This window comes from Pinus tabuliformis, chromosome 3_2 (genome assembly GCF_031772625.1).
Source record: "Pinus tabuliformis cultivar Carrire ecotype Pingquan chromosome 3_2, CPIR1, whole genome shotgun sequence".
NCBI lineage: Eukaryota > Viridiplantae > Streptophyta > Pinopsida > Pinales > Pinaceae > Pinus > Pinus tabuliformis.
Window position 1 is genome coordinate 95,101,388 of NC_142302.1, and position 72,089 is coordinate 95,173,476.

Sequence of the window (72,089 nt, forward strand, 5' to 3'; positions counted from 1 at the left end):
CTTCGTATATTGGAAGGTAAGAGTTACTGCCTATCTTCAATCTCTTGGTACAAAAGTATGGGATATCATAGATACATGGTATACTTTTCCATCAGCAACTCCTACAGATTCGACTGAGAAAAAGAAATATGAAACAAATGCAAAGGCTGTCAATACTCTATTAGGATGTCTATCTCAATCAGAATTTGTCAAGGTTATGTAGTATAAATCGCAAAAGAAATATGGGACAAGATTGTTCTGAGCTATGAAGGAGATGAACAGGTAAAACGAGCAAAACTTCAAACCCTCAGAATTTAGTATGAAAATATCAGAATGCACAATGATGAAAGTGTGGCTAACTATTTCCTTCATGTAGATGAGATTGTTAATTGTATGAAAAATTTGGGTGAAGAAATAAAAGAGGCTGTTATGGTTGAAAAGGTTCTAAGATCTTTGTCCCCTAGGTTTGAATCTAAATTTTCTGCAATAGAAGAAAAAGAGAATCTACGAAACCTTACCATGTCTCAGCTACACGGAATTCTGACTGCTTATGAAATGAGGAAAGGAGGACCATCAGACAGGAGAGAAGTTGATTTCAAGGCTTCAGGCAGAGGAGATTACTATGAGTCAGGACACGTGTCTGAAGAAGAGGAGGAATCAAATTTTGTCAAGAACCTTCAATGGGGTACTAGAAGATTCAGAGGTAAGTTGCCTTTCAAATGCTTTGCTTGTGGAAGAGTCGGTCACTATGCTGCCAAATGTCCTCATAAGGATAAGATTGACAAGGGGAGGGAACCCGTTAGATGGAACAAGAAACAGAATGTAACTAAGAAAAGTTACTACACTCATGAAGACAGTGATGGTCTTTCAAATAGTGATGAAGATGAACGAGGTAAGAATTATAAACTTTTAATGGCTTTTGAAGATGATGATTACATGGATGCTATAGATGAAGATGGTTTTTATGAAGAGATTTCTAGACTCAAAGTATGTTTAGAAGAGAAGAATGTGATCATTGATACTCTGCAATTCCAACTTGCTGAAAAAGAAAAATTTCTTGAGAAGTTAGAATGTGAAATTGTTGGTCTTAGAAAAGAGATTGAGAAAACAAAGGCTCTTAATCTTAAATTTGTTAAAGGATCTGAAACTCTAGATGAGATTATCAATGTGCAGCATTCCCCACTAATCAAGACAGGTCTAGGATATAATGAAGAAGCATCTCAAGCACAGAAACCATCCACCTCAAAAAGTTATCTTGATGCAGCAAGGAGGAATGAGCAAGAGCCCAATGGAGATCACCAGGTAAAACAGGGACGATTTACATCAAGAATAAACAAAGACTACCAGGTAAATCAGGGAAATCCACCTTAAGGATGAATAAAAGCTACAATCATTTGGCTGGTCGATTTGATAATCGCAGGAGTTTCTTCAATGGCAAATGTTTCTCTTGCCATAACTTTGGCCACAAAGCAGCTCAATGTGTTGCCTATAAGACAATCATGACTAGAGAAGCTCAAAAACAAAGAAGTATGACTGGAATTATGAAAAGAACCTATAACAACTTTTTCGCCCTTGAAAATGAAATTGAATGTTCTATTTGTAATAACTTTGGTCATGAAGATTCTGAATGCAGGAGCAGGTTTCGGCAGACAACTCAAAAGGAACAAGCCTCAAGTGCCAGAACATGGAGAATGAAGGAACCACAACTAGAAAGATGTGGGATAGCTTTTATGCAGAAGGACAGGAAAATCAATGGTACATCGACAGTGGATGTTCGAAGCATATGACAGGTGATAAGGAAAAACTTCAATCATATAGTGCTTTAGAAAAGGGAAAGAAAGTTTCTTTTGGAAATGATACCCCTGCAGTCATAAAAGGAAAAGGCACTGTTCAGTTGAAAGAAAAAGTCAAAGCTGGAAATGTTTTGTATGTTGATGGCTTGAAGCATAATCTACTGAGTGTCATTTAGATGTGCAATCAAGGAGCTAAGTAATATTTCGATCAAATGGATGTAGTGTTCGTGATCTTGATACAGAAAAAACAGTGATCAAAGGCATAAGAACTCCAAATAAGTTATACATATTTGAAGAATGACAACAACAATGCTATTTGAGCGAGAATGATGAACACTGGTTATGGCACCAGAGGTTGGGGCATCTAAGCTTTTCACAGATAAGGAAAGCATGCAAATACCAGGCAGTTCGTGGTCTTCCAGACATCAGAATTCCAGACAATACAATATGTAAATCATGTCAGTTTGGTAAGAAAACCCAAACTACCTTCCCTGAGAAGGAAGGATCAGCGAGAAGGCCTCTTGAACTAGTCCATACAGATATATGTGGTCCATCTAGGACAAAATCACCTTGAGGAGAAGAATACTTTATATTATTCATTGACGACTTCTCCAGGATGGTTTGGATAGGACTTTTGAAGCACAAAGATGAAGCATTCGAAAAATTCAAATCATTCAAAGCCTTGGCAGAAAACGAATCAGATCACAAAATTAAGTGCCTCAGCTCTGATAGAGGTGGGGAGTTTACCTCAAATGAATTTTTCGATTTCTGTGAAGAACATGGAATAAGAAGGGAATTCTCTACAGCTAGGACTCCTCAGCAAAATGGAGTGGTGGAAAGGATGAACAGAATGGTTCAACAAATGGCTCGTGCTATTCTTGATGAGTCTGGAACACTCACAACCTTCTGGGGTGAAGCTACATTTTCTATGGTTGTTATTCTCAACAAAACAAATGTTCGAGTAAATAGCACTCAAACTCCTCATGAGCTCTGGTATGGTGAGACTCCTTCGGTAAAACATTTCAAAATCTTTGGAAGCAAATGCTATATTAAGAATAATGATGACATCTTGGCAAGTTTGAACCTAGAGAAGATGAAGGCATACTTCTTGGTTATTCTCCCCACAGCAAAGCATATAAGTGTTACAATAAAAGACCTGGAAGAATTTTTGACAGCATTGATGTAGTGATTGATGAAGAAGGAAACATTCCTAGGCAAGTAAATTATGAAAATATCGAAGAGGATAAAGACTACCCTCCAAATCAGACTGATGAAGAAGAAGAACCTCAAGAGGCACCAGAGGAACAGATAAGGATAGAAGATAAGACTCCATCCAGGTACGTTCAGAAGAATCATCTAGAATCACAGATTTTGGGGCAAAAAGAGGCAGGTGTACAAACAAGAAGAACAATTGCAGAAGCTTCAAGCTATTTGGCATTGCTCTCCTCCACTGAACCACAAAATGTAAAAGAGGCATGCAAAGATGAATGTTGGGTCAAGGCAATGGATGAAGAACTTGAGCAGACCGAAAATAATAACACTTGGGAGTTGGTTCCTAGACCAAAAGATAAGAATGTCATAGGGACAAAATGGATCTTTAAGAACAAGTTGAATGAAAATGAGGAAGTGATTAGAAACAAGGCCAGACTTGTTTGTAAAGGGTATGCTCAACAAGAAGGTATAGAATTTGAAGAAACTTTTGCTCTCATTGCTAGACTTGAGGCCATCCGAATGTTCCTTGCTCTCTCAAGATTTCGGAAGTTCAAAGTATTTCAAATGGACATGAAATCAGCCTTTCTGAATGGAGACTTAGAAGAAGAAGTGTACATTGAGCAACCAGATGGTTTCATTGTTGGGAATGATCCAAACCTTGTATGCAGACTAAAAAAGGCTCTCTATGGTCTTAAACAGGCTCCAAGGGCTTGGTACTACCGTTTGGACAAATATCTTCATCAACAAGGTTTTTCAAAAGGATCAACAGATAGCAATCTTTATATAAAAATTGAAAATGACAAATTGGTAATACTTGTTGTGTATGTAGATGATATTATCTTTGGCAGCAATGAAGAAGTTATGAGTCAAAGCTTTACCTTGGTGATGCAGAAAGAATTCGAAATGTCTTTGCTTGGAGAACTGACATATTTTCTTGGATTGGAAATCCAACAAAATAAAGGTGGTATCCTTTTGTCTCAAACCAAGTATCTCAAGCAGATCTTGAAGAAATATGGCATGGAAGATGCAAAACCAGTATGTACCCCTCAGTGCAAATGATGATCTTCTTTATTTGATAGTTACTCGACCAGACATCATGCATGCAGTGGGAATAGTTGGAAGATTTCAGGCAAATCCTAAGGAAACCCATCTTCAGGCAGTAAAGAGAATTTTCAAGTATCTTCAAGGAACTCAAAATTATGGCTTATGATATCCTAGAGATACATATCTCACTCTACATGCTTATACAGATGCAGATTGGGCTAGAAGCGTGGATGACAGAAAGAGCACAAGTGGTGGAGCATTCTTTATGGGTTCCAGATTAGTATCTTGGTTCAGTAAGAAACAGAGTTCGATTGATTTATCTACAGATGAAGTGGAATATGTGGCTACTGCATCTTGTTCCACTCAACTCCTTTGGATGATGCAAACCTTGCAGGACTTTCAAATCACTTGTACACCACCTATCTCCATCTTATGTGATAATACAACTGCAATTAGCATTTTAAAGAACCCAGTCATGCATTCAAAGACTAAGCACATACTGATTAAGTACCACTTTCTTCGAGAACAAGTGTTGGAACAAAAGGTCAAGTTGGAATATGTTCCCTCTAAGGAACAAGTTGCTGATATACTCACCAAACCACTACCTAGGGAAACTTTTGAATACCTCAGACAGAAGCTGGGAGTAGTTGATGCATCATCTTGCTGTTAAATCTTGACTGTTTCAGAGAAAAATGGGTGTGCACGAGCTGCCTGAGGAGGATCCGCGTACATACGCCGGTTTGTGCAGAGACAGTCGCGTATATGGAGGATTGATGGATATCAGTAGGGACAGGCTCTGGTTGAAGATAGTCTGATATGGGTCTGACATAGACCATCTGGCACAGGTTCAGGGGGAGCAAATAAACTTCCAATGATACATTGTTGGCATTATCTTAGAAGCTTTTGGTTCTAGTTCACAGCTGTTTTCGTTTCAGGGTGAACAAATGCAGAGGGAGAATAGAAGGAAATCAGGGTTCCTGATTCGAATGGTGATTGTCAGATGCTGCTGCTATCATTTATTGGTGACTTTCATAAGTCTTGCTCTAGATATTTCGTCTCTATGTCATGTATGTCTTTTTGGCGTCAAGGTCATGTAACGACCTATCTTGGTTTCCCCACTATGCCTAGGATGAAGATGTAATGTTCTTGTTTTATCATGTGTAAACTTTTGATGTATCCCCACTTGGTTGGGTGGATGAGTCAATTCTAATATATCCCCACTTGGTTGGGAAATGGATGTATGTATGAGTCCTTGGTGATAGGAAGGTCATTTATGATAGAGTCATGTTCTTCTTGTAAAACATCTTTTTGCAGACCTTGCTTATAGTCAGGGGGAGCATGAATAGCACACTCCAGCAGAGCAAAGACTTTAGCATGTACTCAGAGGAAGCATGGACAGAGTCGTACACCTTGGCATATACAAAGGGGGATCTCATTCAAAGATTTCAGCAGGTACTCAGGAGGAGTATGGGCAGCGGAATGTTCATCTAGGAAAGAGATTATCTTGGTCTGCCCTTTGCCCTTGATGTCAAAGGGGGAGAGTGATTGTTGTTGCCATCAAGTCCAAAGGGGGAGATTGTTGGCATTATGATTCATATGTTGTAATTGATGGCAACCCACTCATCTCAGATGATAAATTATAGTGCAACAAAGTTCACGCACATTCATGAAGATAAAAGTTTCTTTCATGTAGAGAAATGTTCACGCACTTTCATGAAGATAAAAGTTTCTTTCATGTAGAGAAAATTTCACGCACTTTCATGAACATAAAAATTTCTTTCATGTAGAGAAAAGTTCACGCACTTTCATGCAGAGAAAAGTTTTTTTCATGTAGAGAAAATTTCACGCACTTTCATGCAGAGAAAAGTTTCTTTCATATAGAGAAAAGTTCATGCACTTTCATGCAGAGAAAAGTTCATTTCATGAAGAGAAAAGTTCACGCACTTTCATGGTTGGCTCATGGTATTAGTCTGACAGTTTTTGATCCTATGGTTTTGGTCTGTGGTATTGCATCCAAAAGTGTTGATCCCAAGTATTGGGTTCATGGTATTGTGTTATTATGGTTTTGGACCGTGGTATTGTGAAAGGCCTAAGACTATAAAAGAGGAAGGAGATCATTTGGCAAAGGATCATCCAATGAATTGAATATCTAATAAGTGCTAGATCTGAAATATTTGTGATTGGGGTTATGGTGCAGATCTGGATCTGAATGAAGGAGGAACCTTAGTGCATAAAGAAGGATAAGTTCTATTGATGGGTCATAATATTTAAGCTTGAATAATAGTATCTTTGTATGATTTTGATCTGTTATATGAGGCGCATGCTTGATCTATAAATCTGACAATCTGGGTTAATTAGTGTCTGAATATTTGAAAGAATGAATTATCCTTTATAGATCTGTATGCAGGTTCAGTGAAGTGAAAACATGTATACACACTGGTTCAGTGAATGAAAACAGCGTATACACAGGTTGGTCCAAACACAGGTGCGTATATACGCGGTATTAATTAACTAAAGTAGCGTATATTATCTGGATTTGAAAAAGGGAATCTTTGACTTGATAACACTGACTCACCCCCCCCTCTCAGTATTATTTCCAACATCAATACATTTACACTCCATTCTTTCATGACCGCCACCCTGAACCTTATGTCATCAGATCATTTTCACCTCCATTAAAATCATTTTCTCCGTTCCATGTCATTGATGTGGGATTCACTAAGGACCTCCTATGACGGATCGCTTCTTATCGACATCAGCTCATTATCCAAGAAGTCGATCTAGGAACAACCCTTTCAGTAATTTGAAGCTTGCATGCCTCAATGGAAAGTTTCTCACTTCCAGCGACAGGTTTACATCAATGGGCTTCGACCGAAAGATTTTGCGTGGTGTTCGACACCAAGTCCCTTATTTGCACCACATAAAATGTACTGTAATACCTTGAGGGTCATCATCATTATCGGTGATTCCTCTCGCACCTGTTAACAGCTTACATCATTGGCTGGTAATTAGGCGATGTCTTTCCATGTTCGAATCCAGAACATCTGTCACATGGATCGACTTATACTTTGAGTGAAGATCGAACGATATTGGAGACCTCGGATCTAGTTTCATCCATCCGGTCTACGATATATATTCAATAAAATAAAGACATCAAATGTACATCATTACTGCACAGATAATCATCCAATCCAAAGGATGATGGCTCTACTGGAATCATTAGTTTGCACTCAGACGATTGTTCGTCTTATGTACATGAAAATGAATTTATAAAGCTGAGCATGGGAATGCCTGCCTCAGCTAGATGATGAAAATATTATGAAGATAATGTATTGTATTTTATCTTATTACAGGTCACCTTCCAGCTCGAAAAAAACTTTAGATCCTCATGATAAAGCATTTCACCCGACATCAACAGATTAAGGACTTCATTCTTTAGGGGGCAACTGTCATAGACATTTTTGGGCACTGCAACCCCAATCATAAATGTCCATAAAACAAGGGCTCTTAAGTCCCTAAAAGTGTTGTTCCAACCTCTAAAAGAACAAGTTCAACTGATTACATCTTCTCCCAGAAGTTCTCCATGAAAAACCACTCAGAACTGGTCAAAACTAGACCATCTCACCTGCTCCATGGTCAAAGTGTGTTGCATCCCACCTAAATACACACGGAAGGTGTGATGCATACTAAAAAACCATTATATGGGGTGCGATGGGCGAGAGTGGACAAATGGCAGGGTCAATCTACAAGGTGGAGGATCATGGAATCTTCCAGAAACTTCTCTTGTGACACTTGCTTCTCTGCACTCGCCCAGGGATGAGTAAGAGATCATCAATCTCCAAGTGGAATCAAGAACTATCAGAGAGAGGACACTAATCAAATCTCAAAAGCTGACTCACCCCCCTTGCAAACATCTATACATGTATCCCTCATCCCAGAGATCCGGAGGCTGGAATTTTGTATCTTTTAAGGAAGTGTTGTTGGTTTCTTGGTGTAACACCATAGTGTTGGGTGATCTAAGCTTTTCATGTGGTGAAGAAGGGCTTTCTTTCTGAGAGGATGATGCTGGGTCAGAACAATTGGTTGTAATCCTCTTTGCTATTCTTGATTATTAATAAAGCTATTCAAGTTTTCCTCCACATTCTTGTATGATTGATGATATATTCATTTGTGTGGTCAATATATATCTGGTCCTATATTGTTTATGATAGTAGATCTATGTTCTTGGATAGTGTTATGCTGCTTTGATTCTACAGGTACTCTTTGAAGCTGGGTAAACGAGGAAGCGAGTGGCAAAGATCTGTCAGAAGGGAGAGGAATCAAGCAAGGAACCAAGCGCAATACAGAGGTTGGTCTCCTTCTTTCCCCTCTTATCTACTTCTCATAAAGGAAAATGAAAGTGGTTTTAGTTTGTTTGTTTTTAAGGTAGCTACTAGCCTTAGTGGGACTAGCAGCTCTACATAGACACTAGATTTCCCGATAACATCATCATCATCAAGAAATATGTAGTTTGTAATATTGTTTGGTATATAAGGCTTGAAAAACTGTTCATTAGAAAACATGTACATAGAAGAGTTTCCCAATGGTATAAATATAGGAGTTGTGTTTGAAAGTAAATTTGCATTTACATTTTGACTTCAATGTACATAACTAATATTGAATGTATCAAAATTAGAAATAATAATCCATGCCTTATCTATATAATTCTTAAGGTGATTAAAATACAATGAATTAAATTTCTTAAATGTTTGATAACTATTTGTAAATCCCTATTGGTTGGAGCTATTTAACTTCCAAATCTATCACTTTTTAGAGACCTTGTATCAAAGCCTCATGCTTAGTGACATTATTTGTGCATGGGAAATTGAAGCGACAATACATCAAATATTTGTATCCTTTAATATCTCTAAGAGTGCATCTAGGCCTTGCACATCAACGCCTTGCACATGAACTTGACTTAGAGCCATCAAAAAATAAAAACCATACATTCTAATTTACATCTAAATTTACTAATTTTGAAAATAACTTTGTACATGTTCTTAAATAATTTATAGAATTATTTACAACAACCTAAGTTGAGTGAAAGATTTTAGATTGATTACACACATCCACAAAAGGTTAACATTCGACGATAAATTTCCAAAAAAGAGAGTCAAAATAGTAGTTAAAAAGTGTAGAATTAAAGAACACAATGAACACATTTAAATCATTCAAATCCATTATCGTGTGCTTCATATGCCTCTTCCTTGATATTTTAATTTGATTAGTCTTATCATTATATGGAAGACAAAGATGTGACAATTCTATCAAAACAATATCCATTTATTTTTTCAAACCATCGCTCGCTTAGTAATAAAGCATATGACTCAACCACTATTTTGGATTGGAATAAAGTTTGAGAAGTAGACACTTTAATTCACTATGAAGTTTTACATTCGAGCATTTTAGTTGAACAATCTAAGTCATTCTTTTATTGAGCTCTACATTTAATCTTTTACAAATTGAATATGGCACAACACTAGAATATGCCATAAAATAAACCAACTAGTTAGGTACACTTTAAGGTTTCATGACATGCTTTGAAATTTGAAAATGGGTCGGCACGCGGTGTTTGGTGAGTAAATGGAGGTTTCTAGGTGGTCTTTTCTTCGTATTACAGAGCGAAGGAAAGGAGGGAGTGGTATGAGCTTCAGAAGAGTAACTTCCAACCCGAGATCAAATCTTCTCAAGGAGCTTTGCTATATGTACAACCAACACTCGCGACTCTTTCCCGCAATTCCATTAGTCCTACTAACATTAGCAAGAACACATTGATTGGCAATGGTGATCCTTTGGGTCGGCTACAATAACAATTAAACTTCTGCGGTTGGATCTTTGAATTTTGCTGCTTGCTTTACATAAATTCAAAGTTCTAAACTCGTGTTGTTGACAACTTTACAAAATAAAAATGAGTGGAACCAAGGCATCTAATTTTCACATTACATAGGCGGGGCATGGAAAGTCATCATTTAACAATACACTCCCACCTCTTCTGCCATCCCAAAGTAAACCAAAAGGAAAGAGTGCAGAAATAGAGTCAAATGTTTATGGATACAGTGTTGTTTTTGAACCCCTTAAAAGACATGTAGTGTTATCAGATGTTTCCAATATCTGTAAGGAAAATGTCATGATTGATTGCTTGAATACACAAAAGAAGTTAGGGTTGTATCTCATGATTCTAATGCGAAGGGAAGAGGTCAAGGATTTCCTCAGAATAAGAAGAAGATTACACTAGAGGAAAATCTTAAAAAAGGAGACTTCGCCAGCTATTTGTAATGTTGACGATGTATCTTTTGGTAATGCAATCAGTGTTGATAAGGAAAATCCCATAGCTCTGTCAAGAAAGGAAATAATTTTCCTTTTCTACAGGGAAATCCCTTTACTGGTGAGGGAAGGATATTCCTTTCCTATAACTCAAGGAATCACCAAGCCTGTATAAAAAGAAAGACCTTTTCTTACAGAAGATTAGAGAAGTATAAATATTAAAAATAACTATAAAAGTAATTTGAAGAAACAACATGAGAATTGGTTGAAACATGTGCCTGAGAGGAGATCCTAGAAAGAAGAAAAGAATATTTAATAATTAGAAACGAATGAATTCTGAAGACAAAAATTATAACTACCACTACTAAAAAAAAGACTTTTGGGAGGGTCGTAATCTACCTCCAAAACTGGGAATTAGAAGTGTATTAACATTAGCTGTAGTTTTTTAAACCCTCCCTCACTACCCCACCCTCACCCCTAAAAGCATCACCTCTAAAAGTCAAGCCTTTTAAGGGTGGTTTTTTAAGAGATATGAACTACCCGCAAATGTGTCAATTTTCAAGGGGGGATCCAAACTTGAAAAGTGACTTCTGGGTGCAATTTTTTAGACCGTCCCTCCATTCAAAGCATCATTTCTAAATTTCAAGCCTTTTAGGGAAGGTTCTTGAAGAGATAGCGTTGACGGGTAGCCCAAATGGTTGGTTGAAGCCACCCTGCCAGGTCATTGAACCTCTGTTATGAGGTGCTGGTTCAATTCTCCTTGTCTTCATCAGGGTCAAGCCCCAAAAGTTGGGTCAATTAGGCATGATGGTCCCTCACATGGGGTAGCCCAAGGGTGTTGTGAGGACAATTTTTTTTTTTAAGAGATATGAACCGGTCACAAAAGTGACTTTTAGGGATAATTGCAATAGCCCTCAAAAGTCATATTTCAAGGTTGGTTGTAAATCACCTCAAAAAATTCACTTTTGGTGAAAATTTGAAACCCCCTCAAAAATTGACCTATGGGGGGGATTTAAACCCTCCCTAGTAGCAACCTACAAGGGTGACTTAAAACCCCCCTTGTATCAACTTATCAGGGTGGTTTAAAACCCCCTTGTTGAAATGATTGGGGATGTTGGGAGCCCCCCTCACACTAAATTTTTGGGGCATCAAGACCCCCCCCTCATGGAAACTTGTGGGGAAATTAGAAGCCCCCCTTATAGTAGACTTTATATACTTTCAAATTTTAGATTTTGATACTTTCACATTGTTATGTTGGGCACAAGTGAAGAGGATCAAAAATTTGGATAGTTGTATCCAATTGAGGTTGGCTTACATGACGCGTCACTGAATTCATCAAATCAAGGAGAGTTTGCAAATGGAATTGAATCATCTATTCACATTCACTCCATAATGAAAGACTTGAAGAAAATGCATGATGTCATTGAATATAGTGTTGATCCTGATGTATTCTATGGGGATTTTAGGAGGTATTTTGGAATTTTCTTTCTGTTGTTGTTGATTTTCACTAAAGGGTATGGAATTATTAAAGCATGAAGGGGAAAAGGCTTTGCATATTTCCCAATAACAACCAACCAAGCTGAAGGGCCAATCCCTCCTAGCCTACTCTGTTTACCCCGTTGTGTTATGTTGCTTGCCAACAAACCCCTCTACTTTATTTTGATAGCTTTTAGCAGGGAATCACTGGTAGTAGAGTTTGTTTAATTCTCAATGAGATTTCTCTCCTTAACACAAAGAAATTCATGTACATTTCCATATAATGAATTTTCATTTAGTATCCCATGGTTGATTTGGTCTCTAACTCTTTGAGTCTGAAGTCTATTGGGGTGTTAGTCCATCTATCATATTTAATTTCCCTCCAAAGTGTAGCCGTCAAGTCCAATATTTTCCCTAATATTCTTTCTCCTCACTCTTTCATCCCAAGGGAGAAATCTAGCAGTTCTCAAGGTCATAGCTAGGTCCACGGTTGTGGTTGTGGAACAACTCAAGCTCAACCTCGAACCACTAAAAATTGAGGTCACAAAAATAACAAGGATTTAATCTTGGAAGAAACTTAGTCTTATGAGACTAATGCACACCCACGGGCTCGTCAGATTATTTTGAATTGGAAGAATGAATTTAAGTAGCATGCAATGGATAATGAGATGGAGCTAAATGAATGGTAGGATCTCATCCCTAATCCAGGACATATCAAAGGTTGATACACATCGTTCCAGCACACCCTTTACTTTTTTCTAATGACGAAAAATCTCTTAGAAAAATCTTTGACATCCACCTTTATATGAATTTTAGAGTTCGCAACAAAAATACAAGAAACCGACAAGGAATTCCATCCAATTCAGTGCCAGATTCAACAACAAAATGCTCATTTAAGTCATATTGAGAATCATATTCCCTACCTTCCACAAACTGAATTGTCGGGCTTTAGTGCCAAATATCCGACACCAAATGAATCTTTTGATGGTTATCATTTTTCTTAGCATAGTTTTGACTTCTAATTTTTCTATGTATAAATGAATAGTATGCAGTTTTTATCTTTATGTTATAGATGTAGAGTAAATAGGAGACTCAAAGATACTCAGGTTTATATAGCCTTACTTAACATTCTCAAGATTTTCAGATTTTGGATGGCCTATAATGTTGTCAGATGGCCAACAAACATGGTTTCCCAATAAGCAAGTTGAGGCCATATGATTATGGATGATGTTTATGTAATTCCTACATATTTTTTAAAATGGAATAGAAAGGATCTGCCAAGCTTACTAAAATTATTTATTAAAAAGAAAAATCTTTTTTTTTTTAAATAAAATATTTAAAATTATTATAACTTTAATAATATAATTGAATTCTAAATTTGTAAAAAATTAATAACTTCCAAGCAGCACCACAACCTACAAAAATTAAAAATTAGAGCAACCTGGTAAGGTTGACAACATCTAGAATGGGCAAAATACCCACGACCATAGGTGATGCACCGTAAAATTTTCTATCATCTCTCCAACTACATGGAAATTTTCATGGCAATGTCGCATGTACAATTTTTTCCAAGTCACCAAACACATATGTTGTTGGTTGGTTAATGGATGGATGTTATCAGTGATAGGAACATCAGAAAACAATATGTCAAGGCTCAGACAACACAACTGTAGAAGACTCACATCGTAATAATTTGAGATAAGAAAACAAAGAACCAAATGAAAAAATAATTGCATTGAAGGTGGCCATGTGTGTTTACAGTCCAATGTGAATTTTCATAGGCAGTAGTCTATGTTTTTGACAGTTTTTGGCTATATTTTTTTGGTCAAATTTACCTGAAATTTGATTGCAATTTGTTCACAATTCATTGGAATCAGAAATTTTGATTGTGAATTTTGTATAATAGTGGCGGTTTTTTAGGGACTGGTTTCAAAAACAAAAAGCAATATTTGACCCAAATAATAAATGTTTCAAGCCAAAAATTCCAAAGGCATAAAATAGAATAAGGACGCAATATACCTTTCATAAAGTAATAAGGAGAAAATGGAAATTATTTTTTATTATTAAATTGATAATTAATTGAGTTTGTCCTGAATAATTGGGAATTTTTTTGTCATAATGACTTGGAACCTTGTTATTAAATCTAAACATAAATATTCTCAATATATGTGATAACATTTCTACGGTTTTGAATTATAAATCTATTTTTTTTACACAAGCAAGAAGATGCATCTTTCCTACATTAATGTTCATAATGATAAACCTTATGACTTATTTAGCTAAATGTCTAAAATATTGTTCAAGCAACCTACTCCCAACAAGTAATTTTACTTTTTTGACCATAACATTGTTTCTCATTAATTATCACTTTCTAAGTTTCTTTGGATACTGAACAAATACAAATGCAATACAAGACCATAGCAATGTCAAGTTTGGAATTGAACATTTAGAATTCACTCTTTTTTTTTTGTTTCTCACCAATTATTCCAAAGAAATTAGATTTCTATGCTAAAGTTTTAAATATCCCATAGCTTCCATGAGAGAAAATATATTTATGTACTGCATTTTCCTATGGATTTTGAAAATTGAAGTTGACTCCTCTTATTAGGGAACCTAATCATATCTTCCACCTCATCCCCTTCTTAGGTCACATACTCAATTTAGGTGATTTCTTCAGTCTCATAATGTAGCAACAAATGTCTCTCTCCTCTCAGGAAGCACACACCTAATTTAGGCAATTTCATGAGTCTCAAAATTCAGCAATAGCAACAAATTTATCTCTTTCACCAAGTTAAATAAATAAGGAAGTAGTCCAATTTGTCCAAATGTTTGACTTCAAACTTCATGGATTAACTCATAGTGTCATCCTTGTCTCTTCACATACCCTTTGTTGCAGTTAACTCAAACTAGTCTCAAGCCAACTGGGAGATCCTGGAGACACACCTCCACCCACTAATCCTTTTGGAATTCCACATGCTTTGAAAAAAAAAATGTGTTTCCTCCATCCGCTATCATGATTCATGGGTTTTGGAAAGCATGCACTAAGGAGAGGATATATGTAACAAAAACACATTTACCACAAAAAAAATCATGGAAAGATTACTATGATCAAAATTCACAGTTTTTTGGTGCTAGCAGAGGCGGTATCCCATAGTCTACTACAACTCAAAATGCCTCAAAAAGTTTGATATATGAATGAACCTATGCTTTATAAATTTCCATACATACATAATCAATTATAGGCATGAGGTATAAGAATCAGTTTACAACAACTCAAGTTTAGATACATAGATTATTATCTTTGGATATCCAAACAAATTTATAACTCCTTATGTACATGTTCTCATAGTTATTCATGTTCTTACTTCAATTTTTTGAAATATTTTTGGATGTTCCAATGAAGTTACAATGTAAGTTTTCACAATTATTCATATTGTTACTTAAGCTTTCTAAAAACAAATTGTATAAAAAAAATTGAAACCTCAATATTTATAGTGAACACTCCGCTTAGTCAAAACCAAATAAACAAAATATCTTACCCTTTCCTATACAATCATAGGGTGGGGTACTTTCAAACTTTGTTACATGGGGAAAAATGACATCAGGATACACATGGGTGTATATTCAATTTAAACCTAGGTATTTATTCACATCACCTTGGTTAAATGCAAAGCCTAATCAACAAGAAATGTTGCATCAAAAGTAAGTGCAAAAACCCAATCCAAATTATGTTATTTGAAGAGAGATAGAGCCGTTCTAAGTCAAGAAGAAATGATAGCATTGTTGATCCAAAAAGTGGTACACTAAGGCCAAGAGAAATACCATTACCTGGAAATTGATGGTGACCTTCAACTTCAAAGGGGGAGATTTAAATCTCTAAGATCATGTTCAAAGGTTTTCATTACAAAGGAAGCTACAATGCAAGACATTGTGATCTTGGGGTTCAATTTGCATGTTTTAGAAATCAACTTCTAAAAATAGATAGTCTTGTAGGATGTTACTGCAGGTTTAGAGAGTAAAATTTTGAAGGTACGAGGTGATGGTTTGCAAGTGGAAAATGTGTGATTTGTTTCAACTCTTGTAGAATTTTTTCTTACAATTCTTCTGCATATTCTCAACTTCTTACTTTTTTCATTCAATTTCATCTTCAGATATATGATATGTCCATAGAAACAACCTCAAAACCCCTTGAAAATGTTCATAATGATGGTGAATAGCATATTTAAAATCATGTTACAAATTTAGGATCCATTGCAGGAGGGTACAATGGGGATTGGGGCTGCAATAAGTATAATGATGTCTACTAAGGGCCTTACACCTATATAAGGGACATTTTTTTGCATATACAAGGTAATGGTGTAAACATGTGAATCACATTTGACCCTTATGTCTCCTTATTGTGTAACACATCGCCACCCCCCCAACCATTGTTTTATATATTTTGACCGAGTCAAAATTATTTGAGGACAGGATATGACAAGGCATTAAAACATCTATACGATACTGGGCTAGAGAGTACCTCTCAGGGAAACTAGAAAGATCAAGGTTCTTTTGAAGCACATCTTAGTAGAAATAGGGCTTTCCCAAAACCCAGCTTTCCAATCCCATACATTTACAATGATTATCTAAATTTTCCTATACTTTTAACACTTATATATTCCCATTAAAAGATATGGCATTCTTCTGTAGACCTTGCACATATATAACAACAATGTACTTACTATATCTAAGATTTTTTTTCTGACTTCTCTATAATTTCAACCTATAAAAATCTAATTTTCCCCTTCCTAAATGTAACAAGTCTCCCCTAATTTGGATCTACTAGTGGAGGTATGCTCAATTTTCCAAGCCTTGTTTCTTTTAGTCTCTCTTAGCAGAAGGAATTTGTAATGACTACATCTCTATGAATGTTGCATCAATTGAAATGAAAATTGGACCCATGATCTTCAAAGAGGTCTAATTTACTATGGACTAGGTTCAATTTAATTTTATCTTGGCATCCCCTAACACTTTTTAGCAAGGTTTTAGCACTAGGTAGTAACACTAACTTATACTAATTGCACCTCCATGGTTCTTATGCCAACTCTAAAGAAAGATTAACCAAAGATAGTCACTAATGTCTTCTATCCAAAATTGTATGTGGGACCCAAAACTAGAGGTGGTCCCTATAAAAAGTTCACTTATTGCTTAAAGGTGTCAAAACAAGAAACCCCTGCCAGAAACTATAAAAAATGGAGCATGCATTGATAGAAAAACATAAGAAACCCAACATAACACATATATTTATGAAATAACAATAAAATGACATTATTTGTGAAAGAACAAGTGTGATAAATAAAGATTACATTAACCGTGGGAGGCACCACTTCTAAAAGAGATGGTTTGCATGCTACCTTCCCTGGGATTGTAAAGAGGACACCCTACCACAAAAAAAAGGTGTGATCCTCTGATAACAGTTCTAAAGAAGCTAGTGGATGTTTGTCTATCATTTTATTGCACATATGATGGCGCTCAATGTACAAAAACTGTTGGCATGTCCCAGAAATTGGGATAACCACATATAAAACACATAGATTTAGATTAACTAAAAATAAACCTACCAAAATAGTACCCCTGTATAGCACATGACATGGGCAGTTTTATTATTTACCAAGATTCGGCATCTTGACTTCACAAGTTCAAGGATTCCAATTAGAAAACTTTTAAGAAAACTAAAGAGAGAGACTGATCAAATACAATTCAACCTATGTAATGTCTATTAAGAGAGGTTGGTGAACAATGTATGCGATTTCAAAAATTATATGTATATATCACATCCAAAATCATGTCAAGTCTTGGCACAATACAAAATAAATAGAAAGCACCGAACACAATATGGTGCCTTGGTCAATAGGAGTTGGATAGGAACTCAAATAACTTTTACTAGTACTAAGAAACTGCTAAGGTTTAATGACATTCTCCTGCTTATATATATACATATATGGGACCTAACAAGACCTATAAGAAGTTACTAATCTATAGAACATGATTATCCATAGATTCATGAGTTCTAGACCTCACAGGAAAACAACCAATCATTTCATAGCAATGACCCAAAACATTTGTCACAAAAGTATATCTATGTAAGCTCAACTGCCTTAAAAGTTAAAACCATCTAGTATGGATTATATGTTATTAGGCTTGTCATGAGTAATATTAAACCAATTTATCATTACCATAAGAAAAAAGGCCATACTTATTGCTAATATGAAGTAGAGTCTTGAGAATTCAGAACAACAAGATAGAGCAAAACACACACTCAGAGATATATTATCACCAACATACACATCAACACAACAACACTCATAGATGCATTCATATATCCTATATCACATAGTCTTATATAGTTTTATCAAAAATCTAAGTTTCATCAATACGTGATCATTCTTGCACCTCAAGAAGATGTCTCTCACGCAATCATTGGACCCAATAAGAATTTCAAGAATTATAACATAACGCCATATACTATGATAGATACATATATTTGGCCGATTGAGCTGAAGACTACAACTCTCCTCCCAACCTTATATTGGAATTCACGGTGGTCCTTGTTGCAGTCCAATAACCCCCATGTCAGATTCTAGAGCATTGTGAGGGACCTGCTGATGGTTTACTTTGCTAGAACTAGGTCTCCATAAGTATCATCCCAACCATTCCTAGTTATAATGTCATGTTAAGATGAATGGGCTTGCCATTTTATTTTCTATTAATTTTTGTTACATAATCTCTGTATTCAAATACTTTCTAGTGAAGGTAATGTGGGTTGACTGCAATTTTAACCCAGACTAGGAAAATGGCTAAAAGGCTACATTTATTTTCAAGATTCGAGTACAGGAAGGAAAGCCTAGACCCTACCCTCCTCCTTGAGGGCTCTTGATATTTCTGAACAAAATATGGAAATGAAAGTTCTCTATGTGTGAAAAATGACTGCAACCAATATCTAGTGGTAACAACAACCTCTTAACACGTTAGAAGGCGGTGGAGTTACAAGGTTAACCTGGTAATGACAAGCGTCTCTAATATGTGTTTGGTGTGGTAAGACTCCAACAACACATGGAGATATTTCCTTAACAAAGGTTGATCATGATGCCAACATGGTTCAAGGTTCATATACTTACTTTTTTGTTTTTGTTGCTAGGTATGCATATAGATATGATTTTAGGTATACTACTAGATATACTACTGCAACTGGAACTACTGGTGCTACTTCAAAAAAAAATAGTGAATTAGAAATGACATAATAGTGAGCTTGAGTGGACCCTCAAGGGGACTCTACACCAGCTAGGATCTGTCCAAGTTAGACATAAAGCACACTTTCACAACCCAACAGTAGATATTCACTTAGTTCGGAAGGAAATAAACTTTAAATAGATTGCAGATCTATCTGAGATAGAAATCTTCCGAACAACATGCATATTTAATTATGCTACAACACATTCCTTGTTGAAAAATGATCCTTTAAATAGAATTTAGATATATCTTATTCCCCACTATTTTCACCACCTTCCCATACACTATCAACAATTGACAGAACAATAAGGAGATCAATACTTTTCATTTCCAGAGAAATACCACCTATCACAATATCAATAGTTTCAAAAGGGAATCAGTTTGTTTATACCACAGATGCCAAAGTTCCTTTAAGGAGCACTCCTTTGGGGATCCTATTATTAGACTTTGTGGGTGGTCCATTTATTGGAAATACCAAATGAACTCTATCAAACTTGAAATATGCGCCTCTTCCTTCTAGAGTTATATAAAGTGTTGTAGAACCTTTCTCATAATTCAACCCAGCTAATTGTCTCCCACTACATTTTTACCTCAGGATATCACTTCTTTGGAAATGGATCTAAGGTGTGCATAAAACTATGAACCCATATTTAAATAGGAACCTCCTATATCTTGTAATGAATTTACAGTAATACATGTGGCCCATTGGATTCGAAGTACCACCGAATTGTAGGGGCTGGTTGACAGAACTAGATTCCAAAATGTCATTAGCTAGTAGAGCCCCAATTTCTGGTATGACTTTATCGTTAAGTGCCTATATCATATCATGCCATGAGTGAAAAGATATTTGATGTGCTTACCCACCATTGGATGGGGGTCTTTTCAAAATTCATATATAATGTTGCAACCATTTTCTCAGTCACCATCTACTCCACCACTTGCTCCAAAGCTTCTTCCATGGTGTTAGTTGTTCCATTAAACTCAATATGTTCTTAAGCTCTTCACTAATCCACCAAACTATTTTCAACATCATGCAATGCCAATAATTTTTTACAATCCATTTAAGAATGGTTAAAATTTATATTTAGATTTTTCCATAGATCAGACACTAGCTTACAAGGCAGTGTTCTGAGACATCATTGTGCTCATACAAAAGAAAAATTCAACATTTCTTAGGCAAAGGCACAAAAAGAGTTGACAATCATAGGCATAGTAGAAAAAATATTGACATTTACGATGACTTTTGACAAATCAGGTCCATTTGTAGAGTTTAGTTACTATCCATAAAGGAGTACACTAGTGATAAAGCCGGGTATAAGGCCATGTTGAGTCATTAGCAAAAGCCTTATGGCTATCCCTCTAGAAGGAAGTACTTTTTACTATATCCTTACCAACACTAGAAACCTCTGCATCATATGTAGGTCCATATTTTAGAGGTGCCTTTGTACTTTTTCCAGATGGAAAGAAACAATTTGAAAGTTAAGGCTATGTGCTAGTTTGTGCATCATTTGTGGTAAAGGTATTAGGATCCCTGTCACAACAACAAGGGAATTACAAACAACACCAGTTAGCTTCATGGGCTAAAGAAACATTGAAAAATATTGTATACAAGAATGGTTTGTTGCTTTCCAGTAATTCAAGACAAAAGCATACAAGTGGACAAATTATCAACTACATCAGTAAAAATGTTCAAAATGTTGGAGATTTTCGTTGGAATATCCATGGTATTTGGATTTAACATCTTCAAGTTGTTATGGCCTTTATTATTCTATATCAGAACTTGCACTTGACATCATTTTCAGGGTTTACATCCTCATTGGCAGTTATATTGCCAAATTTCCGAGTTACAAAATTGCAACAAAAATTTCAAAAGAGAATCATGGAAGAAAAAGACAAAGGGATGCAGGCCACATTAGAGACATTAAAAATTATGAGGATCTTAAAATTGCAGGCTTAGGAGACAATATTTCTTTGGAAGCTATAAATTTTTGGGCAGACATAATGTAGTTAGCTATAAAAATACATTTACACATCAACTATCAAAACATTTATTTTCCCTGTTATACCCACATTTATCTGTGTTTCAACTTTTGGTACATGTATTCTTATAGGAGTGCCTTTGATAGCAGGGCAGATTCTTTCTACACTTGAAACATTTGATCATTCTTGAGTTGACTAATGTGTATATGAGATATAATTAGATATGTATACTTCAGAAAGTTACAAAAAGAAATATACTTCCAAAAGCTACAGAAATAATTCTCCCTGCTGAATTGATTGATACATATACTAGATCTACTCTCCACAATGTTGGTACATATGAGTGGCTTTGTATTTGGATGGATTCTCTACAAATCTACAAGTCAGGAGCATTCATGTTCTAAATTCTAATAAAGATAATAGCATGAAAGGGGCTTGTGCACCAGGTAGAGATTAAGACCCGCAGGTAGACCGTCATCTCCTAGATAGCCATGAGATGATATACATGGAAGAATTTACTTTCCTTCCACATTTTATTTCCTCCCTCATTTTTTCCTGCCTCACTAGGATCTCTTTAGCCTGTGAAATCATGGCAGCTACCCCTTATCTCTATGATTTTTTTCTTGTTAGTTTTTGTTTTTTCGTTCTTAGTTTATTTTGTGTCTACCTTCTAGAATATGCCACACAATTCCATATTCCAAGTAGTTTTCACCTTCCACCTTAGCTCTGGAATCTGTGTCCCCCAACTTGGCCCATTTAATTTACTTAAATTTTAAATGCTTAAAATAAGCGGGGAAATGAAAGTAGGGTTATTACACCTTGCTAAGAAAGATATCCTAGCGATGGCCCCATTACATATAGTAATTACAACACTCAATAGCATTATTACTTTATCAACTACATATCCTTTTTTTACAAAGACAAGTAAAACCATGAATATATACAAAAAAAATAAAATATAATTTTCAAAAAACATGGTCTCACATAAAATCAGAAGTGATACCAAATAACATTAGATGTTCATATAACTTTCTAATTCATGCATAATATCAACATTTTTTCAATCTTTTGTAAAGCTAAAACCTCAAAACTTATAAACAGGCATAAATACCAATATCTAAAATAAACAAGATGACCATACCCTGTATAGTAATTTTTGGGAAGATAAACATCTTTTACTGGTCCAAGCCTTTCAAATGGGATGTGAAGATCATCAAGCCTATGAAACAAAAACAAAATTTGTTACCCAAACCAAATTACTAGCGAGATAAAATGATCTCAAAAACCATTGATATCAAGTATGGTACTCAAATATAAGGCAATAGATTTTCATAACAATTCATAAATAGCTTTAGCATTTGGTTAAATAGAATTAAATTTTAAATCAGGTTGTAGGAAAAACTCTAACAGAACTCCTTAGCCATGTAAATACCTGACCTCATTTCTTCCTTTTCTCTTATCAATTTTTCTTATGACATTGAGATTTAATATATTTCTTCTTAAACGTATCTTTTTATACTTTTTCACATACTTTCACATTTTTAGATTGTGATACTTATATGTTATCTTGTGTTCAATGCATATTTTTTCTTAATAGACACAACATCTATGTTTTTAACTATAATAAATCATGTTGGTGTAGGTCACTACCATTGTGAGTATAGGTTTCTCCTCTAGAAGGAGTTAATTTTTTCAGATGGCATTAGAAATCATTGATGAGTTAGTAGACTATTCACTAAATCATCTAGAGGAGGATGACAAAACCCAAACTATTTATCATCCCTCTAATTTCATTGTCTTCTTAAATGTATCTTGCCATATTTTTTCACATACTTTCACATTTTTAGATTGTGATATTTGTATGTTTCGAATGCATCCTTTTTCTCAGTAGACACAGTGTCAATGTTTTTAACTCTAAGAAATCATGTTGATGTAGGTCACTACCATTTTGATCATGGGTTTCTCCTATAGAACGAGATAATTTTTTCACATGGCGTTAGAAATCATTGGTGAGCTAGCAGACTATTCACTATACCATCTAGAGGAAGATGACAAAACCAAAAATCCTTATGATCCCTCTAATTCCATTGTCTATAGAGTCAACCAAGTTTAACAAATTTGTATTTAGTAGAGATGTCATCTTTGATAGAAGTGACGAAGATTACTAAAGCAAGAAATGTGTTTTCATTGGCTACGTAATGAATCTATAGTATATAGTCTATTTTGATACTAAGTCTAACAAATTTGTATTTTAGTAGAGATGTCATCTTTGATGGGGGTTCAAGATTTGTTCAAGATGGTTTCCAACCCCAATTAGTGTAGGATAGTCAAAAGGAAATGTGCCTATGGTCTCAAAATGGTGTTGAATTAGTTGAATTAAAACTAGAAGAAACTACAATAAAATAGAAGCTTCTTATTTCATGATTTCACCTAATATGAAGCATTGTAAGTGACAAAAAGGAAACTGCAACTACTGTGGCAAACCAAAACATGTAGGTCAACTTTATAGAGGTACCTCTTTTCTAGAGAGGTTTGGACCTCTATATAGAGTTGTTTTGCAATCATAAACACATCACATATCTATTAGCAATTTCTCCAAGGAATCTTTGGTGCTATCACAAAATTCTTTTAAAATTTAAAATTTCACAAAAAGGGGATAAATTTAAAATTTCACAAAAAATTGCAAACAAAAAAGCACTCAACATGGTTTTTGTCAGTCTTCAAGTTACTCTAAAAGAGTTTACAACATGTCTGGGGGTGCTTCATGAGATTTAGGGTACATGATGTGTGTTTAGCCACTAGATGGTCTAAAATGGATAGGTGCATGAAAGATTGTGATGAATTTACACATTGGGTATAACTTATTCCATGATTCTTTGACTTTGGTTGCTTGCATGACATTCTTCCCTGGGGCATTGGAGTTTTCTTGATAGCTTGTTCAATTTCCTTTATTGTGGCTAGATGGAGAGGTTCACTTGCTTGAAGGATGCCATACATAGGAGGAGTATTATACATTTGGAGAAGGGCATCAACAAGTTGTCTTAGATTCTTGGATGGAAACTTTGTAGAAAATCCACAAAATTCTGCAACTGCTGATATGAACAATTTGAAACTAATTTCTTTTCATATCAACATAGAATTTCTCCACTTATTTTGTAGTAGAATAGGAACATAAATAAATACACAATCACACAATTCAACAAAAATGTTTTTTAAGGAACCCAACTAGGAAAACCCTTTACTTGCCTGTGAATTTTATTAATAGAAGAATGATAAATAGATCTATTACAATATGATATAGTTTCAATAGAGAATATAATGATATCCTTGCTTGAAATAAGCTTGAAACATTATGCAAGGCCCCTAATTTTCTTGCCTTCTTTCCTTGCCTGAATGAGCCCAAAATCCTTGTGCAAATATTAGAAATAGCCTCCTATTTCCTAGCGCATGAGGAATCCCTATTAAATATGAATTTCCTCACATTTATGATCGCATTCCCAAGGCAATTTTTCCCTCTATCAACTCACACAAGCGTCCTTCTTGACTTTCTCTCTCACAAGCTCACACACAAAACATGTGCTCAAGAATGAATATATTTGTGCCTTAGTTCCTCCTTATAAGAAATTTAAATGGCTAAATCTATTAAAATATATTGATAGAGAATGGGTTGACACAATAGAAAACCTTCTATTTGAGAATTCCCCTTTGCATTCTCTGATGGAGAGTACAGCCTTGAAGGGTTATTCTGATGGAAGCATGGATTATCCGAGTGTTGCAAATATTTTTGATTCATGTTCTGTTTCACAAACTAATTATTCGCAACAAGAATCATATGCGTCAACTAGTCACCAACAAGATAATGTTCATACGGCGAGATCTTCCAAGAAGCTCTTATTTCAATATGCAACTGGAATACCTGAAGGTAAACTAGAATTAACATCACATATAATTGCAAAATTGGGAGAGATAGTCTCAATTCAAGGAGACCAAATGGAAACACTTTTAGTTTACGTGGAGGAGGGTCTTGTTGCATGAATAACATCGTCAGGAAAAGGATTATACAAAGGTTTGAATTGTAAAGAGCCACCAAGCATTGATACTTTATATTCCATGCAAATATTATTTGAATTTTGTCAATATTTCAAATTTGGTTTCATGGTGGCTAATGCTTCAATTTATGAAGCCTTCAAGGATGAGCAAAAGGTTCATATACTAGATTTTGATGTTGGTCAAGGCAGTTAGTACATAAGCCTCTTAAAGGCACTTATAGAAAGGCTTGGTGGGCCTCTACATTTGCGAACAATTGTAGTAGATGAAACTGAATCTGTAAGACATATTGTTGGGGGATTGGATATTGTGGGAATGCAACTTGAACAATATATAGAATCCATTGGCGCTTCTTTACAATTTATATCGATTACAAAAAAGGTTGGAGATGTCCAACCATGGATGCTTGAGATAAATCCAGATGAGGTTTTAACACTCAAATTTGCATTCCAACTACATCACATGCCTGATGAAAGTGTGTCTACAAAGACCCCACCTGATCAACTTCTGAGGATGGTGAAGTCTTTGTTGGGTGCAGGAATTGTATGTGAGAAAACTCCTCAACACTTAATTGTCAACCCGGGGGTTCCGTAAACTTAGAGACGAAGCACAGGAAATGCTAGAGATTACATGAACTTTTCTTATTTCTAGTCCTACTTCTAAAAGGAAATGCTTTGTAGAATCATATAGAAAACAATTGAAAAGGATATTAACACCAAGGCAACTCTAGTGCTGGAATGTAAAAGACAATTTGCATGTAAATCATGGAAAGAAATCCCACATGATGGAAACAATATTAAATGATGGAATAAAATGTTATGTTCATCTTCAGATGGATGGTAAAAAGTTTGACAAGTGGGCCCTTGCAGAATCCTGTCTTCCTTCTGATCTTCCTCACACACAAAAAATCTGTCCTTGCACTGTTGCAATCTTCTTGCACTAGTGCAGGTACATTATTCATGTGTAAGAGTATACTTGATATTCCTTACTGAAGACTTCTATCTGAATGAGGGTGCTCTAAGCTTCAGGGCTTATAGAACTCTATTTCTATGTCAAGAGACTTTCTCTTGCATTGAAATAGAGTTCCCTTTACTCAGTTCCCAAATTACTTTCGAAAGCTGAAAGATGCGCTCGAAAAGAATTGAAACTGTAAATGAAATTCTGAATTAAACTATCTGTGTAATAGGAAATGCTTCAACTCATTAAAGTTTGCAGAGGAAATAAAATTCATGAAATAAAAGCACTTTAAAAGAATCAAACAACAACCTAAGTTCTTTGCATGTGTTAATCAATGTTGGTACTTTACCCACAATGATGATATTCTTTGCAAGTATAATGTGGTAGTTCAATATAACTGCTTCCAGATCTTTTAGAGATGAAATTTTAATACCAAAAAAAGTTACTCAATTAATGATTCATTCACTTATGAAATAAATGAAAGTAAAAAGTGGATAAGTGATTAAATGTTTTCTACAATGAATGACTAAACCAAGGTCTAGGTAACAGCTTGCACTGGTGCAGGAAGGAGTTCCTTGCATAATCCTTTGAAAATGAATTAAAACAGATAACAAGAGTAAAGGAAATGTGTGAAATATATCTCATAAGAAAAATAGACAAAAATACTCTTCAAACCACGGATCCGTTTCACACATAGGCTACATAAGATACTCTAATTCAGAACATAAATATTAGCAATTAAAATATTACATCACACAACTGCAAAATAAATAACCACACCATCTTTCTGAATAACGAAAGCAAGAGGGGTAAACGGGGTGGGTTGTTTGGGTCCTAGCCAACTAGCTGGTTCCCCTTCTAAGGAATGAAAGATACCAGCACTTCAAAGATACATCAAAGATGAATTTAAACGCTGCACATGCAAATCATAACAGTTCCTTGTATTACTTGATTTGGCAAACTACGTTACATAGCAATCTAGCCCGAGAGCGAGGCGATAACCAGATTACATAAACTAAAATGATAGTCGATGGTTCTCTAGCTTCCTATCTACGATCTACATCACATATATCCTTTCAGCTTTTAGGCCATTTACACTAGTTACAGATAATTCTCATTCAGGCCTCTCAGCCGAACAGACTTAGAAAACAGTAATTACAAATTTGGCCAGTGGTTATAACTTTGCTTGTTTGTAACCTAACTTTGGAGAAAAATCCCTCAATGTGCACCACCTATTATCCTACTTCAGTTCATCAACAGTTAGACTTGGAGTCGAATATCGAGATCCGTCCTCATGGAAGATATCTTCTCGAAAATTTCGGATAGTGGCGGTGCAGGAATCTACTTTCACTAGTCAACACATTCATCATTAACACTAAGTTCCATGATTACTCTAGGAAATCAATATGAGTTACAACAAATAGGTAAATAGGCACAAAATCTGTATAAAAATATTAATAAAGTGCAGTAATAAATCTTAATATAAAATATGAGCATGTGCAGGAAAAGGGTAACGATCTTGTACTAGTGCAAGAAAGAAGGGTCTTTTATTAAGATAAAATAGAGGTTGATATTGATGGAAATGGGGTAGAAAATAGAGAAATTTAAGATATCAACATCCTCCCATCCCTAAGCTGTTGTGTGTCCTCACACAACGTTTCACCTCTGCAAAAAAAATTAAAAAATGAATGGTGAGCTCCTCAATTCTGCACTTCAATGTTTATTCCTCTCTTTACTATCTTTGGATTCTTGTTTCAAGCATTTCACATCTACTTAGTCACCTTCTTCAGGCGTCTATAACATCTAGAAGCCCGATATTTCCATACCTTTACCTGCTGCTTCTTCCTATTTACTTCTGCCAGTAACTCGACCTCACTCTGCTTCTGCCAACTCTGCTCTTTCATGAGTTGGTTTAAGGCTTCCAGGTCATGGACTTATTGCTCTAGGTCCACTATTTTGTTATTGAGGATGAGACTAGAAAGTGTTGTGCTAAGTGTAGAGCGATAACTAGGGTCTCTCACACCACTAATTATTCCACATTATTAAGTCAATCCGGGATCGTTTTGTTCTTTCAAGGAGTAACTCAATCCGAGGTTGTTCTGTCCAAGTAGTGCTCGGTAGTATAGCGTTCTAATGACTTGAAAGGAAACAAACACTAAGCTGTAACTAAACCAATTCAGAAAATGAAATCACACACGGCAAATGATCAGTCAAGGGTACGGAACCAATAACCCTTCCCTTTAGAAACTGATAAAGAAAGGAAACCAAAGCATGGGCTTATAGGTCAGGGAGCTAGGCAGCGTCTTGCTGGGCTCACGACAGCCTTAGGCCTGCTATCACGCGAAAGCAATAAAGGCAGATTAACGAAAGTAAAATGGAACAGCAATTCTTAAAATGGAACAGCAGTAATGAAATGGAACAGCAAACTATCATAAACAGGAAACGTCAATCATATAAAATGGAACAGCAAACCCAAATGGAACAGCAACCCAAATGGAACAGCAAATCCAAATGGAACAGCAAACCCAAAAGGAACAGCAAATCCAAATGGAACAGCAACCCAAATGGAACAGCAAACCACGAAGTATGTACACGGTCTATACTACTGTAGCGATCCGAGAGTAATGTATGATGCGACTATGTTTCTAAACAAAGTGATATTATCTTCAAGCCTCACAAATACTTATTTCATATGAATCCAATAATGATAACATTCATACCAATAACTTGCTGTAGAAATGGATGCAATTCAAATAGATTCAGTTTGTGTGATACAGAGACATGAATTAAAGAACTTATTCAGATTCAAGTATTAATTAAGAAGCATAGTCTATCATAGCAAGGATATATCGGATTACTGTAATAAAAGAAATAAGCAAACCACACAAATCACCGTATGATACAACAGCAAGTGACCGTCGGAGCTGGGCCCTTGGCTACGATGGTACACTGCTTAGAGTTACTTCAGATGCAGAAACGAAGTGAACACCAAATCCTTTATATTGATTGCATTAACAAAAGTGTACAAAATCAGATCTTACAAAAGCTCAGTGATCAAAATCGTTCTGAGTTTATAATTATAATAACAGTCGTCCTTTTTTCTCCCTCCACGCTCGATGGCGTGGTACCTTTATATAACAGAAATGACAGAGATGTCTAGATAAAAATGATAAGCTTAAAGCAGCGATCCCTCAAGATCGAAGATCCTGAGGGATTCGCTAATCGTTCGGGTCTCCCCTTTCCTTCTTGCGCTCTCCGTCATGGTGCCCTGCGTTCTTTTCCTGGATTATTCGGCTCCAATTTTACTTGATCTTGTCCGCATCCGGTTCCCTGTCGACGGGGCAGCAGTTACTTTCCTTGCGCTTCTTGTGTTTACTCGATAATTCCCTATTTCTGCGTCCTTCTGCATAGAAAACATCGATTATTAGTGATTGAGCTTCGTTTGTCCAATTTCACACAATTTACCAAAACCCTTATATTTTTAGGCTCATAATGCAGAAAAGATTAGAAATAGTATTGAAAAACCGCTAGATTACTTATCAAAAAGCATACCTTCCAGGTGCTCCACACACCCCCCTGTTTGCCCTGTTTCATGTCCTCATGAAAACGTTGTAATTGACATGCAGGGCTGTGAGAGAGTAGGCCAGAGAAGGGATCTCACGAAGAGGCCGACATCCATGATTAGCAACTAGATGGTCAAAGAACTGGTCTAACTGATCTGCAGGCATCTCATATAGGGCCTGATATCCAGGTGCAGGATGCCAAACAATTGGGCTACGAAACCGATACCCCAACCACAATGGTCCTGCTCGCAGAATCCGTTCCCCATAGAGACTCAATCGACTGGCAGCCAATTCAAAATTCTCAAAGTTAAAGGGTTCCCTGAGCTGGATGTTTGGGTTAGAGGTTCGGTAGCGAAACTTTGCAGCATGGAAGGCCTGGTCTTTAATAGTCAGGAAATACTCCAGACCATTTCGGATCAAGTCTCCATGCATGGGACCTAATATCTTCATGACACCTGGGATCCCCATCATACTCCTATGCTCTCTCCATAATGCTGCTGGGTCCCTAGGTTCAGCTCGTACCCAAAGGTCTAAACTATTTTCTTGCCTCTGGAAGATGTTGTAAGCTTTAAGCCATTTTAACTGATTCTCCCCAAATGAGATAAAGGCTTGAAATTGTATATCGCCAACGAAAGGGCCAGGATTCAAATCAGTTTCCTGGTCTAAGACAAGATTGTGCAAGTAGAATTCACATAACAACCTTTGAACTTTAACTCCATAGTGCTTGCAACAATCTATAAAATCATTAACAGTGTTGATATGGATGGGTGCTCCTGCCCTAACAGCTTTTATTTTTAATCTCAAATAACGTTCAAGCAAAAACAAAGCATAATTTTTAGCAGGGGCTCTACAAGTCAAAACATCAGTATACAAGGAACACAAGGTGTCCATCTGTTTAACAACACTATCTAGTCGACGAGTTACCTTAGCAACCTTTTCCTGCTCCTTCTGCCATCCTTCAAAGGCCTGGCTCTCAGACTGACTGATGTTTCGAAGTTGCTGTTGGAGCTCCTCATATCTTTCCTTGGGGACCGTCTGTTCTCGTAACTGCTCGGCCTCCTGCTGGGTTTCCTTCATCATTTTATGCAAGGTTCTGGTTTTCGGGTCTTTCTTCCAGGCAGCCGTAGAAGCTGGAAGTTTAACCTGGACCTTCCTATTGCGTTGTTTGGAATTTTGGACCCGAATTACACCCGAGGGGGGTGCTTCCGTTTGAACCTCTTTGCTATCCGTCTCCTTTTTGATGCGAACAAAGGGTTGGTACGGTCTTCCTACCACCGGAGCCTCTTGCTGTTCCATTGGAATGTCCATTCGTTCCTCTGGGCCAGATGGAACAAATGTTTCTATTGGAACAACACCCTGTTCCTCATTATCATTCGGAACAGCGGACTGTTCCTCCACAATAGGTCTCCTGATGGGGTTTCGTCCATCAAAACGAACCCTAACCCTCGGGGTTCTTACTGCCGTGGTCCTTTTCCTTTGCCTTGCAGTTTTCTGTATTCTCAGACTGGCTTTCAACATTCTGATTTGTTGCCGAAGTCTGGCTATCGTGCCCAGCATCCTCTGGTGCTTCTTCCTCAATTTTGCAATTTCCCTAGCCTCGGTAGAGGGTTTGGCCTTCAATCTTACTTCTTCTTCCTCTCCTGGAACATCTTCCGGCGCCCTGGGGACAGATTGCCCCGAATTGATGTCTTCTGCTTCATTACCAAAGACAGGCAGGTTTTCTTCCCCTGCCTCTTCTGCATGCCCTTCCTTAGGTAATTCTTCTTCTGCGGGACCGTCAGGGATGCCTCCTGGACTGGAGGCTTGGCCGTATTCTCCCATATTGGCTAGAACTCCTGCCAATTCCTCTTCTCCTGGATGGTCTTGCAACGGGCTCCCCATGGATTGTGCGTTTTCTTCCTCAATTCCTTCTTCTGGCTGGTTAGTTCCAGCCTCTAGTTGCTCAGCATTTCCTTCGGGTAATTCACCTTCCTCTTCCGAAGGTTCGTCCTCGATTTCAATTGGTTGGGCCGCAGTTTTCTGAATCTTTTCCAACCTTCCCCGTATTCGAACCAATCGAGCTGACTTCCTGGGTCTTTCAGGCAGGTTGGGAGTGCCAACAGGTTCTCTAGGTTCCTCTGGTCGTTCCGGCGTATCGGAGGATCGCTTCCGTTTCGAAACAGCATGCTTTTCTGCCGCCGGCTTCTTACGTTTCTCTGATTGTTCCGGCGTGCTAGAGGACTGCTTTCGTTTTGAAACAGCATGCTTTTCTGCTGCTGGCTCCTTGTGTTCTTCTGAACGTTCCAGTGTGCTGGAGGTTCGAGGTAAAGCCAGTCCCATTTTAACTGTTTCGACCAATTCCTCACAGGTGTCTTGTTGTTGGGCAAGACTGTGGCTTATTATTAGCCGAATCAGTCCGTGGTGGCTAACAACCGTCTCTGTGTGCTGAGCCTTCTTCAAACTTCGGGCCGCATCATGTAATAATGAATTTAAAAAGGCAGGGAGATTTACAGAGCATTTTCCCTTCAAAACAGCTAGAAGTTTTAAGTGACGAGCCCTTACCACATCTTTTCTCCCTTCGCAGGTGATATAGCTCTGCACTATCTTTTCCAGCTCGGTCCAGGGTTCCCCCAGTGTTGTCGGCAGAACTCCTTTCCCTTTGACTGTCAGGCTTTGGCCTTCGCTTTGGAAAATTTCCATTGCTTTCTGCAGTCTTTCCTTCTTCAGCTCCCATCTGGGTCCAACACCTGGTAATCCTGAGGTTTCTGCAATAATGTCCTCCGTAACTTCTATCCGCTTTCCTCCGACTATAGAGTGGTTTTCCTGCAAATTTTGCAGGAATTCCAACGCTACAGCCTCATTTGATTCTTGCAGGCGGTTGAAGTAATTCAACCATCCTGCATTTTCCAGAATTTCGCGGGCAGCAGCAGACGCGGTCAGCTTGTGTGGTTTACTTCGGATTGTTTTCCCGCCCATAGCTTACTCTCAGGAATGAATTCGGGAATGACACAACAACTGTCCGCGGTATTTACCGAACAGAGAGGGTACTTGATGCTATTTTTAGGAAGGATTTTCGCAGAGCATGCAGCAAAGAGAAAGACCGTGTGTGGCAGTCTGTGGAATGAGATCATCATACCGTTAAATCGTGTTATTATTTTGCCCGAATGGTGTGCAGCCACGTAACCATTGGAGTAATGAGGTCACCTCCCCCCCCCCCGCGATCTGATAGGCTGCCCCCAGCCGTCAAAGAGAGGAGCAGCAGCCAGTCGGGAGTCAAATCATAAAGTACAGCAGGTGGAAATTATGCCATGTTGTAAAAGTACAATGAAGTACCGAAACCGAGGCAGAAAAATGGATCGCTTTTAAGATAAGCCAGTGTGATATAATGAGGAACCGAAGATTGGACGTCTGTCAACTGTACCAAGTCTCCAGTAGTCATTGTCAATTCCGTTGCCATGATTGGTGATAATGCTCATGCGATAATTATATCAGGGTCTGACATATGATACATGCAAAGGATATAAAAGACAAACAGACTTAATATCATACCTGTTGGTGTAAATATTACGACTCCAATGCCATTAACAGAGCTCTGCTGCCAACAGGTGTTCATAACCTTGGCAAAGTTGTTTATCTCACCCTCCGGAACCATTATCCTTTGTGTATCTACTGAAGAGTGCTTTGTCAAAATGCAGGCCATTATGCTGGCTTGGTGACCAGATAACCATAATGCCATTCACAAGGTAGGCACGAAACGTGGTCAGGCCGGCTCGTGATGAGACCTCCTGTTCCAAGGTTTGCTTGTTATTTTACCTTTGGACCATATCCCTGGTGTGGTGGCCGTAATGGGAATGCCACTTCGCTTCCATCCTTATGATCATGGTAGGCTGGCTCTGAATGAGACCCCCTATCCTGCATTTGACGATTTCATGTCTTGTTCTTATTTTTTCTTTTATTCTTCTTTTGCAGCACACTTCTTTTTTCTTTGTTCAATTACACATAAGGGTGGTTCCGCACTCCTTAAGAGCGGGGAATGGTGGAAGAAGTCTTACAATCCCAACAGACAGATATAAATTGTTTGCTCATATTCCTCAGTAATGATCAAGAAAGTTTTTAGGAAGATCGACATGATAAAAATTTCCAAACCATGGTTCAGGAACAAGATAATGACAGTAAAGACGAAAGTTAATGTCCTTCCTCTTGACTTCTTATATATACTGACTGTTAAAATAATAGCGATTTATGATATGCAGGTTTCGGTATATCATGCTTTTATGTTCATTGCATAATGTCATTGCTATATCTGAAGGATTTAGGAGAGTATAATCGCAAAGCGTCCAAATAGAAGCAGAAAGGTTCTGACGGTGTCTTCTCTGCACTAAGCATGTGGATGACTCGTCTTGCGGAAAATAGCGGAATTAACCAAATTTTGCATCTAAAAAAAAGAAATATGCGAGTGCTGTTCCTTTTCGCAAAGGAACAGCAAAGCACAAAGAGTGATGTTCCTTTTCGCAAAGGAACAGCAAAAATCCACACGGGCTGTTCCTTTTCGCAAAGGAATGGCAAAAATCCACACGGGCGGTTCCTTTTCGCAAAGGAACAGCAAAAATCCACACGGGCTGTTCCTTTTCGCAAAGGAACAGCAAAATAAAAAAGTGTTGTTCCTTTTCGCAAAGGAACAGCAAAACAAAAAGTGTTGTTCCTTTTTCCAAAGGAACAGCAAAAATTCCAAAACGCCAAAGTGCTGTTCCTTTTCGCAAAGGAACAGCAAAAATTCCAAAACACAAACGTGTTGTTCCTTTTCGCAAAGGAACAGCAAAAATTCCAAAACGCAAAAGTGCTGTTCCTTTTCACAAAGGAACAGCAAAAATAAAAAGTGTTGTTCCTTTTCGCAAAGGAACAGCAAAACAACAAGTGTTGTTCCTTTTTGCAAAGGAATAGCAAAACACCAAAAGTGTTGTTCCTTTTGAAAAGGAACAGCAGAATCACACAAGTGTTGTTCCTTTTTTAAAAAGGAACAGCAAAATCAAACGAGTGTTGTTCCTTTTGAAAAGAAACAGCAAAATCAAACGAGTGCTGTTCCTTTTGAAAAGGAACAGCAAAATCAAACGAGTGCTGTTCCTTTTGAAAAGGAACAGCAAAATCAAACCAGTGCTGTGCAAAATAAAGTAACCAAAATACTACAAAACAAAGATGAAAAGAACATATATACAGGATGTTATGTACAAATTATGAAAAACAAATTGCTTAAGTTATGGGTGAGGAAGATTTCACTTCCTCTGCTAGGATCTCCAAATCAGTATCTTGCTGAAGCTGTTGACAAAAGGATTCCCGAGTAAGAGGTCTTCGATAGAGACGAACTCGGTGGCCATTTACTTTGAACGTATGTCCAGAACCGTCAATCGTGATCAGAGTGAGGGTCCCATTGTCGTGCACCTTCTGGATCTCATATGGTCCTAGCCAGCGAGTCTGGAGTTTCCCCGGGAAGTCCTGGAACCGAGAATCGTATAACAGAGCCCAGTCTCCTTCATGGAAGACTTTATTCTTTATAAGTGCATCGTGCCACTTAGCTCGCTGCTGTTGGATTAATGCTGTGTTTTGTAATGCAGAGAGCCTAATCTCATCCAATTCGTTGATTTGTCGTAGTCGATTGATCTGTGCCTCATTCAGATCTAGGCCAACCTGTTGTGCAGTTCGTAGTGTTTGGATCTCGAATTCGATAGGAAAGATTGGTTGTTTCCCAAACACTAATTGATAAGGTGAATAGCCTTTCGTACTTCTCCATGTGGTTCTATAAGCCCACAGTGCTTCAAGTAGCCGAGCAGCCCAATCACGCCTGTGTGATGCGACGGTCTTTGTTAAGATTGACTCAATTATCTTGTTACTGTTTTCTACTTGTCCATTTGCCTGCGGATGGTAGGGGGTAGTAATCTTATGTTGGATATGATAATTGTTAAATGTTGCAGCTAGTTTGTTTCCAACAAATTGTGGTCCACCATCTGTAATTACTTCTCTCGGAAGTCCATAACGTACAAACAAATGGAACAAAAATTGTATTACCGAATCTTCTGTAGCCCTAGCTAATGATTCAGCCTCAACCCATTTAGTAACATAGTCTGTTGCTACCAGGATGTATGTCCTTTGGTTTGATGGTGGATTAATGGGCCCGACGAAATCGAGAGCCCATCGTTCAAATGGCTCAATAACCACTTGTGGTCTCAGAGGCATTTCATCAGCTTGACCAGGTTTTCCTACTCGCTGGCAGCTATCACAGGCCTGCACAAACTTTTTCGCGTCCTTAAAGATTGTAGGCCAATAGTATCCTGCATGTAGTATTTTATGTGCTGTTCTCTTGTCGGCAAAGTGCCCCCCGCATGGTCCACTGTGACAAGCCTTTAAGATGTCTAGGATCTCATCCTCTCGAATACACCTTCTGATTTGCATGTCTGCCCCTGTATGGAATAAATGGTCTCCAATCCATGAAAATCGTGTGCTTTTTTGAACAATTTGCTTTCGTTCCTGAGGGGTTAGGTATTTTGGTAACTTACCCACTGCAAGATAATTGGCGACGTCATCATACCAGGGTGTTCGAATGGCAATGGCAAACAGATGTTCGTCAGGGAATTGATCTTCCACGGCTGCTGCTTCGATTGATTTGGGTATTCTTGAGAGGAAGTCGGCTACATGGTTCTCCTTGCCAGGTCGATCCTTAATTGTGATGTCAAACTCCTGCAACAGGATCAACCATCGAGTTACTCTAGCATTCGTGACAGGTTTGTTTGCTAGATATTTAATAGCAGAATGATCTGTATATAACACAACAGGGTAACCTGTAATATAATGCCTAAATTTATTAACAGCATGAATTACAGCGAGAAATTCCTTTTCAGTAACAGTATAATTGAGTTCGACAGAGGATAAATTTTTGCTAATATAGTAAATAGCGTATGGCTTCTTATCCTCTTCTTGTCCTAGGACTGCACCGATTTCTGTATCCGAGGCATCCGATGAGATCTGGAATGGCAGATTCCAGTTTGGTCCTCGAAGGACTGGAGCTATTGACAACAACTTTTTCAATTCTTTAAAAGCCTGGTCGCATTTATTTGTCCACAAAAAATCGACATTACCTCTGAGAGCATATAGAGGTGCTGCAATTCGTGAATAATGTTCTATAAAGCGTCTGTAATATCCGGAAAATCCAAGGAAACTACGTACCTCTGTTTGAGTAGTGGGGGTAGGGATGAGCAAAAGAATCTGAATTTTAGTAGCGTCTACCTGGATGCCAGCTGCTGAAATGTAGTGCCCTAGAATGAGCCCTTCCGTCATCATCATGTAGCACTTCTCGTGGCTCAGGCAGAGTCTGGTAGCAATGCAGTGTTGTAGAACTTTTTCCAGGGTATCCAGAGCTGGATCAAATTCATCCCCATACGGTGTGAAGTCGTCCATATACACCTCAAGTCCATCGTTTATTAGATCTGCAAAAATACTGAGAATAGCCCTTTGAAATGTAGCAGGGGCGTTACATAGGCCGAAGGGTAATACACGATAGGCAAACGTTCCCCAAGGGCACGTAAAGGTAGTTTTATCCTGGTCTTCAGGGGCAATTTGGATTTAGTTATATCCACTGAAGCCATCCAAAAAGGAGAAAAATTTCTTCCCTGCTAACGTGTCCAATACTTGATCTATAAATGGGAGGGGAAAGTGATCCTTTTGTGTAGCCTTGTTTAACTCCCTGTAATCGACGCAAATCCTCCATTTTCCATTTTTCTTGGGTACCACCACAACGGGAGAGACCCATTTACTGTCAGAGATAGGGTAAATAAAGTTAACATCTAAAAGCTTCTGAAGTTCATCTTTCACTATCTCCTTTAGGTGAGGGTTGAGTCTTCTTTGTGGCTGACAGACAGGTCTTGCATCTTTCTCTATATAGATGTGATGGGTGCATAATTGAGGATCAATCCCCTTCATGTCGGGGTAATCCCACGCAAATGCATCCTTGTATTTTTGTAACAGACTAACAAGTTTTGTCTCTTGATCTGGTGTAAGATTGGCGTTAATATTCAGAGTTTTACCAGGTTCAATTTCCACTACTTTACTATTAGCAGCAACAGTTACTGGTATTGTCTGATCATGCGGATCTTTTAAGGGATCTTCTTCTAGCTCACTGTCAAATGCTGCCTCTATCATAAGACACTGCATATGTTTTCTAGCTTCAGTTTGACTAATAAAATTGTTAATGGCGTCATCTTCTGTTTGATCCTTGAAGTCTAACGCCTTCTGTATAGTTAATGGAGATCTGATGTTGTTAGCAAGATATGATACATGATAAGAGTTAGTTTTAATCATTGGCAGGCTTGGCTGAGCTGGTGGATATAAAAATAAATTTTTAACATCGGGTCCTTTAGCTATAGTCATGTTTCCCTGCCGGCAGCCTATGTAGGCATCGGCAGTAGCAAGCCAGGGTCTGCCTAGGATTAACGGATGTCCATCTAGTCGGGTTTTAGGATTAATTACCAGGAAATCTGTGGGATACTCCCATGAATCTACGGAAACCATGACATCATTCAGAGTACCTTCTGGTCAAACTACAGATCGATCTGCCAATTCTAACAGAGTAGAGGTAGGTTCTACTGACGTAATGCCAAGCTTTTGGCAGGTGGAGGTTGTCAAAATGTTGATTGCAGTTCCCAGATCGACTAGAGCGTTAGTCAGGGTTTGGCCATAGATTTGAACGGTTACAATTGGGTTCCCGGGATCTTCATATTTGATAGGTGTCTCCTTTCCTGATAATAGGTCGGATAAAGTACCAACTACTTGGACTCTAGGGTTAGTATTTGTATTCCTCCTTGATTTTTTTATGCATAATTCCTTTATGGTTTTCGCATATATAGGAATATCTTGTATAGCTTGGAGGAATGGAATCTTTATATACAAATTTTGTAATTCTCCCAAAATGTCAAAGTTTGGAGGTTGTATAGGTCGAGATATGACTAATCGTTCTGGGAAAGGAGGAGAGGATGTACTTGCTTGTTTATTGTTTTGCTCTTTGTTTTCATCCTCCCGTTGTGGGGGTTGTTCTACTGGTAACTGATTTTCAATATGAATCATTTTGTCTCCCTCTGTTTCTATTATTCGTCCCGATCTTAACTGAAGATCGTTGCACTCCCTTAGGTCAGACTCAATCTCTGATGTGTCTATGATTTGGATAGATTGGACTGGCCTATTCTTAGGGTTGGGATTGGGTTGGGCTGGGAGTTGCGGTCTCAGATTAGACTGGGGATTTTATTGTAAGGCTGGCAGAGTTGGTTGAGGGAGTGGGATTGATCCTGCTGGCTGATATGTCGATCTTGGCCAGCTTGTCTGCCAGGATGAACCTTGCGAAGTGGAAGGGGTCCACTGTGGAGGATAGGAACTATTCTGCCAATATGATGGAGGATAAGGGCAGTTTGGCCAACCAAATTGGGACATCCAAGGATTCAGAGTAGGAAATATTTGAGGTGACCAATTTGAAAACGGGGGTTGGGACTGATTTTGCCACATGTCCTGTTGCTGTGTACTGAACTGCGGGGGTTGAAAAGAAGAGGAGGGATCTGAAAACATACCTGGTTGCCTAGGCTGCCATTGACGACGCTGGTTAACAAAATATGCTGGTTCTGACTCCTCTTCCGCTTCTTTCTATACTGCCTTCAAACCAGGCAGTGAAGGGCAGCTTTCGGTCAGGTGTTCCTTGGTGCAGATAGCACATATTTGGACTGTATCCAGCGGGCATTCCTTATGGCTGTGTTTCTTCCTGCATCGTGGACAAAAAATGGCTAGATTCTGCTCTGCCTTAGCTTGCTTCTGTTTAGCCTGCACAATGTCAAGTTGTGTAGTTAATGTTCCCAGGATATCAGTTTTAAAATTTTCTAGCAAATTTCCAAGTTCCACCCGTGTTACTCCCTATGTTAATGTTTTGTTATCTCTGGGGAAGCGATTATATTCCGCTGGTTTTATCCTCGTGCTGCCTCTTGAGCTCCTGATACACAGATCAATGATATCAGCAAAATTTTCCTGATAAATGTCTCCTTTCCCCATGATGTTTAACGTTTCGATCCATTGCTCTCTCATACCTCTAATTAATGCAGTTTTCAACATGTTATCAGGCAGAGGTAGTGATGCATAAGGGGATCTTTGCAAGTTATATTGGAAACGTTCCACATATTCTTCTAAGGTTTCGTTTGGTCTGGCTGACATTTGAAAGATTTCATCTTTTAATTCCCTCGATCTACAGTAATCTTGGTATTTCTTTAAAAAGGCTTCTTTCATTTGATCCCAATTGTTAATAACCCCACCACCTAAGCCCATAAACCATCTCAACGCAGCCCCTTTTAATGTAGAGGGGAACAATTTCAGTTTCTGGGGATCGGTGGTGTAATCGTATCCTCTACATAATACATCAAATTCGAACAAGAAGGCGTCCGGATCTTCTGATGTGAGGCCATGAAATGTGGGAATATGTTGGAGAGGAATGGCTTTCATGGGCGCATTTGCTGCAGAATCTACTATCGGATATTGCAATGTGGAGGTCTGGGTGTTTGGCTGATTCTGCGCCATGGGATCGAATATATGCCAGTAATCTTCAGGAATTTCCAAGAGAGAGTTCCTTGGTTGAGGAGGGGTAGTCTTAACAGGGATTGTCTTGACACCACTCCCTTGATCAGGGATGATAATGGCCCCAACTGTCTGCGGTGACTGAATTCCTTCAACAAGGATTTTCACAGCGCTTCCCTTGTCCGGGCTATTCAAAGGTTGGTTTAATTCAATAGGAGATCTAGGTTCCTCAATTTCCCCTGTTTCTCCTTCTCCTTCACAAAGGTTACTTTGGGTCCCTTCGTGCAATGGTCTAGGAGTCAAATTTTCAATTTCTTGAAAATCCTGCTCCTCTGTTCGACTATGCACCTCAGCAAAGGCTTCATATGGTGATCCCGAGGCCTGAAGGGAACTAGTAGGCTATTTAGAATTGACTTTCTTATAACCTACTGATGGCTGAGAGTCGGCTTTCTTATAGATTTCGTCTATAAAGGTCGTTCGTCCAAGGGTCACCGGCCCCTTGGCTTTGGATGGAGGTTTTTGATCTTTTTCTAACTTTTTCTGCTTAGTCATGCACTTCAATTAAACTGCTAAATCCTATTTAACCAGCAATTCTACTAAGAGAGTGGATGGTGGAGCAGGGCTTTTACATGCTCCGTACGCAGGTTCTTACCTTCCGTTTTTAAAATCCAACTCCCTCCTAGCAGATTTGCGCACTACTCTATAAAGGACAAATGGCTATTACCCCTTCCCCGGCAACGGCGCCAAAATGTAGAGCGATAACTAGGGTCTCTCACACCACCAATTATTCCACATTATTAAGTCAATCCGGGATCGTTTTGTTCTTTCAAGGAGTAACTCAATCCGAGGCTGTTCTGTCCAAGTAGTGCTCGGTAGTATAGCGTTCTAATGACTTGAAAGGAAACAAACACTAAGCTGTAACTAAACCAATTCAGAAAATGAAATCACACACGGAAAATGATCAGTCAAGGGTACGGAACCAATAACCCTTCCCTTTAGAAACTGATAAAGAAAGGAAACCAAAGCATGGGCTTATAGGTCAGGGAGCTAGGCAGCGTCTTGCTGGGCTCACAACAGCCTTAGGCCTGCTATCACGCGAAAGCAATAAAGGCAGATTAACGAAAGTAAAATGGAACAACAATTCTTAAAATGGAACAGCAGTAATGAAATGGAACAGCAGTAATGAAATGGAATAGCAAACTATCATAAACAGGAAACGTCAATCATATAAAATGGAACAACAAACCCAAATGGAACAGCAACCCAAATGGAACAGCAAATCCAAATGGAACAGCAAACCCAAAAGGAACAGCAAATCCAAATGGAACAGCAACCCAAATGGAACAGCAAACCACGAAGTATGTACACGGTCTATACTACTGTAGCGATCCGAGAGTAATGTATGATGCGACTATGTTTCTAAACAAAGTGATATTATCTTCAAGCCTCACAAATACTTATTTCATATGAATCCAATAATGATAACATTCATACCAATAACTTGCTGTAGAAATGGATGCAATTCAAATAGATTTAGTTTGTGTGATACAGAGACATGAATTAAAGAACTTATTCAGATTCAAGTATTAATTAAGAAGCATAGTCTATCATAGCAAGGATATATCGGATTACTGTAATAAAAGAAATAAGCAAACCACACAAATCACCGTATGATACAACAGCAAGTGACTGTCGGAGCTGGGCCCTTGGCTACGATGGTACACTGCTTAGAGTTACTTCAGATGCAGAAACGAAGTGAACACCAAATCCTTTATATTGATTGCATTAACAAAAGTGTACAAAATCAGATCTTACAAAAGCTCAGTGATCAAAATCGTTCTGAGTTTATAATTATAATAACAGTCGTCCTTTTTTCTCCCTCCACGCTCGATGGCGTGGTACCTTTATATAACAGAAATGACGGAGATGTCTAGATACAAAAGATAAGCTTAAAGCAGCGATCCCTCAGGATCGAAGATCCTGAGGGATTCGCTAATCGTTCGGGTCTCCTCTTTCCTTCTTGCGCTCTCCGTCATGGTGCCCTGCGTTCTTTTCCTGGATTATTCGGCTCCAATTTTACTTGATCTTGTCCGCATCTGGTTCCCTGTCGACGGGGCAGCAGTTACTTTCCTTGCGCTTCTTGTGTTTACTCGATAATTCCCTATTTTCCGCGTCCTTCTGCATAGAAAACATCGATTATTAGTGATTGAGCTTCGTTTGTCCAATTTCACACAATTTACCAAAACCCTTATATTTTTAGGCTCATAATGCAGAAAAGATTAGAAATAGTATTGAAAAACTGCTAGATTACTTATCAAAAAGCATACCTTCCAGGTGCTCCACACTAAGGTCTTCGAGTGTGAACACCTTTTCTACCACAGACTCATCATCAAGGTCAAGGCTGCCAAAATTTTTCCTTATGATATTGTCGAGGGTTTCTATGCTTAGGCTTTTGCTGTCACTGAGGGTTTGGATACCCTCACCAATCTTTGTGCTAGGGTTTTTAGTACCTTGTGCACCTAATTCCTCTAGTATCTTAACACCTTGTTCTCTCGGTTTCTCAGGGGATTCAACACCCTGTCCTTCCAAATCAATAGCGATTTCGGTTCCTCGTTCTTATACCACTTCTGGGACATCAGTACCCTGTCCTTCGAACGTCGTAGTATCTTCAATACCTTGCCCTTTCAAAACTATAGGGTCTTCAATACCCTGATCTTCAGAAATTGGAGGGTCCTCAATGCCCTGACCTTCAAAAACCGCAGGGTCTTTAGTGCCCTGACCTTCAAAAACCGCAGGGTCTTCAATGCCCTGACCTTCAAAAACCACAGGGTCTTCGGTTCCCAGATCCTAGAAATCATTAACGGTATCCACATTTGATTCGCTGAAATTGTCAGGAGGCTCTTCATGTTGTTCCTCTTCATCCTCCTCTGCTTTGACTTCAGCGGTATTTGGTGTCGACATTGGTTTTCTTCTCCTTAGCCTAGTGACAAACATTGAAAATGGAACATCGTCTTCTACATTTTCCTCATCCTCCATAGTGTGTGCCACTGTGTCTACGAGATCCAAGAGATTATGAACTATGGGGGAGACTTGGGGCAACACATCGATTACAATTGGAGAACTCAAATGGTTTGTTCCTTGGTCGACAACTTTCCTCCTCACCGAGGTCCTAATTTTCCTTTTTTTTGTTGCTGGTGGAGTGTTTTGAATGGTCCTCTTCCTTGCTTGCACTGGTGAGCCTTTACTTCACCACCTGGTAGGAGATAATGTCTCTGCCTTTCTCTTCTTATTTGCACTTGTGTTAGTAGGCCCTTGTGTACCCCTCGCTCAGAATTCTTTCATAAATGCCTCCCACACTATTCCGTTTTTTCTAAATTCTTATTAACCATCATTGTAATGAGTCCATGATGGTAGACTTTGTTTGCAACCTCGCTTACACTTCTTCTCTGCACATTTTTTGCCATCTTTTCAAGGCTCCTGAGCAAGAAATAAGGGAAATTAATTAGTTTCACTGCTGTTGGTACCATCCCATGACCTCCTTTTTCCTCCTAAAACATATCATTTGCCTACCTCTTTCCATCATACATCTCTTAGATCCCTTGAAATTGATTAGTTAATAATACTATAGTTATTAAAATGCATTAAAATTGATTCAGGAATTTTATGTTGAAGAATTAGGAATTTTTGGTAAAATGACTACAGGAAGTTACAACATCCTGTAATTGGTTTATTGTTTGACATGTGGCATGACAGCTAGGCTAGAGCGAAGGGTAGGGATGAAAAGTAGAATGTCCAAGCATGGACGAATACCTATCCTATAGCAGAACCGACCCTCCTACATGCGCGGTCAACGATGGTCAAAGTATAGCATGTTGGCGACAAAAGCAGCGACAGCATAGCATTCTAAACTGATTTAGTTTTGTTCCTTTTTGAAATCAGTTTAGAATAGAAACATTTTAAAAGTCACGACATGATAAAAGCGACAACAGCCGCATCATGAATGTACATTCATTTTCGAAATGTAAAGGGTTGTAAAAAACATATGTAAACACAGTTCTGTGTAGCTAGTGGTTGGTTATCATTGTATCGTTTTGAAAACAGAGTTTTGAACTTAATACCAAGAACACGGTTGCAGTCACGATTTTCCTTGTTGCGTTGATTCTATAATCAGTTGATCACAGTCCAGTATACCTCTGAAACGCGGATGGGCCCTGCGTTAAACTGGTATACTGTCCTTTCTTTTTATTCGCAACTTAGGGTATTAAATGATATGCACAACAATTAGAATTGGTTTTTGATTTCAATAGAATGCGTATGGATGATGTTTATGATAGTGCTTGAACAGTTCATCACTGAGATCGTGAATCGTATCCTGTAAGGGATTCGATCCTTTGTTGTCATTTAAAGCAATGTCATGAACTCTGCTATCATTTTAAAGTATGCTTATGATTTCAGTATGTCTTTATCTTTCATGAATATTAGTGAATGCTGAGTATTTGCTGAACAGGGGTTTTATGCATAGTGTCTCCGTAAGGAGATTGAAGTCTTGGTTTAAAGTGATACACAGTGTTTTAATTTGGTAAATGAATTGAATGACAGTGTTGTAATTAGGTAGATTAACTAAGTGACCTAAGTGTTTGGGTGATAGGTAACACACCTCAATCTTCCGTAGAGAAGTCTTGTAACCTACCATCATATCCACTTAGCTAATAATCCTTTATGTCTATATACTGTAGACGCATGCCTCTAAGTCTACGCATCCTGGTCGATAATAAATATAGCCTAGTATAGCACCCTAGATAGGACACTACAGTTGCCTTGAAATGTGACAGCAATCGAAGGTGGTATATGAATGCTAGGGTATAGCATCCTTCGCCTGTGATAAAATTTTGTAATATAAACAGTAAATCTCACCATTTCCCGACCATGGCAGTCTGTGGAAGTCATTTTTTCCAGTTGACCTTAATCTTCTTATCGACCATGAACCGATGCCAACGCTTCTTCGCCAAGTACTCCTTTTTAAACTAGCTCTCCCCTATAAGTGGCAGGTCAGTGGATTGTGAAATAAAATCTTCAGTAATTTGAAACTTTAAGGACCCAACCCTGACTCGAACTTCTTTGAATGTCCTTGCAAACTCTATCACTATGGCCATGTCGAACCCATCTAATTTTGGGAGGAATGGTAGGAACCCCAATTCTTGAAACAATGCAAAATTGTTCCTGTACTCAGTGGTTTGTTCAATATCCTATAGCGACAGTGGTTCACTCCTTAGAGGTGCCATTTCGAACCTCCTCTACTTCACTGATCACACCCTCGAAATAATTTCAGGGTAACTCCAACGTTCAGTGAGAATTTTATGACGGAGTATCCTCACCCTCTGTCTTTTTAGACCCACTCACTCAGCTGTGATGGAACAGTCCCCTCCACATCGATTGTAGATTCATGTTAGCTTGCTATAGGTGAATTGTGATGATTGGATGTAGTGGCAGTATAGGCGGTGGTGATGCAATGACTAGAATGATCAGATTACGGGTACGTTAATGATGGTTAGGTAATGTGGAATGATTGCAAGGAGTGTGAGTGGAGGTTATCAAACATTGGTACCTTTCCATAGTCAGCATCATAATTCAATCACACATATTTAAGCATTTATTAAAAAAGATTAAATTTTAGCCTTACACATCTTTCACTTTAAATATTTGTTCCTAGATTAGTAATTAATGAAACAAAGTATCAATTAAAACATGGAATGGGATAACATATCAACACATGTGCAGAAAAATATATGCCCATAAATCTTTGATAAACCATTTCAGGACTGTGTAAATTGCTTTCACAATCAACTATATTTCTGCATCAAACCTGCTTGTACTATTGTGCTTGCACTGTCTTGAGCTTACACCAGATATTTCTATCAAACAAGAATCTAATAGGACATACTTCTGTAGCTGGACTTTTTCTTCTAATTCGCCTCATTATACAAGAAAAATTTATTCGCCATCCTTTGGTGCTTCTCGACATGCCTTCTGAATGTCGGCATCAAATTTTGTAATCAACTTATGAGGGAATAAAGAAGTGGGAAAGTGGTAAAAATTTTACAATGGGAAGGAATATTATAGTAGGGATTTTAGGAACAATATCACAAAGAGGATAAACAAAACGGGATGTGGGAAAAAAATTCAGGGAAAAGAGGGATTCTACGAAATTGAGAAAGGGTAGTTTCTTGGAACAAAATGAAGGTAATTCATGGGGAATTTAGAAAAGAAACTTAGTTGGAAATCTCAAAATGGGAAATAGAAGAAAGACAATAATTTTACCTTGAAATCAACCTGCACTAGTGCGGGAAAAAAAATTAACTGCAACTGGAAGTAAGTGTTTACTTGGATAAAAATGTCCATGCTAGTTACCCCAAACTTGGGTAAGTGCTCGGTTTCGTGAACTTTCTTCTTCTTGGTGGTATCCAACATATCTAAAAATCAAGTAATCATTCCCTTCTTATTAGAAATTTGATCTTCCTACCAGCATGCTAGTTTTCAGGTTGATCCTTCTACAATCATGTCAGTCAACTGATTTTCACAATTACAGGACATTTTTTTCTTTTTATAATATTTATTTTTGGCATTTTTTCTTTTTATTTTTCTTTGGTTATTTTTTTCAATAAGGAAAAGAAGGAATCAATTCTTCAACAGATCGGTATTATTGTTTCAGGGAAAACTAGTGTCGATTCGAACTGCTAGTCCCACTAAGATGGGTAGCTATCTTAGAATCAAACAATGAAAGATTTTCAAGAGTTCCTTTAAGTGTGATAGATGGAAGAGAAGAAAAGAGGACCAACCTGGATCTTCCGCTTTGATCCTAGCTTGATTTCTCCTTTCCTTGATAGAATTTGCCACTCCTCTTCTACTTTCCTCACTTCAAAGGGTACCTGTAGAGTCAAAGTAACATCAAACTATCAAAGCATCTCTATCTAAAACATCATAAACAATGTAGAATCAGAAACACATTGACCTTACAATTGCATTCATAAACAATAAGATTCACAAATACACAATTATATGGAGGAAAACTCAAAGAACTTTATTAATAGTAATGTAAGAGAGGATTACAACCCAGCTGTCTGATCTAGCATCATCCTCCTAGTTGTAGAAGCCCTATTCACCTCATGAACAAGAAAATCACCCAACAATGCAATGTCTCTTCTCACCAACAAACCAACAACATTTCCTTACAAATTACAAAATTCTAGCCTCCAGATCTCTTAGATGAGGGATCCATTTATAGATGTCTTGCAAGGGTGTGAGTCAACTCTGGGTTTTTGATTAGTGTCATTCCACTGAAATTTCTTGGTTCCACTTGGAGATTTCACGATCTCTTACTCATCCTTGGGTGAATTCAGAGAGGCAAGTGTCATAGGAGAAGTTTCTGAAAGATTCCATGATCATCCACCTAGCAAACTGTCTCTTCCATTTGTCTATTCTCACTCATTTCACCCCACAGAAGGCCATTCCAGTATGCATCACACCTGGCTAGTTTGGCAGTCAATATGCATCGCACCTTGCCCATGGAGCAGTCTATATGGTCCAGTTTTGGCCAATTCTGAGTAGTTTTTCAGGTGAAACTTCTTGGAATTGATGTAATCAGTTGACCATGATCCTTTAGGGTATGAAACAACACTTTTAGGGACTTAAGGATCCCTTAGTTTATGGACATATGAGTTTGGGGTTGCGGTGCCCAAATATGTCTATAACAGTTGCCCCCTAAAGCATGAGGTCGTAAATCTTCTGATGTCGGGTGAAATGCTTTATCATGAGGATCCGAGCTATTCATACTGGAAGGTGACCTGTATAAGATACAATGAAATACATCATCATCATCATATGATTTTCATGATCTAGCTGAGGCGGGCATTCCCATCCTCAGTTTTATAAATTCATTTTCATGTACATAGGACAAACAATCATCTACTATTGCAGACTGGCGATTCTTCGCATGAAGAATCATCCTCCCTGGCTTAGATGACTATCTGTGTAGCTTCTGTGTATAATTGATGTCTTTATTTTCCTGAATATATCGCAGCCCGGATGGATGAAACTAGATCCGGGGTCTTCAAAACTCGTTCAATATTTGCTTGATGTACAAGTTGATCCATGTGAAAAGATTTTCTGAAGTCGAACATGTAAAGACATTGCCTGATTACTAGCCAATGATGTAAGTTGTTAATAGATGCGAGAGGAGTCACCAATAATGATGATGACCGTCAAGGTACTATAGTGCAATTCACGTGGTGTGAATATATGAGCCGATGTCGAACACCATGCAAAGTCTTTCGGTTGAAGTTCATTGATGTAAACATGTTGTCGGAAGTGAGAAACTTGCCATTGAGGCATGCAAGCTTCAAAGTACTAAAAGGGTTGTTTCTAAGTCAACTTCTTGGATAATGAGCTGATGTCGACAAGAAATGACCTGTCGTAGGAGGCCTTGATGTATCCCACATCTACGATGTGAAACGGAGCTAATGATTTTTGTGGAGGTGAAAATGATCTAATGATATAAGGTTCAGGAATGGTGGTCATGAAAAATGAAGGGTGGATGTACTCCAGTGGATGAGGCGTTTGCTATATGGTGAATTCTCTAAATGACTTCTCTTGAACATATTGGCGACACTGATATGGACTGGTAGCATTAACCCCATGGACTGCACAGCGGACTAATTGTGACGGTGAATGGAAAAACCCAACCCAACTCAATCACAGTGATGGAGTGAAAGTGTCATGTTCAAGAGAGACTTGCTACCAATAAAGTTCTTCAAGTTTTCTTCCCATTTTTCCCCAGTCATTGTTGACTAATACCTCTTTATTTTTGACAAGCCTGAGGAGGATAACATATCCTTGGTCTATAATTTTCCCTTTGGGAAAACCTGTCGCTTTGTGTTTAGCGAGCCTAGCGTTAGTGAGACTCATTCTTGTCTGGGTGGACAAGTTTGTTGCTATTGTTTTAATGAGTTTAATGACAAAGATAACTCGGTCCTTTTCATGTTTAGAGAGTTTGAAAAGGGATGAAAAGGAGACTCCAATAGTCCTTTTTCGTGGCATAATCCCTTAAGTCTGAAAAAGTGTAAAATAATATGAAAGGAATGACTTTTCGATAGTTTTAATGAGCTGACAAAGAAACGCACTTGATATTTTTGTTTAGTAATCCCTCAAGTCCAAAAAAAATAAAATATATGAGAGGGATGGCGTTCCCCTTACTTTAATGAGCTAGAAAGGCCAATAGCTCGACAATCTTTTTATATTTAATGAGTCTAAAAATAGTTTAAAAGAGACTTGTTTTTTAGGAACGAATGGTATTTCTGGGTAGCAGCTGGTTCCAGGTAAGTTTGGAACTTCTCAAGACATGGTAGTGTGAAGAGGGTGGCAATCAGAATCACTCATCATAGATGTTCCTCAAAAGGGTAAACAATCAAGTGGAAGTGTATGGTTTACCAAATGAATGGAGGTGACAGAAGGAAAACAGCCAAAGTTCGAAAGGGCTGATAGCAAAGCGATCACAAAGGTTATTTACCAAAGGCAGGTTTATTTTTTAATGAGCTTGAACCTTGTGCCAACATGTGCTCAGTGCAGGTTGATTTCTTAACGAGCTTGAACCTTGCTAGAACATTGCTCTTACCAGTCTTTTGATAATGTCTCTTGGTAGATTTATTTTTTAATGAGCATGAACACTACTATAGCATATGCTCATTGCATTTTTATGCAAGCTAGAAATGACCGAGCTACGAGGTTAAAGGGTTGAGAAACTACAAACTAAGAAAATCAAAGGTCACTTTTCACTTGCATACAAAGGTTTGCATGCCCCCAGGTCTTTCAGTAAAAGGAGAGTTTCGTTCCTACGGTTAGGAAAAATTATTTTTGTTGGGAGACAAAAAAACTCTTCGTTTGCTTTGTCCATCAAAATAGAAAAAGGTGATTGTTGTGAGCTTCCAATCACATAACGTACAAAAGTGAATGTTGTGAGCTTCCACTCACAATCGTATAAAAGAAATAATTGTATCAGACTGATTACATAACCTAGACGAGAATGTTATTCGGTCCAAGTATTATGACCTTTCAAGAAAACCTCACTTTTTCTCTGGGTTCACCTGCCGAAGTAGACTAGGGTGCATGCCCCCTTACCTTCATCACACTCACCGAACTACTTGCCATTTTGTTTCAGGGAAAACTAGTGTCGATTTGAACTGCTAGTCCCACTAAGACCGGTAACTATCTTAGAAACAAACAATGAAAGCTTTTCAAGAGTTCCTTTAAGTGTGATAGATGGAAGAGAAGAAAAGAGGACCAACCTGGATCTTCCTCTTTGATCCTAGCTTGATTTCTCCTTTCCTTGATAGAATTTGCCACTCCTCTCCTACTTGTCTCGCTTCAAAGAGTACCTGTAGAGTCAAAGTAACAACAAACTATTAAAGCATCTATGTCTAAGACATCATAAACAATACAGAACCAGAAACACATTGACCATACAATTGCATTCATAAAAAATAAGATTCACAAATACACGATTATATGGAGGAAACTCAAAGAACTTTATTAATAGTAGTGTAAGAGAGGATTACAACCCAGCTGCCTGATCCAGCATCATCCTCCCAGTTGTAGAAGTCCTCTTCATCTCATGAACAAGCAAATCACCCAACAATGAAATGTCTCTTCTCACCAACAAACCAACAGCACTTCCTTACAAATTACAAAATTCCAGCCTCCAAATCTCTTAGATGAGGGATCCATTTATAGATGTCTTGCAAGGGTGTGAGTCAGCTCTGGGTTTTTTATTAGTGTCATTCCACTAATATTGGAGATTTCATGATCTCTTACTCATCCATGGGCGAATTCAGAGAGGCAAGTGTCACAAGAGAAGTTTCTGGAAGATTCCATGATCATCCACCTAGAAAACTCTCTGCCATTTGTCTATTCTCGCCCATTGCACCCAACAGAAGGCCATTTCAGTATGCATCACACCTAGCCAGTTTGGCAGTCAGTATGCATCGCACCTTGCCCATGGAGCAGTCTGTATGGTTCAATTTTTGCCAGTTCCGAGTAGTTTTTCAGGTGGAACTTCCGGGAAATGATGTAATCATTTGACCATGATCTTTTAGGATATGAAACAACGCTTTTAGGGAACTAATGAGCCTTTACTTTATGGACATATGAGTTTGGGGTTGCAGTGCCCAAATATGCCTATAACAATTATCACCTACCAACTCCATTTCAAATGGCTGTTGGACTTGCTGGATAAAATATCGTTTAGTAAGGGGATGAAAATATACCTTCAATCTATGCCCACTTACCAAGAATGCAAAATTCCATCCATAAATCATTTTGATTTCTACTACTCCATTTTCAAACACTTTGACCACCTCATAGTGTCCCATCCAGCGTGTATGGAATTTTCCTTTAAAATGTTTCAATCTTGAATCGTAAAGGAGTACCCAATCACCTAGTTGGAACTGCTTTTTCTGAATGGACTTGTCATGCCACTTCTTGCACTATTGTTGAACCAAGATGTTCTATTGAACAACATCCCTTTGGATTTCATCTAACTTGGTTAATTATAGAAGGTGTTGCTACTATGCTTTAGAGAGGTCTAGCCCCAATTGGACTATAGTCCTAAAAGTGTTGATATGGAATTCTATCAACAAGAGGACCTGTTTCCCATACACAAGCTCATATGGTTTGTGTCCCTTGTTGTTTTTCCAAGTGGTTCGATAGGCCCATAATTCTTCCAGTAATTTGTCAGCCCAATCCTTTCTATGCATGTTTATTGCCTTTGTGATGATGGACTGAATTACCTTATTTGTGGACTCCACCTGACCATTGGCTTGCGGGTGATATGGTGTAGATCTCCTATGCCATATTTTATACTGCTCCATCACACCTTGTACCAGATTAGAAATAAACTACGATCCATTGTCAAAAAAAAAATCTTTAGGCACATCAAATCTAGTAAAGATTTCAATAAAAAGAAAATCAACAACAACTCTTTCAATAGCAAAAGAAACAGCTTTAGCTTCTACCCATTTTGTAACAAAATCTGTACAAACCAAAATATGATTTTTATTTGATGATTAGGGATTTATTGGTCCTATGAAATCAGTAGCCCATTTTTGAAAAGGCTCCATCATAACCTAAGGACATAAATGCATTTCATTGGTTTGATTAGGATGGCCAATTCGCTGACAACTATCACACCACTTGATATATTGTTTGGCATCCTTGAACGAGGAAGGAAAAGAATAGCCAGCTCGTAACACTTTGTATGTAGTTCGCTTATCAGCGAAGTGACCTCCACAAGGTTCATCATGGGCAGATTTTAAGATATCAAACACCTCTTCCTCTCTTACACATCTATGGATAATGAGATCTGCTCCGGTGTAAAAGAGGTCTCCTTGGATCGAGGAATATGCAACACTTTTCTGAATGATATTCCACTTTTCACAAGTGGAGAAGTGAGGTGGTAATTTTTCGGTGAATAAATAGTTAGCTATGTCAGCAAACCATGGAGATTTTGTTGACACGGCAAAAATAAGTTCGTCAGGAAAATCATCATCAACAGGAATTGCTTCACCAGGATTATTTAATCTTGAAATATATTTTTCTACTACATTGGATTTCCCTGGTCTATCAACAATAGTAATATTAAATTTCTGTAATAATAATAACGACCTAGTTACCCTACCACTAGTTAATGGTTTACGCATCAAATATCTTATAGCAGAATGGTCAGTATGTAGAAAAACTTCATATCCTCTAATATAGTGTTTGAATTTATTAATAGAAAAAATTATAGCTAAAAAATCTTTCTCAGTAACAATATAATTGAGTTCAGCGGGTGACAAGTTTTTGCTAATGAAATAAATAACATAAGATTGATTGTCTTCTTCTTGTCCTAAAGTTGTGCCAATCGAAGTATTTGAGGCATCAAAGGAAATATGGAATAGCAGGGACCAGTTTGGTCCTCTCAAAACCGTTGCCCGAACTAATTTTTCCTTCACTATCTCAAAGGATTGTTGGCAAGATGTAGACCAAGAAGACTCACTATCTTTAGCCAAAAGTCGGAAAAGGGGGGCAGCTATCTTTGAGAAATTCTCAACTAATCTCCTATACTAGCCTACATTTCCTATGAAACCTCTCACTTCTCTTTGAGTTTTTGGTATAGGAAGACTCAAAATGACTTCTATTTTTGTGAGGGTCAACCCGGACACCTTTGTTGGAAATAAGATGGCCATGAACTACTCATGCCTTGCACATTAAGTTATATTTCTTGTCACTCAAGGTGAAATGGGCTTCTTGGCAGCAAAGAAGCACTTTTTATAGATTCTTGAGGGCTTCATGAAATGAATCACCAAACATAAAGAAATCATCCATATAGATTTATACGCACTCAAGGTCAGCAAAAGTAGCCAAGGCTTCCCTTTGAAAGGTAGCTGGAGCATTACATAACCCAAAGGGAAGCATTCGATAAGAAAATGTACCCCATGGACATGCAAAAGTAGTTTTTTCTTGATCCTCGGGTGCTATCTGTATCTGGTTATATCCACTAAAGCCATCTAAAAAAGAAAATTACTTCTTACTAGCAAGGGTATCGAGTACCTGATCGATGAAAGGAAGGGGGAAGTAATATTTAAGAGTGGCTTTATTCAATTATCTGTAATCAATACAAATGTGCCATCTCCCATATTTCTTTGGGACTAACACTAATGGATAGACCCACCGGCTATTAGAAATGTGGTAGATAAAATCAACATCTAAGAGTTTTTGCAATTCTTCGTTTACAATATCTCTTAGAGCTGGATCCATTCGCCTTTGGGATTGTTGGACAGGTCGGGCTCCATCTTGAATATAGATCTAGTGTGTACAAGTTTTATGAGGGATGCCTTTCGTATTTTCATAACCCCATGCAAAGGCATCAAGATGGTTCTGCAAACAAATTTAGAAGCTGCTCTCGTTGAGAAGGATCTGAGTCTAAACTGATATACAAGGATTTACCTAGACTAATCTCAACAAGAGTAGTGTCAGGCTCAAGAGCACACAAAGGTGTTGGTAGAGATGGCGATGATGGTGGTAAAAAGTCATATCCTTCTAGAAAATATAGACTGAAAATTTGACTTAATGATACAAAATTGGGCATGGTGTCTAGATTGTTCAGGAAGTCTTGAATCTCACCCTCCTATGAGGACTTAGCATTCTGATGTATCAAGGAAACAAGTTGGGTCTCCTGATCACTAATGTAGTCTAACCATAAAGTGTCTCGAGCTCCTGAATAGATCTAGCATGTGGATATAAGGTGACTTTCTTTCTGGAATCTCCATGGGAAATATACATATCACCAAAATGACATTTGATATAAGCATTGACCGTAGTAAGCCATGGTCACCTCAAGATCAAAGGATGACCTCCCACAATATTCTTTGGCTGAAGCACAATGAAATCTATGGGATATTCCCAAGAATATTGGGAAACAACCACATCATCCAATACTCCTTCCGGCTTGATTTTAGATCTATCTCCCAATTCAAGCATAGTAGAAGTAGGATGGACATGGACCAATCCAAGTTGATCCATGGTTTGCTTGGTCATAACATTAGTGGCTACCCCTAGGTCTATAAGCACATTGGAGACAAGGATGTCACCTATCTTAACAGAGAGAACAACGTTTCCAAGGTTAGTGTATTTTTCCATATGCATAAATACCGTCATCAACTCTACTGCTCTACTAACAAATTGAATGGTTTGGGGTTCCAATCTTCTCCTTCTTGGCTTCTTCAGATGGAGTTCCCTAATGATTTTTTTACAAATGGGGATCTCTTTCATAGATTGGAGCAATGGTACCCTTATGAAAAGGTTTCTAAGCTCAGAAGCCAGGCTAGACTCAGGAATGGGGTCTTTCTTCTCCACAACTAACCTCTCTGGATAGGAATGTCGGTTGGGAGAAGATGACAAGGGCTCAAAATGTACAGTGATAGGCTGAATGGTGTCATCTTTTTCAGAATGGCTAGGAGTTTCCTGCTGTCCTTTCTCATTAATAATCACCATGTACTACTTTTGGTTTTCTGAAGTTATTACTTTCCTTGATCTCAATTGGAGATCATTAACTCCAACTAGCATAGTCTGAAATATGGATGAAGAAAGCAGGGTCATAAAATGGATCATTTGTACCGCTTTATTATTGGGGTTGGGTAAAGGTTGAGCAAGCAGCTGAGAAGGTCAAAACGGTGGAGGTAAAGGTAATGGTGGCATGGGTTGACTCGGCTAAGCTAATGATGGTTGAGGCATCAGGTTAGGTGCATATATAGGAGGATATGATTGCATAGGTGCATGATAGGAATTATGTGAATGATGTGAATGGTTTGGCCCTCTCCATCCTTGTTTCCAAGATTGGGAGGGTTGTCCATATTGATATTGCTTCCCATGTTTCCAATGCTGAGTGTGACCAGTGTTAGGATAGGAATACGAGTGTGCATTATAACCAAAAAAATGTGGGGAAGGTTCAGGAACCATACCTGCACTTACTTGAGGCCAATTCCTTCTTGCTCCTATAGCATGCAATGATTTAACTTTAGGTTGTCCCCCTTCGAGTACAAATTTCAGCCCAGGTATAGAGGGATATTTTTCTGTAGCATGGTTATCTACACAAATTACACATTTATTAGTTTCTTTAATATCTAGAGGACATTCTTTTAAAGGATGCTTTATTCTATATTTAGGATGAAAAATAGATAATATGTCATGCTCTTCTATAAGTTTTTGCTGAAACTTCAAAGTTTCTATCTGTTTATGAACAATACTCATAATTTCAATTTTCGTATTATCCATTTTGTTTTCTAGTCTGATAATCATATCATCAGTGGATTCGGTTTTCCTGTTTTTATTCTGAATTCCTTTACCAGATCTATATTGGTTCCTCAGGAATTTCCTGCACAAGTCACATATTTGATGAAAAGGTTTTTGAGAAATATCCCCTTGGCTCAATAGATATAAATTATTCCTAGCATCATCAGTAAGCCCACGTAAGAACAAGGTTCTAATAGCACTTAGATCAAATTTGTGCTTTGACCTTTGGAGGATATACATGAATCTCTCCAAGTTGTCCTCTAGTATCTCATCATCATTTTGCACAATAGTAAAGATTTCATCTTGAATATCCCTAGCTTTAAAATATTCCTGATATACTGATAAAAACACTCCCTCCATTTGCTCCCAAGAATTTATAGTGTTTCCTCCTAGTCCCATGAACCAGCAGAGTGCTGCATCCTTGAGAGTTGTAGGAAACAACTTTAACTTTTCAGCATCAAATGAGTAATCATAACTTCTACACAAAATATCAGACTCAAATAGGAAAGGGTTTGGGTCTTCATATACCTTACCATAGAAATGAGGAAGAGCTCATGGTGGAATATTTCTCATTTTCAATTGTATGTTAGGATTCACAATCGATATTTCAAAAGTAGAGTGTTCCTCATTTACCTGATTTTTACCACTTCATTCTGCATGGTATTCCAAATCTACCATTGTTTTTCTTCCACACAAACCGCTCTTAACAGGATGAGAAGGATGACTATGGATTCCAATAGTCTCCTTCTTGCCCTTTATGGGTTGTGTCACACCTGAACTGCTCCTACCGGATCCTAGGTGGACTATTCCTGTGTGATGAGTCTGAGTTTGTTTGGACCTTTTGCCTACAAAAGAAGGCCCAATATGAGTTTTGGTTTTATATTTGTCAGTGTTTCTTTGGCCCCTAGTGGGCTTCAAACCCCTACCTCTTTTAGGCATTCATTTCAAAAAATGACAAAACGAAATTCAAATAAAAGCTGCAAGTTAAAAAAATAAATTGGCACCCATAAATTCCTTCAAACAATAGAAGCACACTGTAGAAAAAGATAATAGCAGACTTACCCCTATTGCAAAAGAAATGAAATTTTTTACCAATTCAAATCGCTTCCCCGAAAATGGTGCCAAAATGTTGGGTGCAGGAATTGTGCTTGAGAAAACTCCTCAACATTTAATTATCAACCTGGCGGTTTCATAAACATAGAGACGAAGCACAGGAAAATGCCAGAAATGGTACGAACTTTTCAAAATGCTTTGCAGAATCAGATAGGAAAAATTTGGAAAGACAATTAACACCAAGGCAACTGTAGTGCTAGAATGTAAAGGATAATTTGCAAGTAAATCAAGCTAATAAATCCCACATGATGGAAACAATATTAAATACTGGAATGACATGCTATGTTCATATTCATATGGATGGTAAACAATTTGACAAGTGGGCCCTTGCAGAATCATGTCCTCCTTTCGATCTTCCTCTCACACAAACAACATGTCCTTGCACTATTACAGTCTGCTTGCACTAGTGCAGGTGCAATATTCCTATGTAAGAGTATATTTGACCTTCCTTACTGAAGACTTATTTCTAAGTGAGGGTGCTCTAAGCTTCAGAGCTTAGAGCACTCTTCTTCTATGTGAAGAGACTTTCTCTTGCACCGAAACAAAGTTCCCTTTACTCAGTTCCCAAATTACTTTCGAAAGCTGACAGATGTGCTGGAAAATAATTGCAACTATAAATGAAATTCTAAAGTAAATATCTGTGAAATAGGAAATGCTTCAACTCATTAAACGTTGCAGAGGAAATAAAATTCATGAAATAAAATCACTTTAAGATAATGAAACAGTACCCTAAGTACTTCGCATGTGTTAATCAGCGTTGGTACTTTACCCATAATGATGATATTCTTTGCAAGTATAATGTGGTAATTCGACATAAATGCTTCCAGATCCTTTAGAGATGAAATTTTAATAACAAAAATAGTTACTCAATTAATGATTCATTCACTTGCAAAATAAATGAAAGTAAAAGCAAGTAAGTGATTAAATGTTTGCTATAAAAAATGACTAATGTAAGGTACAGGTAACAGCTTGCAGTGGTGTAGGAAGGATTTCCTTGCACAATTTGTTTGAAAATAAATTAAAACAGAGAATAAGAGTAAATGCAATGCGAGAAAGATATCTCATAAGAAAAATAAACACAAATACTCTTCAAAACACGGATCCATTTCACACATAGGCAACAAAAGATACTTTAATTCAGAACTTAAATATTAGCGATTAAATTATTACATCACACATATGAAAAATAAATAACCACACAGTCTTTCTAAATAATGAAAGTGAGAGGGGTAAACGAGTTGGGTTGGATGGGCCCTAGCCAAGCAGCTCATTCCCCTTCTAAGGAATGTAAGAGATCCGCACTTCAAAGATACATCAAAGATGAATTTGAACGTTGTGCATGTAGATTATAACAGTTCCTTGTATTACTCGATTTGGAAAATTACATTATAGAGAAGTCCAGCCCCAGAGCGAGGTGATAACCAGATTATATAAACTAAAATGATATTTGATGGTTCACTAGCTTCCTATCTACGATCTACATCATATATATCCTTTTGGCTCTTAGGCGGTTTACATTAATTAAATATAATTCTTGTTTAGGCCTCTCAGCCGAACAGACTTAGAAAACGGAAATTACAACTTTGGCCCGTGGTTATAACTTTGCTTGGTCATAACCTAAGTTTGGAGAAAAATCCTTGAATGCACACAACCTATTATCATGCTTTGGTTCATCAGCAGTTAGACTTGGAGTCGAAGATCGAGATCCATCCTCATGGAGGATAGCTTCTCAAAAATCTCTGAAAGTGGCGGTGCAAGAATCTACCTGTACTAGTCAACTCATTCATCATTAACACTAAGTTCCATGACTACTCTAGGAAATCAATATGAGTTACAAGAAATATGAAAATAGGCATGAAATCTGTATAAAAATATTAATAAAGTGTTGTAATAAATCTTAATATAAAATATGAGCATGTGCAGGAAAAGGGTAATCATCTTGTACTAGTGCAACAAAGAAGTGTCTTTTATTAAGATAAAATAGAGGTTGATATTGATGGAAATGGGGTAGAGAATAAAGAAATTTAGGATATCAATAGTCTCTCAACCATAAAGTGGTAATAGTAGTAGAACAAGAGAATAACACTAATACTGCACCTTTCCTTCCCCAGTTCATGGAAGCATTAAACTATTACTCATCAGTCTTTGAGTCTCTAGATGCTACACTTAAAAGGGATACGAGTGATCATATGGATATTGAAAAATAATACATTGTTTGAGACACAGTGAACTTAATTTCTTGTGAGGGGGAAGAAACGCTGCATTGAGAGGTATGAAGGTGCAAGAAAATGGGGCACTATAATGACTATGGTAGGCTTTAGTGTATATCCTCTTAGTGCTAATGTTCAGGTAATAGTTAAATCTTTGCTCCATCAATCATACTGCAATAGCTAAAAGACTAAGGGAGAAGGAACAATATTTTTTGGATGGTTGGACATAATTCTCATTGTAGCATTTGCTTGGAATTGATAAGAAAGGACTATAAGAAGGTACTTGTAGCATAGTTTCTTAGAATTTTTCAATACCATTGCAGAAATTTCATATGACTTTCATGTGTGTCATGCAAGAGTTCAGAAATTTGCTTCCTTATGCAGGTAGAGAGGAAAATACTAAAGCTTTCTAAAATTAGTGATATGCCTACTTTTATAGTGGGCAATAGGATAGAGACAGTTACTATTTAGCTTTCAGGAACTTATGCATGACTAGATGAAAAGTATTATATTTTTTTTTCTCATAATCTTGAGTACAAATTCTCATAATCAACTGGAAGAAAAATCAAGTCTATCTTTCAAATGTTTGAATGAAGACTATATCACTAATATTACAACAATAAAATAAATAATTTTAGCCTATAGAAAGGTAGCACAGTGGCAACATACTTGAATTGTTGGGGTGCTTCGAACAATCTTGTCCCGAAGATATGATTCCAGGTTGTTTGTAGTTTTTAATTGGTGAAGTTGGCTCTAATTTTCAAACTTTGTTGGCTCTACTGCATGTATCATTTTGCATCAATTCATCACTAGGCCTTTTTCTTGGACTCGCTAAAGGAGTCTCATTTTCCACATACTTCATATGAGTAAACCTTCGATACAACACTGGTTTTGTATACAAACTTTCAAAGAGAGAAAATAGCAGTTCAAAGAAGGTTACAAGACCTCCTTATATAATACACACATGTGACCCCAGAATGTGGAAAAATTTCTCAAATTTAGCAGTCGCTAAAGAAAACAGAGAGCTTCTATTTGAAACCTATAATGATGTGCTTGGACAACCTATTCTGGCTAAAATTGCAAAAGTGTAACATGAGGTTTCCTCTACATTTCTATCTTGTGAAGGATATCATTTCCCTCCATTACTGATCGTTCTGATAGCCCCTCCTTCCTAATCCATTAGTTTTGACTTCTCCATAACCTAAAGAGCATTAGAGATTATATTCCATTGCACAAAGATGGGTTGAAAGGGAAAATTTGTCTGAGCATAATATTTCATGTTGAGGTCTCAAACTCTTGGTTCCATACAAATAGAAATCGCCAAAAGATATCTACGAACCACCTAAACATTAAAAATGTTCAGTCTCAGAATGTTGAACTAAATATGTAAATAATGTGGCATTAGCTTTCTTAGCTTAGTGAAATCCCTAATGTTTTATCCTATTTTCTAGTCATAAAAATATCATGAAAACCTGTAAAGATTGTGCCATTATGTACGCTTAGCCTCTAAAATCCCTAGCTTTCTATATTCTTCTATGTAATTGGAGCTGAACACCATCAAATACCAGAATAATCAATGTCCATTCTCAAACAACTTTTAAATGTGGAGAGATGAGACATAAATCATTCAATCAAACTACAGAATCTTGGTCCTTAACTCAATGCACTTCTTCCCTAAGTTTGTTGTTTTTTTAAACAAAATCTTGAGCACAACCTCCCCTAGTCAATTTATAGAGAGCCTTAATTTTTGAAATCTTTCCTGTAAGCCAAAATAGAGTCAAACCTTTCCATTGAAAGCTTAGAATAACTGAACTGGGAAGAGCCCTTGTATATATCTTAATGAGATATTTTTATCTCTAATTCTTCTACTTAAAACAATGTTTTGAGCATGGCCTCTTTCAACAGATTTAGTTCAGAGAATACAATGGATTATTTAAAGAAATATTTCCAGAAATTCAAAATATGGCCAATTTTTCCAATCAAGAACTAAAAATAATTACATAAGGAGAAAGCGTATAGTATTCATGACTATGATAGGAAAAATAACGACACTTTGTAATTTTAGCATCCTTTTGAAGACAATTACATTTTCTAAACTTGTTTTGATGGAATAGAAACAAAAATGAATTGTTGGAAGCCATCAATGAAGAGATCTGGTGGCTCAGGGATAGATTTTGGGCAATGCTTATGCGGTTGCAAACAAATATTGTTCAAATGTGGGCTTGTGAGGTCGAGGGATACACGAAATGGTGGAAAAGTATGAAGAGGCTTTGAATCTAAAGTTAGTATTGGATGTTTACCATCTTATCATGTCATCTATGATCATATATTTGTCTTTTAATGAAATGGATTTTCAAAGAATTTGGAATATTTTACATATTTTATTATTTAAGCGAAATAACTTTTTTAGTTGGATGGTTTTTGTTGGTGCCTTGGACATTGGATATTATCTAAGGAGAAACACCATTACCATCCTAGGGCTTACAAGTCGGTTTTAAGGATTAGTAATCATATAGCCTATGAAAATGGTAAAAAACCACCACCTAATGCTTCTAAGGTGAATAGTTGGCCTAGTGATGCTCATGAGGACAATTTAAGGGATGGTTTTTAGGGCCTTGAACATTGTTCAAGGATGAAAACTTGTTCATGAGGGCCCAAAAGAGGTGTAACAGAATGTTCATGGCCCATGTATAAGTTCCCAAGCCACTTCAATACAACCCCTACAAATAAAATATTTTTCCCACGTATGTTGTATGGAAAATGTTTAATATTTTCCTTTAGTGCCTAATTCCTATTGACTGCTACTATATATTTTCGAATATCTAGAATAAAAAAGTGTTTGAAAATTTTCATGTTACATGTTGATGCCTATTACTAAAATTTTTATCTTGCAACCTTTACTCTTCTTGCAATATATAGTTGTCTCATATAAAACCCTCAAGCCATAGGATTGGTAACAGCCTTCAAAAAATATTTACTCTCATTTACTAAATATTTTGTATTTCCACTTTTCAACTTCAGTCACAAAGAAATAAAAAATATAGTTAACACTGAGTAAAATGCATCAAAATTTCTACCTAAATTCATGGTTATTTTATCTATTAGAGACGATAGAACTATTTATGAAATAAAATATATCAATAGGTGACATAGTAATCATGATCATTTATGGTAATTATTACCTATAATTAATCATATGATACATACGTTTGTTTCAATTACAAGAGATATTGAATAATAAAGCCATGATCATTTTACCAATGATATAAAAAGTAAGTTGAGGTCCTAGTTTCTTCTTTAGAAATTCTCATTTTTGATAGTCTAAGAAGAGGTGTTTTATTTGAAATTTGGTATTGTTAAATCTGACATTGTAATTTCTCTCCTATACATACTTACTTCTCCTAAAATTGTAAAGAGGATCTTTGGACTACATGAACATATAATTGAAATGGATTAATGTGTGAATTGGGAGGCTAGTCAAGAACTTGCACTTGCAACTCTAATAGTGGAGATTAACCATGCAAGATTGAGCAGTTAATATGTTGACAAGTATGTTTAGTCATTGGAATTTAGTCTTCAAGTCAGATGGGCCATATAAGAATTCTACCATTTTCTATTGCACATGTTTAGAGATATTGAATTCTACTTGAATTGAAAAAATTGGAGATTTGTGTCCAAGAGATCTTCAAATAAAAGAAAATGATATAGTTCGTTTGTGATGTGAGAATTTATTCATCTATCATTAGGCCAGTTTGGCATGTTTGTAGGGAGGATACCATAGAGGCCAATGTTATCAAAAAGGTCTATAAAGAACTTTGAAAGAGGGTCTTGTTAAGCTTATAGATCCCAAACTTCAAAACCCTCCCAAGAGAATTTTTAAGCTCCCTCGATAGTAGTGTGACCCAAGTGAATGGAGGGAAGCTTTACGAAATTGAGCTAGAAATATTATCTATTAAATTAAGGTTTGTAAAAGTTTAATCAACAGAAAGACATGTCCAGCACCTTATATTAAATATCAACAAATATTCCTAAGTGAATAGACTAATCATCTTTTCGGCTAGTGAAACCAACATTCCATCCCATGACAAGATGCCCTAAATGGCCAATAACAACATTAGATGAAAATTGCCAATGAGGGAGATCATTCTCTAGTAATTGGATCCCCTTCCCCCCTCCATCGTTGATTCTTGTATAATGATAATATGAGGGTAGTGAAATTGATTAATCTGTTTATATCTAATTTTTTTATAGGGTTGGCTAAGGCCTTGAAATTCAAGGATAAGATTTTCATTTTGAAAGAGATTCAACGCTTGAAGATCTAAGGGGAAAAATGATATATTTTTGTTTCTTGGAGAAAATTTCAAAATTTGCATATTTATGATCCATTGACAAAAAGGATTTTCCCCCTCTATTGGGACATTTAGATGATCGTCACTATAAGGCCTCAACCCTCTACCAAAGTCTAAAAAATGGTTTTTTGATGAGTCAAAGAAGGGTGAAACAAAATGGCGAGAAGAGAAATATAGACTGTAACAACGGGGGAGGCTAAAGAGGAGCAAGGTAGCAAGGAAACAAAAGTAGTAGGGAGAGAAGGGGGAATAGAGGGGAGGGAAGGGATGAAGGAGAAAATCAAGGAGGAAAGATCGAAGGAGAGTCCTGGGAGAATAATTAGGTTGTCCCTAGGATGCAAGAGGGAGGAAGTGATTCATGGAATGACACTACAGCACAAAAACACAATAATATATAGGCAAGGAAATAGAAAAATTAGGTTCCTTCTTGGGGAGTTAGGGCCCTAATATGAGGTAGGAGGAGCTTTTCTAATAGTGTCTAGAAAATGCAATTGAAATTGAAGACCATGAGCACTCTTCCATGGATGACACAAGGGATAAAAAGAGGCTCATGATTATGATATTCAATGAGTCACTTTAATGTGTGGAGTGTTGAGAGGTTTGTCATTGATGCCAAACAAAGGGCCATTGATGAATTGGAAGTACCCGTTAAAATGTTGCATGTCTCATGAGTCTTGTTGAGAAATGTTTAAGCCTTACTAAAATACTTCCACCAAGGAATTCACTATCCCCTAAAGCTGACTATAATCCCTTGCCTAAAAGAATCTAGGATCACACAATGTGCTGAGAAAAAGCTTCAATGCTCTCATAATGTGAGGAAAAAAATGAATAGTAAAAATGAAATAGAGTATGAATAGTGTAAACATGTGCATAGTTCAATAAATAATAAACATATGTATGCATATGTGTTGATTGTATGCATATGGCATCACCGTCTCAAAGATGTGTATGGTGAACTCTTATCTAGTGGGTATTTGATCCGACCTAATGAAGGAAGAGGAGCATTAGTCATCATGGCTGATAACATGACCTAGAGGCTTTAAGTGTTCTTGAAACACTTTGTACCTTACGCAAGTCATCTACATTCTTTGTATAAAAGATGACAATTGAGGTAGTGAACACATTCTCTGATGATGGTTGGATATCGTTGTCCAAACATGGGTTGGGGCATGTCAATATTTGTATAAGGTCTTTGTAAAATTACATAAACCAGATATCATCTTCAAATATCCTATGTTCAATAGACATGCACATCTTGAATGTAAAATATTCCATGCTTTTACAAGAGGTTTATATGTTAGACATCTTGAAGGAAGGATTTTGAAGTATTTTGATAATTTTATTTTTTTTTGAAGTATAGTTAAAGGCTTTAACCTAAGAGAATCGATGTCCTCATATTGACCAGGTTGTTGCCCCTATTGGCCTAAGAGGAATTTTGTCCTCATTTAAGGTTGGCACCTCAAAGAATTAAATAACTTATATTACAATTTGGAGCCCATGTTTATCAATGAGGATCAAAGTCCTCACTATATTTAATAAAATTATTATTTTTGTTCTACTTCTTATGTTTTGGCTTAACATTTTAACTAGCATAATATGACAATTGTAAGAAATATCAATTCACCCTCCTCTTAGTATTTCCAACAAGGGTTGAGACATCTTTGGACCCACTAGAGCTGATCGTTATGTTGTTTATGTGATAGATAAGTATTTTCCACCTGTGTGTCTGTTGAGACCCTCTCTCTGGCACTGTAATTCTATAATGGTTAGTAATGGCATAAAACTACATGTATAAACTACTTGCAATACGTTTCAACATATACTTTTCTAAGTTGACATCAAATATGTCATTAGGTAATGGAGAGGTTTTGCAATGATGTTTCAAACTGTTTATCATTCAGAATTTCAAACCCTCATCATATAGCCTATATCACGAAGCTCATCTTCTCTCCAAGGTAACCTTCAAATAATTAGGAGGTTGAGAATAAGGGAGTGTTATCCAAATAGATTTGTTGACCTCATAGTGCAATGTACCAATTGTGCTTTCCACATGCTCTTAATGTGGGACATTCCCTCAACCAATTTAACAAAATTTCCAAAATAGAAACATGTGCCAAGATGGTAGCTCTCATTTAATAAATCCATATATATTTGTAATGAGGTCATGGTAAGCTCATTAGATTCTACTTATAATGGTTGTTCCAACTTACACCTCAAGCATTGACAATTTTCTTTCTAAATTCAACTCTACTGGTAATCCCCTCAACATTGCCTCAATTCTAGTGGATGTTTAAGGGTTGAAAATAGGTCTAGACTAGTGCATTTCTATTCTCAATCCGCTTGATTCATCTTCCAACTTATGTTGAATCCAATGATATATATTACCATAAATGATTCCCTCCAACATACTCCCATAAAAGAACATAAAGCCGCGCCACTGCTCTCATTCCATCCAAGAGTCTAACAATTTTGAAAATACATCTCAATCTTTTAGTTTATATATTTTACTAAAAATATATTTATATTATCAAGATAATTATTTTTAAATATATATAATGAATATGTATTGAATCAATAAATTTTAATTAACACATAGAATAAAATAGAATAAAATAATTAATAAATATTAAATTAATATATCCTAATTAACACATTAAAATTATGTAATTATTACATAAATCAAATTACTAAATAGTAACTTTTACAAAATCGATTGGGAAATTTTCAAACAATTTGGTGGGAGTTTTTCAAATTTCAAGCACTTCTAGAACAATTTGGTGTTGAAACATTTTGGCACACTTTTCAGCATACAAATAAACCATTCTTTGAGGAACATTAGTTGGTGCACACATTTACAGATAGATTATTAACACCATTATCCTCGAGGAGTATCATGGAGAATTAACAGGTGAGGCACTTCTGGAAACAACCCTTCTAGACCACAAGATAGGTTTACAAGCTATGTAGTTACAACCATTCCTTATGTGAGACCTGATCTTCCATGGTTTTTGCCTAAAATAATAATTTTTTTGGTCCTTCTTTTTTCTTCTTAAAAATTAGCTCTTTGAATAAATTGTCATCTAAAATAGGTGAATAAGAATAAATGATCATCTATAATAGGAGAGTAAGAAAAAAATTCTCCTATCTCTCCTTGATTACACTTTTTCCCTGCACAAAAGATAGTTTGTAGAACTACAAGGCACTTCAATTGACAAATTTTCCTTTAAGTTAGCTTGAGTACACAAGTAATTGCTCAGAGGATACCACGTAGAAGGCACATAAGTATAGATATGCTCTTTAGTAGTCCTTGCCACCCATACCATCACACATATTTGGGCCTTCCTTCTTATCCTTTGGAATCGAAACAACGATGCACTATGTTGTGGTTAAAAATGAAGACAGACTTGCAGCATCAACCAAAAAAATTCTGATCACTTTCAGGGGATCAGTAATCCCTGCCTTCACCTTGTCAAAGTATTCAAATTTGGCGGCATTGTAGCCAAGGCGAAGATTATATTGCTCTAGTAATTTCCCAATAGCCACTGCACCTTCCACACCAGTATTTGTATCAATCGTGCATGAAAACATCTTCAATCGTGTATGTAGTTTGACCTTCTTGAGGCAGAGTTTGTCATTTTTTCTTGAGGAAGGGTTTGGTGACCCGTTCCTGAAGTAATTTGGGCCTTTAATTACTTCTTTTTATGTGATGCTAATTCATGCATATCTGTAGACGGAATTATCACATCCTTCATAATATTTTAGAGATTTTTTTCCTTCAAAAACAATGTTACCTTGGATTTTCATGACAAGTATTTTGAGGCACCATCTAATTTGTTGTCAAATATGAGACTTGATGCTGCCATCTCTGGGATCTATTTTACAAAATATTCAGATCTAAAAATAAAACAAAAAAATATACCCACAAGTGTGGTTATCCCTTCAAGCAACAATAATGAAACCCTCTAACAGTTGGTCTTTGATTCTGGTAGTTGATATATTGTTGTAAATCCTTTTGGATCTGAATTAGAGATGATAGTCTCATACCATGTAATTTTTCTCTAATTCAAGACAAAAATTGTCCTATGATTATTTCTCAAATAACTAAGATCTTGAACTAATTGAATAACCGAGCAAAAAATCTGAACATCCAATAGTCACACATATAACTAGAAAACATAAACAATGGAAGCAAAATAACTTTCAAGTACACACATAATTTTGTCCTTCAAATCAGCTTATCATTAATGATAAAAACTTACAAGGATACATCAAAACTGAGGTTTTCATCTTCCTAGACACTTAGATCTCCTCTAGATATGTCTGCTAGTAACTTAGATCTTCTCTATATGCTTTTTAGATACACACACCCACACTTTACTAAATTGTTGTACAACACTATTCAATATGGATTCTGATCTGACCTTGGCTCCTCTCTTTTTCTTTCAATCTGCTCAGCAGATATTTCTCTGATCTCTTATCTTTTTGATGTCCAAAAATGTGTGTATACAACTTCTCTCGTCTTGTTCTATTTATGATCTTAGACTCTAATTGAGATAATTAATCCCCCTTATCTTAGAAAATAATCTACTTAATCCAAGCAACCACCTTTTCTCAACAATGATGTGTACAAAAAATATTAGATCAAATCCAAATCACTAATATTTTGAAAATATCTAGAACATTTCTTTAGATTTTTAAGAGTTAGGAGATCTAGTGAAATTGATCTTTCACTTTTATTGACTAAGTGAAATTACAAGATGATATTATTTCACAGTTTTACTAGGTGATCACCAAAAGTTGTCTTGAACCATTTCTCACACATTCACACATTACATGTGCAAGAAGTTCCTACATGAGTTACACTTATTGACATATCCTGTATACCTTGTACCTAGTTCCAGATCAAAGCAAAGGTCTTAGCAAAATGCCATTTCTCACACTCGCTAGTCACACTGGCTTCTTCAAGAGGTATAACATCAAGAGTAATTTCTTTTAGAATGGACTCTAATAAGAGGTGAAAAATATTGTTGCTTCATGTGAGACTTTTTAGAGTAATAAAATAGAGACCATGAGAGGTCCAAGAGCAATGTATGCCTTGCCCAGTCCGAATAAAAAGTGAGAATCCATTAACATTATCTTTAGAAGTTTTCCTCAGGCTTGAGGGAAAATCGTCATCTTTGTTATGACTGACTAATTGAATAAACATGTCTATTTTCTTTCCAGCGTGCTACCGACAAAATCTCACATGTCATTGAGCTATTCATGGCACATGCCTATAGGTTTCATGGATTTAAGAAAACTGAGTTTGGAGTTAGAAGAGGCAACTAGGAATTAGAATGGCATCTTTAGGGTAACAAAAATTATTTCTATTAATTTGAAATTTAAAAAAAAATATTTTATTGTGTAAAATTGGTTATCCCACATGCAAAAGATAAGTGATCTCACCTAAAAGCTTTAGATGGGAACTTGAGCTTGATAGGAAAATACATTTGGGAAAGTTTTCATGTGGGTATTCTGTGAGAAACAGATTTCTAGGTCAAGTAGAGTGCCCATATTCCTCTTGGACAGGAATGGATTCACATCTAAACCTATTTAGGAAATAATTTTGGGGTAATGATTGAAAAAATGTGCCTTGAGTGGCTGTACCATGGAGAAAACTTTCATTGGTGTAAGGTGTGAACTCTGAAGGGTATTTAGTTTGTGAAATCTGAGAAGTATTTATTTTACCAAAATTGCTCAGGACATGTGCCATGGAGCAAAATTTTGTTGGTGTAAGGTGTGAACTGGAGAGGCATTTATTTTGCCAAAATTTCTTAGGACATTCACCATGGAGAAAAATTTCATTGGCATAGGGTGTGAACTCTTAGGGGTATTTATTCTATCAAAATTGCTCAGGACATGCACCCAATCTCATCCCTTTTGATCAATGTGAGAATGGAACCCTGGTGGACAACAAAACACTTGTTCACCTCACTAGTGAGCTAATTGTCCATTGGTAGGAAAAGTCATTTTATCCTATATATCGTTGAAGCATTTTCTTTTTTATATTAATAGAGGCTCTATTTTGAGGGTTTTCCACAAATATTTGAACGTTATTCTCCTTTATTGTCAAATATTCAACGTTTTATTCCAAAGTTTAGAATTTTATTTTAGATTTTAGGTATTTTAGAACAATTACTTTTTTGTGTTGTTGTCTATATTTTTGTTTGGAATAATCTATAAAGATAAAACAGTCATGTGGTTTCAGCTTTTAGCTATTTCATTAAGTAGATTTTAGTAAAATAGTGTATTCCATGTTTGTTTATCAGACAATATCTTTTCAGGAACCTAACATGTCATATTTGGCCATGATATAACTATTTACTATTTTAGTATTACAGTGACTTGATCAATGGAGATAGGCTGCTTGTAAAAGATTAACTACATACATGAGATACATTTTGGACTTGTTTGGGTACACCAAACTTTGTGTATAAGATCTCCAATAAAGAGACTTACTTTACTTCATTGTTACTCCAGAATGAAGTATCTTCTCTTAACCTATTACTAACGCTGTCAGTATTAATTATTTAACTATTTAACATGTTCTCTACTTTGTTTAAACCGTTAGTAGATTATAGTTGTATTTCGTGCATTTTTAGTGGGAAGATACCATTTTGTTTGAACAGTTTATTTAATTTATTTTTTGGAAAAATGTTCTTATGAACAACATTTCTATGGATGTCACGGTTTGTTAAAAGTGAGGACTCATAAATAGTGAGCACCTTATTCACATCCACCTACTCATTATTTAAACCTTATATTGAAACAGAATGTAGGAAATTCCATGGATGCTCCTCGCTTTAGTGCTCTATTTTGATTACCGAAAGGATGGGGATCTTGGCAACGACACAAAATTTCTTGTTATGAGGGACTGCAAGTATGTTATGGATGCACTTTTAGGATATATGACTCGTCTGATTTTTTCTCTTGCTGCAGGAATCTTGAAATGATTACCATAGTCTGCACTTCTGTATTTGGTATTGATAAACATCATGCACTTTAAACTGGATAACTTGAAAGTTAAAAATGTATTTCTTTGGCATCTTCATTGTGCTCTAGTATTCCTTAGTTACAAACTAGAAAGTTTTCATGTCATTGTCTACTTTGAGAATACAGATGAACTTGCATAGATTCCCTTTGGGAATACCTTATTTGGAACCTATTTTAAATTTTGTTGGTCAGTTCACTCACTTATTTCTTCCATTTTCTTTTTAGTATCCTTAGATGAAATGACATTTTTTATATTTTGGAATGGGTTATAGTTGTTAGGATGTATTGAATAGCTCAGAGAATTCCTTCTTTCATGTATGAATTCATTTGTTTACCTTTGGACACCTATTAAAAGAAAGTGTATTCTCTCTCCAATTAAGAGATATTTGGAATTGCCTTGCACTATATTATAATCATTATTTTTACCTTTAATCAAAATGAATGAGTATGTCTTCCATAATTTTTTGGGGTTCTAACATTAGAAAATACTCTGACTGCATTTGATTTCATGTATAAAACAGATTTTACCATTGGATGTTACATCATATTTTTGATGCCCACCTCTAGTATCGTTGTCATTTGGAGTCAATGAGTTTACACCAGATTCTTTGTTTAGAGACTTTAGGTGTTTGGATGTTTCTAATATTATGTAACTACAATGATGAATGGACCGATAAGTTTGACCCAAGTAATGGTACAAAACTTTTGTTTAAGGTCCATTTTTTTCGATTTAACTTCATCGTATTTCCATTGAAAAATTAGAGCCTTCAAGGTCATGCACATAATTTTTCTTGTGTTGCAATAAGTTGAGACATGTTCCATTGCATACCTAAACAATTAATCTTTCAAGATTAGACATGCTTCTTTCCCATGCCCAACTCAGTTGATTGTCAGGTTATAAAGCATTAGGGCTAAGTTCCACAAAATGTGGAAATGTTACAAGTTTCAAAAACAAGAACACTAGGAAATGTGATCCCCCCAAATGGCTACCTAGGGGAATGTGGTATATAAAAATTACAATATATATATATATATATATATATATATATATATATATATATATATATATATATATATATATATATATATATATATATATATATATATATATATATATATAACACATTATATTGCAAGAAAATAAGAAGTAAAACAACAAATGATACACTTAAATGACATTTTAGAAGGAAACCATTCTTTATATTATCTCTTATAGATGATTACATGATGAAAAATCCCATAGCTTGGTGATATTGACTAATGCCAATTCCATACCCTCATACATGATAAAATCCAGTTGAAACACTACAATTT

The 72,089-nt window shown here is 37.0% G+C and overlaps 1 pseudogene; it reads left to right on the plus strand.

Annotated features, from left to right (window-relative positions):
* The first annotated feature begins 25,166 nt into the window (after positions 1 to 25,166).
* LOC149179998 (scarecrow-like protein 1 pseudogene) lies at positions 25,167 to 59,391 on the plus strand (annotated as a pseudogene).
* The last annotated feature ends 12,698 nt before the right edge of the window (positions 59,392 to 72,089 follow it).